Source organism: Aegilops tauschii, chromosome 1 (genome assembly GCF_002575655.3).
Source record: "Aegilops tauschii subsp. strangulata cultivar AL8/78 chromosome 1, Aet v6.0, whole genome shotgun sequence".
Classification (NCBI taxonomy): Eukaryota; Viridiplantae; Streptophyta; class Magnoliopsida; order Poales; family Poaceae; genus Aegilops; species Aegilops tauschii.
In genome coordinates this window covers 468,074,943-468,147,031 of record NC_053035.3, presented here as the reverse complement: position 1 = coordinate 468,147,031, position 72,089 = coordinate 468,074,943, and positions in this window count along the sequence as shown.

Below are 72,089 nucleotides of genomic sequence, written 5' to 3'. Positions count from 1 at the left end.
TAGTAAGCCTCTAGTTGACTAGCTCGTTGATCAACAAATAGTCATGGTTTCCTGACTATGGACATTGGATGTCATTGATAACGGGATCACATCATTAGGAGAATGATGTGATGGACAAGACCCAATCCTAAGCATAGCATAAAAGATCGTGTAGTTTCGTTTGCTAGAGCTTTTCCAATGTCAATTATCTTTTCCTTAGACCATGAGATCGTGCAACTCCCGGATACCGTAGGAGTGCTTTGGGTGTGCCAAACATCACAACGTAACTGGGTGACTATAAAGGTGCACTACGGGTATCTCCGAAAGTGTCTGTTGGGTTGGCACGGATCGAGACTGGGATTTGTCACTCCGTGTGACGGAGAGGTATCTCTGGGCCCACTCAGTAATGCATCATCATAATGAGCTCAATGTGACTAAGGCGTTAGTCACGGGATCATGCATTGCGGTACGAGTAAAGAGACTTGCCGGTAACGAGATTGAACAAGGTATTGGGATACCGACGATCGAATCTCGGGCAAGTAACATACCGTTTGACAAAGGGAATTGCATACGGATTGATTGAATCCTCGACACCGTGGTTCATCCGATGAGATCATCGTGGAACATGTGGGAGCCAACATGGGTATCCAGATCCCGCTGTTGGTTATTGACCGGGGAGGCGTCTCGGTCATGTCTGCATGTCTCCCGAACCCGTAGGGTCTACACACTTAAGGTTCGGTGACGCTAGGGTTGTAGAGATATATGTATGCGGAAACCCGAAAGTTGTTCGGAGTCCCGGATGAGATCCCGGATGTCACGAGAGGTTCCGGAATGGTCCGGAGGTGAAGAATTATATATAGGAAGTCCAGTTTCGGCCACCGGGAAAGTTTCGGGGGTTACCGGTATTGTACCGGGACCACCGGAAGGGTCCCGGGGGTCCACCGGGTGGGGCCACCTATCCCGGAGGGCCCCGTGGGCTGAAAGTGGAAGGGAACCAGCCCTTAGTGGGCTGGGGCGCCCCCCTTGGGCCTCCCCCCATGCGCCTAGGGTTGGGAACCCTAGGGGGGGAGCTTCCCCCTTGCCTTGGGGGGCAAGGCAACCCCTTCCCCCCTTTGGCCGCCGCCCCCCCTTGGAGATCCCATCTCCCAGGGCCGGCGCCCCCCAGGGGGCCTATATAAAGGGGGGGGGAGGGAGGGCAGCAACCGACAGCCTTGGGCGCCTCCCTCCTCCCCTGCAACACCTCTCTCTCTCTCTCGCAGAAGCTCGGCGAAGCCCTGCCGGAGACCCGCTACATCCACCACCACGCCGTCGTGCTGTTGGATCTCCATCAACCTCTCCTTCCCCCTTGCTGGATCAAGAAGGAGGAGATGTCGCTGTACCGTACGTGTGTTGAACGCGGAGGTGCCGTCCGTTCGGCACTCGGTCATCGGTGATTTGGATCACGGCGAGTACGACTCCGTCATCCACGTTCATTGGAACGCTTCCGCTCGCGATCTACAAGGGTATGTAGATGCACTCCTTTCCCCTCGTTGCTAGTAGACTCCATAGATGCATCTTGGTGAGCGTAGGAAAATTTTAAATTATGCTACGGTTCCCAACAGTGGCATCATGAGCCAGGCCTATGCGTAGTTACTATGCACGAGTAGAACACAAAGCAGTTGTGGGCGTTGAGTTTGCCAATTCTTCTTGCCGCTACTAGTCGTTTCTTGTTTCGGCGGCATTGTAGGATGAAGCGGCCCGGACCGACCTTACACGTACGCTTACGTGAGACAGGTTCCACCGACTGACATGCACTAGTTGCATAAGGTGGCTAGCGGGTGTCTGTCTCTCCTACTTTAGTTGGAACGGATTCGATGAAAAGGGTCCTTATGAAGGGTAAATAGAAATTGGCAAATCACGTTGTGGTCATACGTAGGTAAGAAAACGTTCTTGCTAGAAACCTACAAACCACGTAAAAACTTGCAACAACAATTAGAGGACGTCTAACTTGTTTTTGCAGCAAGTGCTATGTGATGTGATATGGCCAGATGATGTGATGAATGATATATGTGATGTATGAGATTGATCATATTCTTGTAATAGGAATCACGACTTGCATGTCGATGAGTATGACAACCGGCAGGAGCCATAGGAGTTGTCTTTATTATTTTGAATGACCCGCGTGTCATTGAATAACGCCATGTAATTTACTTTACTTTGTTGCTAAATGCGTTAGCCATAGAAGTAGAAGTAAACATTGGCGTGACGACTTCATGAAGACACAATGATGGAGATCATGATGATGGAGATCATGGTGTCAAGCCGGTGACGAAGATGATCATGGTGCCCCGAAGATGGAGATCAAAGGAGCATAATGATATTGGCCATATCATGTCACTATTTGATTGCATGTGATGTTTATCATGTTTTTGCATCTTATTTGCTTAGAACGACGGTAGTAAGTAAGATGATCCCTTATATTAATTTCAAGAAAGTGTTCACCCTAACTGTGCACTGTTGCGAAGGTTCGTTGTTTCGAAGCACCACGTGATGATCGGGTGTGATAGATTCTAACGTTCGAATACAACGGGTGTTGACGAGCCTAGCATGTACAGACATGGCCTCGGAACACACGCAATACACTTAGGTTGACTTGACGAGCCTAGCATGTACAGACATGGCCTCAGAACACGGAGGACCGAAAGGTCGAGCATGAGTCGTATAGAAGATACGATCAACATGAAGATGTTCACCGATCTTGACTAGTCCGTCTCACGTGATGATCGGACACGGCCTAGTTAACTCGGATCATGTTTCACTTAGATGACTAGAGGGATGTCTATCTAAGTGGGAGTTCATTAAATAATTTGATTAGATGAACTTAATTATCATGAACTTAGTCTAAAATCTTTACACTATGTCTTGTAGATCAAATGGCCAACGTTGTCCTCAATTTCAACGCGTTCCTAGAGAAAACCAAGCTGAAAGATGATGGCAGCAACTATACGGACTGGGTCCGGAACCTGAGGATCATCCTCATAGTAGCCAAGAAAGATTATGTCTTAGAAGCACCGCTAGGTGAAGCACCAATCCCTGAGAACCAAGACGTTATGAACGCTTGGCAATCACGTGCTGATGATTACTCCCTCGTTCAGTGCGGCATGCTTTACAGCTTAGAACCGGGTCTCCAAAAGCGTTTTGAGAAACATGGAGCATATGAGATGTTCGAGGAACTGAAACTGGTTTTTCAAGCTCATGCCCGGGTCGAGAGATATGATGCTTCCGACAAGTTCTTCAGCTGTAAAATGGAGGAGAATAGTTCTGTTAGTGAGCACATACTCAGAATGTCTGGGTTGCACAACCACTTGTCTCAGCTGGGAGTTAATCTCCCAGATGACGCGGTCATTGACAGAATCCTCCAGTCGCTTCCACCATGCTACAAGAGCTTTGTGATGAACTACAATATGCAGGGGATGGAAAAGACCATTCCTGAGGTATATTCAATGCTGAAATCAGCGGAAGGGGAGATCAGAAAAGAACATCAAGTGTTGATGGTGAATAAAACCACTAAGTTCAAGAAGGGCAAGGGTAAGAAGAACTTCAAGAAGGACGGCAAGGGAGTTGCCGCGCCCGGTAAGCCAGTTACTGGGAAGAAGTCAAAGAATGGACCCAAGCCTGAAACTGAGTGCTTTTATTGCAAGGGAAGTGGTCACTGGAAGCGGAACTGCCCCAAATACTTAGCGGACAAGAAGAAGGCCGGCAACACCAAAGGTATATGTGATATACATGTAATTGATGTGTACCTTACCAGTACTCGTAGTAGCTCCTGGGTATTTGATACCGGTGCGGTTGCTCATATTTGTAACTCAAAACAGGAACTACGGAATAAACGGAGACTGGCGAAGGACGAGGTGACGATGCGCGTCGGGAATGGTTCCAAGGTCGATGTGATCGCCGTCGGCACGCTACCTCTGCATCTACCCACGGGATTAGTTTTAAACCTCAATAATTGTTATTTAGTGCCAGCTTTGAGCATGAACATTGTATCTGGATCTCGCTTAATTCGAGATGGCTACTCATTTAAATCCGAGAATAATGGTTGTTCTATTTATTTGAGAGATATGTTTTATGGTCATGCCCCGCTGGTCAATGGTTTATTTTTGATGAATCTCGAACGTGATGTTACACATGTTCATAGTGTGAACACCAAAAGATGTAAAGTTGATAACGATAGTCCCACATACTTGTGGCACTGCCGCCTTGGTCACATTGGTGTCAAACGCATGAAGAAGCTCCATGCAGATGGACTTTTGGAGTCTCTTGATTACGAATCATTTGACACGTGCGAACCATGCCTCATGGGTAAGATGACCAAGACTCCGTTCTCCGGAACAATGGAGCGAGCAACCAACTTATTGGAAATCATACATACCGATGTGTGCGGTCCAATGAGTGTCGAGGCTCGCGGAGGATATCGTTATGTTCTCACTCTCACTGATGATTTAAGTAGATATGGGTATGTCTACCTAATGAAACACAAGTCTGAAACCTTTTAAAAGTTCAAGGAATTTCAGAGTGAGGTTGAGAATCAACGTGACAGGAAAATAAAATTGTTACGATCAGATCGTGGTGGAGAATATTTAAGTCACGAATTTGGTACACACTTAAGGAAATGTGGAATAGTTTCACAACTCACGCCGCCTGGAACACCTCAGAGAAACGGTGTGTCCGAACGTCGTAATCGCACTCTATTGGATATGGTGCGATCTATGATGTCTCTTACCGATTTACCGCTCTCATTTTGGGGCTATGCTTTAGAGACTGCCGCATTCATTTTAAATAGGGCACCGTCAAAATCCGTTGAGACGACACCGTATGAATTATGGTTTGGAAAGAAACCTAAGCTGTCGTTTCTAAAAGTTTGGGGATGCGATGCTTATGTCAAGAAACTTCAACCTGAAAATCTCGAACCCAAGTCGGAAAAATGCGTCTTCATAGGATACCCCAAGGAAACTATTGGGTATACCTTCTACCTCAGAATCGAAGGCAAGATCTTCGTTGCCAAGAACGGGTCCTTTCTAGAGAAGGAGTTTCTCTCGAAAGAATTGAGTGGGAGGAAAGTGGAACTTGATGAGGTGATAGTCACCCCTTCCGAACCGGAAAGTAGCACAGCGCGGGAAGATGTCCCTGTGGTGCCTACACCGACAGGAGAGGAATTTAATGATGATGATCATGAAGCTTCGGATCAAGTTACTACTGAGCCTCGTAGGTCCACAAGGACACGTTCCGCACCAGAGTGGTACGGCAACCCTGTCCTAGAAATCATGTTGTTAGACAACGGTGAACCTTCGAACTATGAAGAAGCGATGGCGGGCCCGGATTCCGACAAATGGCTAGAAGCCATGAAATCCGAGATAGGATCCATGTATGAAACCGAAGTATGGACTTTGACTGACTTGCCCGATGATCGGCGAGCCATAGAAAACAAATGGATCTTTAAGAAGAAGACGGACGCGGATGGTAATGTGACCATCTATAAGGCTCGACTCGTCGCTAAGGGTTATCGACAAGTTCAAGGGGTTGACTACGATGAGACTTTCTCACCCGTAGCGAAGCTGAAGTCCGTCCGAATCATGTTAGCAATTGCCGCATACTATGATTATGAGATATGGCAGATGGACGTCAAAACGGCATTCCTTAACGGCTTCCTTAAGGAAGAGTTGTATATGATGCAGCCGGAAGGTTTTGTCGATCCTAAGAATGCTAACAAAGTATGCAAGCTCCAGTGCTCAATCTATGGGCTGGTGCAAGCATCTCGGAGTTGGAACATTCGCTTTGATGAGATGATCAAAGCGTTTGGGTTTACACAGACTTATGGAGAAGCCTGTGTTTACAAGAAAGTGAGTGGGAGCTCTGTAGCATTTCTCATATTATATGTGGATGACATACTATTGATGGGAAATGATATAGAATTCTTGGAAAGTATAAAGGCCTATTTGAATAAGTGTTTTTCAATGAAGGACCTTGGAGAAGCTGCTTATATATTAGGCATCAAGATCTATAGAGATAGATCAAGACGCCTCATTGTTCTTTCACAAAGTACATACCTTGACAAGATATTGAAGAAGTTCAATATGGATCAGTCCAAGAAGGGGTTCTTGCCTGTATTGCAAGGTGTGCAGTTGGGCACGGCTCAATGTCCGACCACGGCAGAAGATAGAGAAAAGATGAGTGTCATCCCCTATGCCTCGGCCATTGGGTCTATTATGTATGCCATGCTATGTACCAGACCTGATGTAAACCTTGCCGTAAGTTTGGTAGGAAGGTACCAAAGTAATCCCGGCATGGAACACTGGACAGCGGTCAAGAATATCCTGAAGTACCTGAAAAGGACTAAGGATATGTTTCTCGTTTATGGAGGTGACGAAGAGCTCGTCGTAAAGGGTTACGTCGACGCTAGCTTCGACACAGATCTGGATGACTCGAAGTCACAAACCGGATACGTGTATATTTTGAATGGAGGAGCAGTAAGCTGGTGCAGTTGCAAGCAAAGCGTCGTGGCGGGATCTACATGTGAAGCGGAGTACATGGCAGCCACGGAGGCAGCACAGGAAGCAGTCTGGATGAAGGAGTTCATTACCGACCTAGGGGTGATTCCCAATGCGTCGGGCCCGATGACTCTCTTCTGTGACAACACTGGAGCTATTGCCCTTGCGAAGGAGCCCAGGTTTCACAGGAAGACCAGGCATATCAAGCGTCGCTTCAACTCCATTCGTGAAAGTGTTCAAAATGGAGACATAGATATTTGTAAAGTACATACGGACCTGAATGTAGCAGATCCGTTGACTAAACCTCTCCCTAGAGCAAAACATGATCAACACCAGGACGCAATGGGTGTTCGATTCATCACAATGTAACTAGATTATTGACTCTAGTGCAAGTGGGAGACTGTTGGAAATATGCCCTAGAGGCAATAATAAATGGTTATTATTATATTTCTTTGATCATGGTAATTGTCTATTGTTCATGCTATAATTGTATTGTCCGGAAATCGTAATACATGTGTGAATACATAGACCACAACGTGTCCCTAGTAAGCCTCTGGTTGACTAGCTCGTTGATCAACAGATAGTCATGGTTTCCTGACTATGGACATTGGATGTCATTGATAACGGGATCACATCATTAGGAGAATGATGTGATGGACAAGACCCAATCCTAAGCATAGCATAAAAGATCGTGTAGTTTCGTTTGCTAGAGCTTTTCCAATGTCAAGTATCTTTTCCTTAGACCATGAGATCGTGCAACTCCCGGATACCGTAGGAGTTCTTTGGGTGTGCCAAACGTCACAACGTAACTGGGTGACTATAAAGGTGCACTACGGGTATCTCCGAAAGTGTCTGTTGGGTTGGCACGGATCGAGACTGGGATTTGTCACTCCGTGTGACGGAGAGGTATCTCTGGGCCCACTCGGTAATGCATCATCATAATGAGCTCAATGTGACTAAGGCGTTAGTCACGGGATCATGCATTGCGGTACGAGTAAAGAGACTTGCCGGTAACGAGATTGAACAAGGTATTGGGATACCGACGATCGAATCTCGGGCAAGTAACATACCGTTTGACAAAGGGAATTGCATACGGATTGATTGAATCCTCGACACCGTGGTTCATCCGATGAGATCATCATGGAACATGTGGGAGCCAACATGGGTATCCAGATCCCGCTGTTGGTTATTGACCGGAGAGGCGTCTCGGTCATGTCTGCATGTCTCCCGAACCCGTAGGGTCTACACACTTAAGGTTCGGTGACGCTAGGGTTGTAGAGATATATGTATGCGGAAACCCGAAAGTTGTTCGGAGTCCCGGATGAGATCCCGGACGTCACGAGAGGTTCCGGAATGGTCCGTAGGTGAAGAATTATATATAGGAAGTCCAGTTTCGGCCACCGGGAAAGTTTCGGGGGTTACCGGTATTGTACCGGGACCACCGGAAGGGTCTCGGGGGTCCACCGGGTGGGGCCACCTATCCCGGAGGGCCCCGTGGGCTGAAAGTGGAAGGGAACCAGCCCTTAGTGGGCTGGGGCGCCCCCCTTGGGCCTCCCCCCATGCGCCTAGGGTTGGGAACCCTAGGGGGGAGCTTCCCCCTTGCCTTGGGGGGCAAGGCAACCCCTTCCCCCCTTTGGCCGCCGCCCCCCTTGGAGATCCCATCTCCCAGGGCCGGCGCCCCCCAGGGGGCCTATATAAAGGGGGGGAGGGAGGGCAGCAACCGACAGCCTTGGGCGCATCCCTCCTCCCCTGCAACACCTCTCTCTCTCGCAGAAGCTCGGCGAAGCCCTGCCGAAGACCCGCTACATCCACCACCACGCCGTCGTGCTGTTGGATCTCCATCAACCTCTCCTTCCCCCTTGCTGGATCAAGAAGGAGGAGACGTCGCTGCACCGTACATGTGTTGAACGCGGAGGTGCCGTCCGTTCGGCACTCGGTCATCGGTGATTTGGATCACGGCGAGTACGACTCCGTCATCCACGTTCATTGGAACGCTTCCGCTCGCGATCTACAAGGGTATGTAGATGCACTCCTTTCCCCTCGTTGCTAATAGACTCCATAGATGCATCTTGGTGAGCGTAGGAAAATTTTAAATTATGCTTCGATTCCCAACAAAATCTCATCCAACCCATCACCGTCCAGCAAGCCTACGATGTAATTACTCACGCAGGGCGGTGAGCATCATGAAATTGGTGATGGAGGAAGGTTGATGATGACGATGGCGACAGATTCACCTCTCCGGAGCCCCGAACGGACTCCAGATCAGCCCTCCCGAGAGAGATTAGGGCTTGGCGGCAGCTCCATATCGTAAAACGCGATGAATCCTTCTCTCTGAACTTTTTCTCCCCGAACGTGAATATATAGAGTTGGAGTTGAGGTCGGTGGAGCTCCAGGGGGGCCACGAGGTAGGGGGCGCGCCTCCCACCCTCGTGGACAAGGTGTGGGCCCCCTAGCCTTGATTCTTTCGCTAGTATTTTTTATTATTTCCAAAAATAATCTCTGTTGATTTTCAGGTCATTCCGAGAACTTTTATTTCTGCACAAAAATAACACCAAGGCAATTCCGCCGAAAACAGCGTCGGTCCGGGTTAGTTCCATTCAAATCATGCAAGTTAGAGTCCAAAACAAGGGCAGAAGTGTTTGGAAAAGTAGATACGATGGAGACGTATCAACTCCCCCAAGCTTAAACCTTTGCTTGTCCTCAAGCAATTCAGTTGATAAACTGAAAGTGATAAAGAAAAACTTTTACAAACTCTGTCTGCTCTTGTTGTTGTAAATATGTAAAGCGAGCATTCAAGTTTTCAGCAAAGATTTTGAACTAACCATATTCACAATAACACTTAGGTCTCATGTTTACTCATGTCAATGGCATAATTAACTAGGGAGAAATAATAATAAATCTCGGATGACAACACTTCCTCAAAACAATCATAATATGATATAACAAGGTGGTATCTCGCTAGCCCTTTCTAAGACCGCAAAACATAAATGCAGAGCACCTTTAAAGATCAAGGACTGACTAAACATTGTAATTCATGGTAAAAGAGATCCAGTCATAGTCATACCCAATATAAATTAATAGTAATGGATGCAAATGACAGCGGTGCTCTCCAGCTGGTGCTTTTTAATAAGAGGGTGATGACTTAACATAAAAGTAAATGCATAGGCCCTTCGCAGAGGGAAGCAGGGATTTGTAGAGGTGCCAGAGCTCGATTTTAAAGTAGAGATAAATAATATTTTGAGTGGCATACTTTCATTGTCAACATAACAACTGAGAGATGGCGATATCTTTTATGCTACACACATTATAGGCGGTTCCCAAACAGAATGGTAAAGTTTATACTCCCCCACCTCCAACAAGCATCAATCCATGGCTTGCTCGAAACAACGAGTGCCTCCAACTAGAAACAGCCCTGGGGGAGTTTTGTTTGCAATTTTTTTGATTTGATTTGCATAGAGCAAGGGACTGGGCATCCCGGTGACCAGCCATTTTCTCGTGAGTGAGTAGCGGAGTCCACTCCTCTTGAGAATAACCCGCCTAGCATGGAAGATACAGACAACCCTAGTTGATACATGAGCTATTCGAGCATACAAAACAGAATTTCATTTGAAGGTTTGGAGTTTGGCACATACAAATTTACTTGGAATGGCAGGTAGATACCGCATATAGGAAGGTATGGTGGACTCATATGGAATAACTTTGGGGTTTAAGGGATTGGTGCACAAGCAGTATTCCTGCTTAGTACAAGTGAAGGCTAGAAAGAGACTGGGAAGCGACCAACTAGAGAGCGACAACAGTCATGAACATGCATTAAAATTAATGAACATTGAGTGCAAGTATGAGTAGGATATAATCCACCATGAACATAAATATCGTGAAGGCTATGTTGATTTTGTTTCAACTACATGCGTGAACATGCGCCAAGTCAAGTCACTTGAATCATTCAAAGGAGGATACCACCCTATCATACCACATCACAACCATTTTAATAGCATGTTGGCATGCAAGGTAAGCCATTATAAACTCCTAGCTAATTAAGCATGAATAAGCAACTATAATCTCTAATTGTCATTGCAAACATGTTTATTCATAATAGGCTGAATCAGGAACGATGAACTAATCATATTTACAAAAACAAGAGAGGTCGAGTTCATACCAGCTTCTCTCATCTCAGTCAGTCCATCATATATCGTCATAATTGCCTTTCACTTGCACGACCAAACGATGTGAATAATAATAATAGTAGTGCACGTGCATTGGACTAAGCTGGAATCTGCAGGCATTCAATTTAAGGGAGAAGACAAGGTAATATGGGATCTTGGTTAAATCAACAATAATGCATATAAGAGCCACTTCAACATTTTCATTATGGTCTTCTCCTCTCGACCCCCAAAGAAAAGAAAAGAAGTAAAACTATTTACACGAGAAAGCTCCCAACAAGGAAAAGAAGAACGAGAAATCTTTTTGGGTTTTCTTTTAATTATTACTACTACAGGCATGAAAAGTAAACTAGCTAAAAGCTAGAACTAATTTTTTTTTGTTTTTCTTAAGATTTTTCAAACACACAAGAAGAAAGCATAAAAAGGAAAATAAACTAGGATGGATAGTACAATGAAAAAGTATGAGCACCGACAACTAGAAAGAGTGTGTGAACATAAATGTAATGTCGGTGAGAAATACGTACTCCCCCAAGCTTAGGCTTTTGGCCTAAGTTGGTCTATGGCCACGACTGGCCTGGCGGATATCCAAAGTTGTAGTTGGGGTCGTACTGAGATGCAGCGGCTATTACATCATGGGCTGCAGCTTGGAGGCGAGCTGTCTCAGCCCTCCTCTCATACTCGTTCGCCTCCTCCCTGGTTATGACATATCTCCCCTTTGCCTGAAAGTCAAAGAAAGTAGGAGCAGGGAGAGCGACGCGATAGGTGCATCGTCTATCAAAGATTAGTCCGTACTGGAGGAACTGATCGTTCCTCTCAACAAACTGATGACGAATAAATAGGAGGCAACTCAATATTGTACTCACGTATGGGTATACCAAGAAAATTAGCTAGACGGGTTGCATAAATTCCACCAAAGAAATCTCCATTAATTCTATTATTATGCAACCTACGTGCAACAATGGCTCCCAAATTATAATGTTTATCTCCTAATACATCACTCCTAAGAACACTAAGATCAGGGACACACATGTGACATGCTTCATCCTTACCATTGATGCACCTACATGTGAAGAGAGCAAAATAATGTATAGCAGGAAAATGAATGCTCCCTATGGTAGCTTGTGTTATATCTCTAGACTCCCCCACAGTTATACTAGCAAGAAAATCTCTAAATTCAGATTTGCGAGGTTCAGTAGTGCTACCCCATTGTGGAAGTTTACAAGCAGTGCTGAAATTCTCTAAGTCCATATTATAAGAATTTTCATAAAGATCAAACAGGACAGTTTGAGAATTGCGTGAAGATGAAAATTCAAACCTTCTCACAAAAGAATCACTGAGATAGTGGTACTGACGGCACTTATCTTCCTCGAAGCTCACAAGATCAACGTTACGCACATACGCGTTGAATTCTTCCTTGATTCCTGCTCGATCCATAAAGTCCTCTGACGACCATTTACAAGCCCGCAGTTGAGCTTCCCTCGGTGGTTCATCGTCCGCATCGCGTATTGCGCGCCTGGGCCCTTGCTTCCTTGAAGGACCACCTTGGTACATTTTCCTAAACATATTTCTTCCTCTGAAAAATTTCTGAAAATTTTAGTAACTTCAAATAAAAGTGAACCAAACTCAACAAAATTGATAGCAACTACTCCCACAAGTGCCTAGAGACTCTATCATGCATTAGAACTACTTGGCACCATATATATTTCACATGCAAGCTCAAGAACAGGGTCACCTAAGCAGCAAAAATTTGCAATGAATAAAGCACTAGAACAAAAACTAATTGGACCATTGGAGGAGTCACATACCGAAGAACTATCCCCCAAAGCAGTTTTGTGAGTGGAGCTTTGAGCAAGGAGATCGAAAATCGCAGCAAAATGAGCTAGAACTCGTGCTTGAGCTGGTTGGTGATTTTTTTTGGGAGGAAGAAGGAGTGTGTGGGTGCAGGAATAAATGGAGGGGTGCCACCGTGGGCCCATGAGGCAGGGGGCGCGCCCTGGACCCTCGTGGCCAGGTGCTTGCTCCCCCTGCTGTGTTCTCAGTGCCAGATATTCTCAAATATTCCAGAAAAAAAATCATATTTCAATTTCGGGGCATTTGGAGAACTTTTATTTTCGGGGTATTTTTTTATTGCATTGATAGTTCAGAACAGGCAGAAAATACTATTTTTACTTTATTTAATCTAAATAACAGAAAGTTGAAGGAGGGTACAGAAGGTTGTGCTTTCTAACTTCATCCATATCATGCTCATCAAAAGGAATCCACTAACAAGGTTGATCAAGTCTTGTTAACAAACTCTTTTCGAATAACATGGAACCGGAGAAATTTCGAATAACACTAGGTTACCTCAACGGGGATATGCACGTCCCCAATAATAAGAATATCATATTTCTTCTTGACAGTAGGTAGAGGAAATTCAAAACCTCCAAAAATAATCGATGGAATTTTTCCAATAGAGTTGATACTATGAACTTGAGGTAGTTTCCTCGGAAAATGTACCGTATGCTCATTATCATTAACATGAAAAGTGACATTGCCTTTGTTGCAATCAATAACAGCCCCTGCAGTATTGAAAAATGGTCTTCCAAGAATAATAGACATGCTATCGTCCTCGGGAATATCAAGAATAACAAAGTCCGTTAAGATAGTAACATTCGCATCCACAACAGGCACGTCCTCACAGATACCGACAGGTATGGCAGTTGATTTATCAGCCATTTGCAAAGATATTTTAGTAGGTGTCAACTTATTCAAATCAAGTCTACGATATAAAGAGAGAGGCATAACACTAACACCGGCTCCAAGATCACATAAAGCAGTTTTAACATAGTTTCTTTTAATGGAGCATGGTATAGTTGGTACTCCTGGATCTCCAAGTTTCTTTGGTATTCCACCCTTAAAAGTATAATTAGCAAGCATGGTGGAAATTTCAGCTTCCGGTATCTTTCTTTTATTTGTAACAATATCCTTCATATACTTGGCATAAGGATTCATTTTAAGTATATCAGTCAAGCGCATACACAAGAAGATAGGTCTAATCATTTCAGCAAAGCGCTCAAAATCCTCATCATCCTTTTTCTTGGATGGTTTAGGAGGAAAAGGCATGGGTTTCTGAACCCATGGCTCTCTTTCTTTACCATGCTTCCTAGCAACAAAGTCTCTCTTATCATAACGTTGATTCTTTGATTGTGGGTTATCAAGATCAACAACAGGTTCAATTTCTTATCATTATCATTACTAGGTTGAGCATCAACATGAACATCTTCATTAACATTATCGCTAGGTTCATGTTCATTACCAGATTGTGTTTCAGCATCAGAAATAGAAATATCATTGGGATTCTCAGGTGTGTCAACAACAGGTTCACTAGAAGCATGCAAAGTCCTATCATTCTTCTTTTTCTTCTTTTTAGAAGGACTAGGTGCATCTAAATTATTTCTCTGAGAATCCTGCTCAATTCTCTTAGGGTGCCCCTCAGGATACAAAGGTTGCTGAGTCACTTTACCCCCTCTAGTTGCAACTCTAACAGCAAAGTCATTATTCTTACTATTCAATTCATTGAGCAAATCATTCCGAGCCTTAAGTACTTGTTCTACTTGATTGGTAACCATAGAAGCATGTTTACTAATGAGTTTAAGTTCACCTCTAACTCTAGACATATAATCACTCAAGTGTTCAATCATATAAGCATTGTGTTTCAATTGTCTGCCAACATAAGCATTGAAGTTTTCTTGCTTAACCATAAAATTATCAAACTCATCCTAACATTGGCTAGCAAACTTAGTAGGAGGGATTTCAGCTTTATCATATCTATATAGAGAATTTACCTTTACTACCTGTGTCGGGTTATCATGACCATGTGTTTCTTCAACAGGCGGTAAATTAAGACCATGTATTTCTTCAACAGGAGGTAAATTCTTAACATCTTTAGCTTTTATACCTTTTTCTTTCATAGATTTCTTTGCCTCTTGCATATCTCCAGGACAGAGAAATAGAACACCCCATTTCTTAGGAGTTGGTTTTGGAATAGGCTCAGGAACTGGCTCAGGAGTTGGCTCAGGAAGTGTCCAATTATTTCCATTTGTCAACATATTATTCAATAGAATTTCGGCTTCATCAACAGTTCTTTCCCTGAAAACACAACCAGCACAACTATCGAGGTGGTCTCTGGAAGCATCGGTTAGTCCATTATAAAAGATATCAAGTATTTAATTTTTCTTGAGAGGATGATCAGTCAAAGCATTAAGTAATTGGAGAAGCCTCCCGCAAGCTTGTGGGAGACTCTCTTCTTCAATTTGCACAAAATTATATATATCCCTTAAAGCAGCTTGTTTCTTATGAGCAGGGAAATATTTAGCAGAGAAGTAATAAACCATATCCTAGGGACTACACACACAACCAGGATCAACAAAATTAAACCATATCTTAGCATCACCCTTTAATGAGAACGGAAATATTTTAAGGATATAGTAATAGCGAGTTTTCTCATCATTAGTGAACATGGTGGCTATATCATTTAATTTAGTAAGATGTGCCACAACAGTTTCAGATTCATAGCCATAGACAGGATCAGATTCAACCAAAGTAATTATACCAGGGTCGATAGAGAATTCATAATCCTTATCAGTAACAAAGATAGGTGAAGTAGCATAAGCAGGATGATACTTCATTCTAGCATTCAGAGATTTTTGTTTCAGCTTAGCTAATAATTTCTTAAGATCACTCCTATCATTGCAAGCAAGAAGGTCTCTAGCAGTTTCTTCATCCATAACATAACCCTCAGGCACAACAGGCAATTCATATATAGGGGGAGAATCTTCATCATCTCTTTCATCAATATTATCAGTTTCAATAATTTCATTCTCTCTAGCCCTAGCAAGTTGTTCATCAAGAAATTCACCAAGTGGCACAGTAGTATCAAGCATAGAAGTAGTTTCATCATAAGTATCATGCATAGCAGAAGTGGCATCATCAATAACATGCGACATATCAGAATTGATAGCAGAAGCAGGTTTAGGTGTTGCAAGCTTACTCAAAACAGAATGTGAATCAGGTGCAGAGCTAGATGGCAGTTCCTTACCTCCCCTCGTAGTTGAGGGATAAATTTTGGTTTTCTCATCTTTCAAGTTCTTCATAGTGACCAGCAGATATAAATCCCAAGTGACTCAAAGAATAGAGCTATGCTCCCCGGCAACGGCGCCAGAAAATAGTCTTGATAACCCACAAGTATAGGGGATCGCAATAGTTTTCGAGGGTAGAGTATTCAACCCAAATTTGATGATTCGACACAAGGGGAGCCAAAGAATATTCTCAAGTATTAGCAGTTGAGTTGTCAATTCAACCGCACCTGGATAACTTAATATCTGCAACAAAGTATTTAGTAGCAAAGTAGTATGGAAGTAACGGTAACGGTGGAAAAGTAACAGTAACAGTATTGTAGTGATTGTAACAGTGGCAATGGTAAAGTAACTAAGCAAAGAACAATATGTGAAAAGCTCGTAGGCATTGGATCGGTGATGGAGAATTATGTCGGATGCGATTATTCATGCAACAGTTATAACATAGGGTGACACAGAACTAGCTCCAATTCATCAATGCAATGTAGGCATGTATTCCGAATATAGTCATACGTGCTTATGGAAAAGAACTTGCATGACATCTTTTGTCCTACCCTCCCGTGGCAGCGGGGTCCTAGCGGAAACTAAGGGATATTAAGGCCTCCTTTTGATAGAGTACCGGACCAAAGCATTAACACATAGTGAATACATGAACTCCTCAAACTATGGTCATCACCGGGAGTGGTCCCGATTATTGTCACTTCGGGTTGCCGAATCATAACACATAGTAGGCGACTATAGACTTGCAAGATAGGATCAAGAACTCACATATATTCATAAAAACATAATAGGTTCAGATCTGAAATCATGGCACTCGGGCCCTAGTGACAAGCATTAAGCATAGCAAAGTCATAGCAACATCAATCTCAGAACATAGTGGATACTAGGGATCAAACCCTAACAAAACTAACTCGATTACATGATAAATCTCATCCAACCCATCACCGTCCAGCAAGCCTACGATGGAATTACTCACGCACGGCGGTGAGCATCATGAAATTGGTGATGGAGGAAGGTTGATGATGACGATGGCAACGGATTCACCTCTCCGGAGCCCCGAACGGACTCCAGATCAGCCCTCCCGAGAGAGATTAGGGCTTGGCGGCGGCTCCGTATCGTAAAACGTGATGAATCCTTCACTCTGATTTTTTTTCTCCCCGAACATGAATATACAGAGTTGGAGTTGAGGTCCGTGGAGCTCCAGGGGGCCCACGAGGCAGTGGGCGCGCCCAGGGGGGCAGGCGCGCCTCCCACCCTCGTGGACAAGGTGTGGGCCCCCTGGCCTAGATTCTTTCGCCCATATTTTTTATTATTTCCAAAAATAATCTCCGTTGATTTTCAGGTCATTCCGAGAACTTTTATTTCTGTACAAAAATAACACCATGGCAATTCTGCTGAAAACAGCGTCAGTCCGGGTTAGTTCCATTCAAATCATGCAAGTTAGAGTCCAAAACAAGGGCAAAAGTGTTTGGAAAAGTAGATACGACGGAGACGTATCACTCTTCGAATCCTTGCTTCTCCGAGAGGTTCCTCGTTCATAACAATCATCTCTTCTCCTTCTCTCTCTTGGTGGTGATTCTTCTCTCCTACTCCTTCTTTTGGGAGAATCTTCTCTTCTTTTGTAGGGAGCCGTACACTCATTGGAGTAGTGTCCGGGTCTTCCAGAATTGTAGCAATTTCATTCACGACTAGAAGATCTTTTGTCATTGTAGGACCTTGACTTGGAGCTTCTTTCCTTGCTTCTACTCTTGTAGAATTTGTTGAAGTTCTTCACCATTAGACTCAACTCTTCATTGAAGGTTTGCTTCTCACTTGATGATGTGGGGGCTTCACATGAGGCTTTGTAAGCACCACTTGACTTGTTGTGGAGCTCTTCCTTATCCCTGAGTGACATCTCATGAGCAACAATTCTTCCAATGACTTCCGTTGGCTTGAGATCTTTGTAGTTGGGCATCATTTGGATCAATGTGCGCACGGTATCATATTTTCCGTCCAAGGCTCTTAGGATCTTCTTGATGATGAATCTATCGGTCATCTCTTCACTTCCTAAGCCGGCAATCTCATTTGTGATGAGAGCAAGCCTAGAGTACATTTCAGCGACACCTTCACCATCCTTCATTTTAAACTTGTCAAGTTGATTTTGAAGCACAACCAATTTGGATTCCTTGACGGAGTCGGTACATTCGTGCATATCAATCAAAGTATCCAAAATTTCCTTTGCATTCTCAAGACGGCTGATTTTGTTGAATTCTTCGGGGCACAATCCATTGAAGAGAATAGCACAAGCTTGAGCATTGTATTGCAGCATCTTCAACTCTTCCGCGGTAGCTTCACGGTTCGGTTTTCTCCCATCAAAGAATTCACCTTGCAAGCCAATACACACAATAGCCCAAACGGTGGGGTTATGTCCAAGAATATGCATTTTCATCTTATGCTTCCAACTAGCAAAATTAGTACCATCAAAGTAAGGACCTCTACGGTGGTAATTTCCCTCGCTAGACGCCATACTCTCCTAGGTTGTGAAACCAAGGCTATGACCACCAAAAGCTATGGAAATCAAAGCAAATGGAGACCGAAGCTCTGATACCACTTGTAGGATCGAAAGTATGTCTAGAGGGGGGGTGTGATTAGACTACTTGACCAAATAAAAATCTAGCCTTTTCCCAATTTTAATTCTTGGCAGATTTAAGCAACTTAGCACAAGTCAAGCAACCAACCTACACATGCAATTCTAAGAGTATAGCAGCGGAATGTAAAACAATTGCATATGAAGGTAAAGGGAGGAGTTTGGAGGGAGCAAACGCAATGTAGACACGGAGATTTTTTTATCCGTGGTTCCGATAGGTGGTGCTATCGTACATCCACGTTGATGGAGACTTCAACCCACGAAGGGTAACGGTTGCGCGAGTCCACGGAGGGCTCCACCCATGAAGGGTCCACGAAGAAGCAACCTTGTCTATCTCACCATGGCCGTCGCCCACGAAGGACTTGCCTCACTCGGGTAGATCTTCACGAAGTAGGCGATCTCCTTGCCCTTACAAACTCCTTGGTTCAACTCCACAATCTTGACGGAGGTCCCAAGTGACACCTAGCCAATCTAGGAGACACCACTCTCCAAGAGGTAATAGATGGTGTGTTGATGATGAAGTCCTTGCTCCTGTGCTTCAAATGATAGTCTCCTGAACACTCAACTCTCTCCCATAGGATTGGATTTGGTAGAAAGATGATTTGAGTGGAAAGCAACTTGGGGAAGGCTAGAGATCAAGATTTATGTGGTTGGAATGGAATATCTTGACCTCAACACAAGTGTAGGTGGTTCTCTCTCAGAAATTGTATGTTGGAAGTGTAGGCATGTTTTGATGGCTCTCTCCACGAATGAAGAGTGGGTGGAGGGGTATATATAGCCTCCACACAAAATCTAACCGTTACACACAAATCACCAAACTCGGTGGGACAGAATCGGCAAACTCGGTCAGACCGATTTGGTTCATCATGTGACCGTTAGGATTTTCGGTGGGACCGACATGTCAACTCGGTGGGCCAATGTCATTATGGTTAGGGCATAACGTAATCTTGGTGAGACCGATTACACAAACTCGATTGGACCGATTTTGGTAATAAGCTAACCAGAGAGTTGGTCAGGCAAACTCGGTGGGACCGATTCGCTCATCTCGGTTGGACTGAAACGTTACGAACGGGAAACATAGAGTTTGCATTGCAATCTCGGTGAGACCGATCGCTCATCTTGGTTGGACCGAAACGTTACGAAGGGAAACAGAGAGATTACAATCCCATCTCGGTGAGACCGAGATCCCTATCGGTGAGACCGAAAAGACTAGGGTTTGTGGCAGTGGCTATGTCAGGTGAACTCGGTGGCGCCGGATAGATCAAATCGGTGGGGCCGAGTTTGACTTTTGGTTTGGGACATAAGTGGATATGAGAAAGTAGTTGAGGGTTTTGGAGCATATCACTAAGCATTTTGAGCAAGAAACTCATTAAGCAACACCTCACCCCCTCTTAATAGTATTGGCTTTTCCTATGGACTCAATGTGATCTTGGATCACTAAAAATAAAATGTAGAGTCTTGTGCTTTGAGCTTGAGCCAATCCTTTTGTCCTTAGCATTTTGAGGGGTCACTTTCTTAACCCATGCCATGCCAATCATTGAGCTTTCCTGAAATATTTATCTTGAAATAGCATTAGCTCAATGAGCTATATGTTGTTAGGAATTACCAAAACCACCCAGGGATAGTTACACTTTCAATAATATATTGAGTAATGATAATGATTGGACACTTTCGGAACCAACTCCTAAGCCAACTCCGAAGAAGAGAGTTATTCTACTTCTGATCCTGAAGATATGCAAGAGGCAAAGAAATCTATGAAAGAAAAAGGTATTAAAGCTGAAGATGTTAAGAATTTACCGCCTTTTGAAGAAATACCTGGTCTTGATAACCCGACACGGGTAGTAGAGGTAAACTCTCTTTATAGGTTTGATGAAGGTGATATTCCTCATAATAAGTCTGCTAGTCAATTCTTAGATGAGTTCGATAATTTTATTGTTAAACAAGAAAATTTCAATGCTTATGTTAGTAGACAATTGAAACGTAATTCTCACATGCTTGACTACTTGGGTAATTATATGAGTAGAACGGTTAATGATCTTAAGCTTATTAGTAAGCATGCTTCCATGGTTAGAACTCAAGTAGAGCAAGTACTTAAGGCACAAGATGATTTGCTTAATGAGTTGAACAGTAAGAATAATGATAATGCTGTTAGGGTTATGACTAGAGGTGGTAAAATGACCCAGGAACCTTTGTATCCTGAGGGCCATCCTAGGAGAGTTGAGCAAGATTCTTTGAGAATTAATACTAATGCACCTAGTCCTAGTAAGAAAAATAAAAAGAAACCTGATAGGACTCTGCATGCTTCTAGTGAACCTATTGTAGATACACCTGAGAATCCCAATGATATTTGTATTTCTGATGCTGAAACACAATCTGGTGATGAACATGAACCTATTGATAATGTTAATGATGATGTTCAAGTTGATGCTCAACCTAGTAATGATAATGATGTAGAGATTGAACCTGCTTTTGATCTTGATAACCCACAATCAACGAATCAACGTTATGATAAGAGAGACTTCGTTGCTAGGAAACATGGTAAAGAAAGAGAACCAAGGGTTCAGAAACCCATGCCCTTTCCTCCTAAGCCATCCAAGAAAAAGGATGATGAGGATTTTGAGCGCTTTGCTGAAATTATTAGACCTATCTTTTTGCGTATGCGTTTGACTGATATGCTTAAAATGCCTCCTTATGCTAAGTATATGAAAGATATTGTTACGAATAAAATAAAGATACCGAAAGCTAAAATTTCCACCATGATTGCTAAATATACTTTTAAGGGTGGAATACCAAAGAAACTTGGAGATCCAGGAATACCAACTATACCATGATCCATTAAAGAAACTATGTTAAAAGTGCTTTATGTGATCTTGGAGCCTGTGTTAGTGTTATGCCTTTCTCTTTATACTATAGACTTGAATTGAATAAGTTGACACCTACTGAAATCTCTTTGCAAATGCCTGATAAATCAACTGCTATACCCATCGGTATTTGTGAGGACATGCCTGTTGTGGTTGCAAACGTTACTATCTTAACGGACTTTGTTATTCTTGATATTCCCGAGGACGACAGTATGTCGATTATCCTTGGTAGACCCTTTTTGAATAGTGCAAGGTTTGTTATTGATTGCAACAAAGGCAATGTCACTTTTCATGTTAATGGTAATGAGCATACAGTACACTTTCCGAAGAAACAACCTCAAGTTCATAGTATCAATTCTATTGGAAAATTTTCAACTATTACTATTGGAGGTTTTGAATTCCCTCTTCCTACTGTAAAAAAGAAATATGATATTCTTGGACATTGATAACCCACAAGTATAGGGGATCGCAACCGTTTTCGAGGGTAGAGTATTCAACCCAAATTTATTGATTCGACACAAGGGGAGCCAAAGAATATTCTCAAGTATTAGCAGTTGAGTTGTCAATTCAACCACACCTGGACAACTTAGTATCTGCAGCAAAGTATTTAGTAGCAAAGTAGTATGATAGTAGTGATAACGGTAGCAAAAGTAATATTTTTGGGTTTCGTAGTGATTGTAACAGTAGAAACGGAAAAGTAAATAAGCGGAGAACAATATGTGAAAAGCTCGTAGGCATTGGATCGGTGATGGAAAATTATGCCGGATGCGGTTCATCATGTAACAGTCATAACATAGGGTGACACAGAACTAGCTCCAATTCATCAATGTAATGTAGGGATGTATTCCGAATATAGTCATACGTGCTTATGGAAAAGAACTTGCATGACATGTTTTGTCCTACCCTGCATGGCAGCGGGGTCCTATTGGAAACTAAGGGATATTAAGGCCTCCTTTTAATAGAGTACCGGACCAAAGCATTAACACATGGTGAATACATGAACTCCTCAAACTAAGGTCATCACCGGGAGTGGTCCCGATTATTGTCAATTCGGGGTTGCCGGATCATAACACATAGTAGGTGACTATAGACTTGCAAGATAGGATCAAGAACTCACATATATTCATAAAAACATAATAGGTTCAGATTTGAAATCATGGCACTTGGGCCCTAGTGACAAGCATTAAGCATAGCAAAGTCATAGCAACATCAATCTCAGAACATAATGGATACTAGGGATCAAACCCTAACAAAACTAACACGATTATATGATAAATCTCATCCAACCCATCACCGTCCAGCAAGCCTACGATGGAATTACTCACGCACAACGGTGAGCATCAGGAAATTGGTGATGGAGGATGGTTGATGATGACGATGGTGATGGATTCCCATCTCCGGAGCCCCGAACAGACTCCAGATCAGCCCCCCCGAGAGAGATTAGGGCTTGGTAGCGGCTTCGTATCGTAAAACGCGATGAATCTTTCTCTCTGATTTTTTCTCCCCGAACGTGAATATATAGAGTTGAAGTTGAGGTCAGTGGAGCTCCAGGGGGCCCACGAGGCAGGGGGCGCGCCCTAGGGGGGCAGGCGCGCCTCCCACCCTCGTGGACAGGGTGTGGGCCCCCTGGCCTTGATTCTTTTGCTAGTATTTTTTATTATTTCCAAAAATAATCTCCGTGAAGTTTTAGGTCATTCCGAGAACTTTTGTTTCTGCAGAAAGATAAGACCACGCCAATTCTGCTGAAAACAGCATCAGTCCGGGTTAGTTCCATTCAAATCTTGCAAGGTAGAGTCCAAAACAAGGGCAAAAGTGTTTGGAAAAGTAGATACGACGGAGACGTATCAACTCCCCCAAGCTTAAACCTTTGCTTGTCCTCAAGCAATTCAGTTGATAAACTGAAAGTGATAAAGAAAAACTTTTACAAACTCGGTTTGCTCTTGTTGTTGTAAATATGTAAAGCCAGCATTCAAGTTTCCAGCAAAGATTATGAACTAACCATATTCACAATAACACTTAGGTCTCATGTTTACTCATGTCAATGGCATAATCAACTAGCGAGCAATAATAATAAATCTCGGATGACAACTCTTTCTCAAAACAATCATGATATGATATAACAAGATGGTATCTCGCTAGCCCTTTCTGAGACCACAAAACATAAATGCAGAGCACCTTTAAAGATCAAGGACTGACTAAACATTGTAATTCATGGTGAAAGAGATCCAGTCATAGTCATACCCAATATAAATTAATAGTAATGGATGCAAATGACAGCGGTGCTCTCCAGCTGGTGCTTTTTAATAAGAGGGTGATGACTCAACATAAAAGTACATAGATAGGCCCTTCGCAGAGGGAAACAGGGATTTGTAGAGGTGCCAGAGCTCGATTTTGAAATAGAGATAAATAATATTTTGAGCGGCATACTTTCATTGTCAACATAACAACCGAGAGATGGCGATATCTTCCATGCTACACACATTATAGGCAGTTCCCAAACAGAATGGTAAAGTTTATACTCCCCCTCCACCAACAAGCATCAATCCATGGCTTGCTCGACAACAGGTGCCTCCAACTAACAAGAGTCCCGGGGGAGTTTTGTTTGCAATTATTTTGATTTGATTTGCATAAAGCATGGGACTGAGCATCCCAGTGACCAGCCATTTTCTCGTGAGTGAGGAGCAGAGTCCACTCCTCTTGAGAATAACCCGCCTAGCATGGAAGATACAGACAACCCTAGTTGATACATGAGCTATTCGAGCATGCAAAACATAATTTCATTTGAAGGTTTGGAGTTTGGCACATACAAATTTACTTGGAACGGCACGTAGATACCGCATATAGGAAGGTATAGTGGACTCATATGGAATAACTTTGGGGTTTAAGGGATTGGATGCACAAGCAGTATTCCCGCTTAGTACAAGTGAAGGCTAGAAAAAGACTGGGAAGCGACCAACTAGAGAGCGACAACAGTCATGAACATGCATTAAAATTAATTTACACTGAGTGCAAGCATGAGTAGGATATAATCCACCATGAACATAAATATCGTGGAGGCGATGTTGATTTTGTTTCAACTACATGCGTGAACATGTGCCAAGTCAAGCCACTCGAATCATTCAAAGGAGGTTACCACCCTATTATACCACATCACAACCATTTTAATAGCATGTTGGCACGCAAGGTAAACCATTATAAACTCCTAGCTAATAAAGCATGGCATAAGCAACTATAATCTCTAATTGTCATTGCAAACATGTTTATTCATAATAGGCTGAATCAGGAATGATGAACTAATCATATTTACAAAAACAAGAGAGGTCGAGTTCATACTAGCTTCTCTTATCTCGATCAGTCCATCATATGTCGTCATTATTGCCTTTCCCTTGCACGACCGAATGGTGTGTAAAATAATAATAGTGCATGTGCATTGGACTAAGCTGGAATCTGCAAGCATTCAATAAACAGGAGAAGACAAGGCAATATGGGCTCCTGGTTAAATCAACAATAATGCATATAAGAGCCTCTTCAACATTTTCATTATGGTCCTCTCCTCTCGACCCCCAAAGAAAAGAAAAGAAATAAAACTATTTACACGGGAAAGCTCCCAACAAGCAAAAGAAACCGGAAATCTTTTTGGGTTTTCTTTTAATTATTACTACTACAGACAAGGAATGTAACTAACTAAAAGCTACTACTAATATTTTTTTTGGTTTTCTTAAGGTTTTTCAAACACACAAGAAGAAATCATAAAAAGGAAAATAAACAAGCATGGATATTACAATGAAAGAGTATGAGCACCAACATCTAGCATGAGCGTGTGAACATAAATGTAATGTCGGTGAGAAATACGTACTCCCCCAAGCTTAGGCTTTTGGCCTAAGTTGGTCTATTGCCACGGCTGGCCTGGCGGATATCCGAAGTTGTAACTGGGGTCGTACTGAGATGAAGCCTCGGGTTGCCACTGGTTGGCAACCTCCTCCGGATCCCACTGGTAAACAGACTGCCGTGGGGGAACAAATTTTGGTTTTGGATCTGGCTCTGTAGCTGATGTGGGGTTCCGGTAGGCGTGAATGGCCTCCAACGGAACAAGGTACTCACCTGCAGATAAATCAAACAAGGAAGGAGCAGGCAAGGTAATAGTCTCAGGGTGATTTTTATCAAATAATAGTCTATAGTTAAGCTCCTTTTTCCTGTTCTTAACAATGAAATCATGTGCAACCATACTCTTGTAATCTAGAAAAACAGTAGGCAACAACTTTTCTTCTTTCTCATAATGCCTAATAGGTATGTTAAAGTATGCAGCGAGGCGCGAGGCGAAGATGCCTCCCAAGATGGGGCCCTTAGTACGGTTAAGATTTAACCGCTTTGCAACAATAGCGCCCATACTGAATGAGTCATCACGAAACAAGGCATGGCACAAAATAACAATATCAGGGGCACTTAGGTTGCCACAGTTTCCGCGACACTTTAAGCATCTACTAGCAAATAATGCAAAGTAACGTAAAACAGGAAAATGTATGCTAGTGATTCTTGCATCGGAAACTTTCCTAGTTTCCCCTACAGGAATTGTATCAATAAACCCCTTCACATCGTCACGATGTGGTTCCTCTACGCTGCCTGGAAAAGGCAACTTACAAACCTCAGAAAATTCAGAGAGGGGCATCTCCTTATACTCATCATATAAATAGAAATCCACCAAAGGTCGAGACTTCCTAGAATGGAAATGAGAATTTTGCCCAAAAATATTAGTGAGTAGGAGATACTGTTCACGTTGGTCGCGGAGGAAGTCGGTGAGGCCTGCATTCTCAGCCAACTCATAGAAATCATCATAAATCCCGGCTACTTTCAAGAAATCATCACAAGGCCATTCACACGACCGGACTTCCGCGGTGCGAGGGAGATTATACTTGGGCCTCTCTTCTTCTTCACTTTGCTTATCCTTCGAGCTTCGGCTCGAAGAACCCCTCAAAAATCTCTTCATCATTTTCTGAAATTTTTTGAAATTTTTAGTAACTTCAAATAAAAGCGACCAAGCTTAGCAAAATTGATAGCAACTACCCCCTCATGTGCATAGAGACTATATCATGCATTAGAACTACTTGGAACCATATAAATTTGACATGCAAGCTCAAGAACATGGTCACCTAGGCAACGCAAATTTGCAATGAATAAAGCACTAGAACAAAAACTAATTGGACCATTGGAGGAGTCACAAACCAAGGAACAATCCCCCAAAGCAGTTTTATGAGAGGTGCTTTGAGCAAGGAGATCGAAAATCGCAGCAAAATGAGCGAGAACTCGTGCTTGAGCTGGTTGGTGATTTTTTTGGGAGGAAGAAGGAGTGTGTGGGTGCAGGAATAAATGGAGGGGTGCCACCGTGGGCCCATGAGGCAGGGGGCGCGCCCTAGACCCTCGTGGCCAGGTGCTTGCTCCCCTGCTGTGTTCTCAGTGCCAGATATTCTCAAATATTCCAGAAAAAATCATATTTCAATTTCGGGGCATTTGGAGAACTTTTATTTTCGGGGTATTTTTTATTGCACGAATAATTCAGAAAACTGACAGAAAATACTAATTTTACTTTATTTCAACTAAATAACAGAAAGTAAAAGGGGGTACAGAAGGTTGTGCTTTCTAACTTCATCCATCTCATGCTCATCAAAAGGAATCGACTAACAAGGTTGATTAAGTCTTGTTAACAAACTCATTCCGAATAACATGGAACCGGTGAAATTTCGAATAACACTATGTTACCTCAACGGGGATATGGATGTGCCCAATAATAAGAATATTATATTTCTTCTTGACAGTAGGAAGAAGAAATTCAAAACCTCCAAAAATAATCGATGGAAATTTTCCAATAGAGTTTATACTATGAACTTGAGATTGTTTCCTCGGAAAGTGTACCGTATGCTCAATGCCATTAACATGAAAGTGACATTGCCTTTGTTGCAATCAATAACATCCCCTGCAGTATTCAAAAAAGGTCTTCCAAAAATAATAGACATACTATCGTCCTCGGGAATATCAAGAATAACAAAGTCCGTTAAATAGTAACGTTTGCAACCACAACAGGCACATCCTCACAAATATCGACATGTATAGCAGTTGATTTATCAGCCATTTGCAAAGATATTTCAGTAGGTGTCAACTTATTCAAATCAAGTCTACGATATAAAGAGAGAGGCATAACACTAACACCGGCTCCAAGATCACATAAAGCAGTTTTAACATAATTTCTTTTAATGGAGCATGGTATAGTGGGTACTCCTGGATCTCCTAACTTCTTTGGTATTCCACCCTTAAAAGTATAATTAGCAAGCATGGTGGAAATTTCAGCTTCTGGTATCTTTCTTTTATTAGTAACAATTTCTTTCATGTACTTAGCATAAGGATTCATTTTGAGCATATCAGTTAAACGCATACGCAAAAAGATAGGTCTAATCATTTCAGCAAAGCGCTCAAAATCCTCGTCATCCTTTTTCTTGGATGGTTTGGGAGGAAAAGGCATGCGTTTCTGAACCCATGGTTCTCTTTCTTTACCGTGCTTCCTAGCAACAAAGTCTCTCTTATCATAACGTTGATTCTTTGATTGTGGGTTATCAAGATCAACAGCAGGTTCAATTTCTACATCATTATCATTGCTAAATTGAGCATCAACATGAACATCTTCATTGACATTATCACTAGGTTCATGTTCATTTCCAGATTGTGTTTCAGCATCAGAAATAGAAATATCATTGGGATTCTCAGGTGGGTCAACAACAGGTTCACTAGAAGCATGCAAAGTCCTATCATTTTTCTTTTTCTTCTTCTTAGAAAGACTAGGTGCATCAGTATTATTTCTCTGAGAATCCTGCTCAATTCTCTTAGGGTGACCTTCAGGATACAAAGGTTCCTGAGTCACTTTACCCCCTCTAGTTGCAACTCTAACAGCCAAGTCATTATTCTTACTATTCAATTCATTGAGCAAATCATTCCGAGCCTTAAGTACTTGTTCTACTTGAGTGGTAACCATAGAAGCATGTTTACTAATGTGTTTAAGTTTACCTCTAACTCTAGACATATAATCACTCGAGTGTTCAATCATATAAGCATTGCGTTTTAATTCTCTACCAAAATAAGCATTGAAGTTTTCTTGCTTAACCATAAAATTATCAAACTCATCCAAACATTGGCTAGCAAACTTAGTAGGAGGGATTTCAGCTTTATCATATCTATAGAGAGAGTTTACCTTTACTACCTGTGTCCGGTTATCAAGACCATGTGTTTCTTCAACAGGCGGTAAATTAAGACCATGTATTTCTTCAACAGGAGGTAAATTCTTAACATCTTCAGCTTTTATACCTTTTTCCTTCATAGATTTCTTTGCCTCTTGCATATCTTCATGACTGAGAAATAGAATACCCCTTTTCTTCGGAGTTGGTTCAGGAAGTGTCCAATTATTTTCATTGGTCAACATATTATTCAATAGATTTCAGCTTGATCAACAGTTCTTTCCCTGAAAACACAACTAGCACAACTATCCAGGTGGTCTCTGGAAGCATCGGTTAGTCCATTATAAAATATATCAAGTATTTCATTTTTCTTGAGAGGATGATCAGGCAAAGCATTAAGTAATTGGAGAAGCCTCCCCCAAGCTTGTGGGAGACTCTCTTCTTCAATTTGCACAAAATTATATATTTCCCTTAAAGCAGCTTGTTTCTTATGAGCAGGGAAATATTTAGCAGAGAAGTAATAAATCATATCCTGGGGACTACGCACACAACCAGGATCAAGAGAATTAAACCATATCTTAGCATCACCCTTTAATGAGAACGGAAATATTTTAAGGATATAATAGTAGCGAGTTTTCTCATCATTAGTGAACAGGGTGGCTATATCATTTAATTTAGTAAGATGTGCCACAACAGTTTCAGATTCAGGGCCATAAAAAGAACCAGATTTAACCAAAGTAATTATATCAGGATCAATAGAGAATTCATAATCCTTATCAGTAACAAAGATAGGTGAAGTAGCATAAGCAGGATCATATTTCATTCTAGCATTGAAAGTTTTTTGTTTCAGCTTAGCTAATGATTTCTTAAGATCACTTCTATCATTGCAAGCAAGAAAGTCTCTAGCAGTTTCTTCATCCATAACATAGCCCTCAGGCAAAACAGGCAATTCATATCTAGGGGGAGAGTCTTCATCATCACTTTCATCAATATTATCAGTTTCAATAATTTCATTCTCTCTAGCCCTAGCAAGTTGTTCATCAAGAAATTCACCAAGTGGCACAGTGGTATCAAGCATAGAAGTAGTTTCATCATAAGTATCATGCATAGCAGAAGTGGCATCATCAATAACATGCGACATATAAGAATTAATAGCAGAAGCAGGTTTAGGTGTCCCAAGCTTACTCAAAACAGAAGGTGAATCAAGTGTAGAGCTAGATGGCAGTTCCTTACCTCCCCTCGTAGTTGAGGGATAAATTTTTGTTTTCGCCTCTTTCAAGTTCTTCATAGTGACCGGCATATATAAATCCCAAGTGACTCAAAGTATAGAGCTATGCTCCCCAGCAACGGCGCCAGAAAATAGTCTTGATAACCCACAAGTATAGGGGATCACAACAGTTTTCGAGGGTAGAGTATTCAACCCAAATTTATTGATTCGACACAAGGGGAGCCAAAGAATATTCTCAAGTATTAGCAGTTGAGTTGTCAATTCAACCACACCTGGATAACTTAGTATCTGCAGCAAAGTATTTAGTAGCAAAGTAGTATGATAGTAGTGATAAGGGTAGCAAAAGTAATATTTTTGGGTTTTGTAGTGATTGTAAGAGTAGCAACGGAAAAGTAAATAAGCGGAGAACAATATGTGAAAAGCTCGTAGGCATTGGATCGGTGATGGAAAATTTTGCCGGATTTGGTTCATCATTGAACAGTCATAACATAGGGTGACACAGAACTAGCTCCAATTCATCAATGTAATGTAGGGATGTATTCCGAATATAGTCATACGTGCTTATGGAAAAGAACTTGCATGACATCTTTTGTCCTACCCTCCCGTGGCAGCGGGGTCCTATTGGAAACTAAGGGATATTAAGGCCTCCTTTTAATAGAGTACCTGACCAAAGCATTAACACATGGTGAATACATGAACTCCTCAAACTACGGTCATCACCAGGAGTGGTCCCGATTATTGTCACTTCAGGGTTGCTGGATGATAACACATAGTAGGTGACTATAGACTTGCAAGATAGGATCAAGAACTCACATATATTCATAAAAACATAATAGGTTCAGATCTGATATCATGACACTCGGGCCCTAGTGACAAGCATTAAGCATAGCAAAGTCATAGCAACATCTATCTCATAACACAATGGATACTAGGGATCAAACCCTAACAAAACTAACTCGATTACATGATAATTATCATCCAACCCATCACCGTCCAACAAGCCTACGATGGAACTACTCACGCACGGCGGTGAGCATCATGAAATTGGTGATGGAGGATGGTTGATGATGACGATGGCGATAGATTCCCCTCTCCGAAGCCCCGAACGGACTCCAGATCAGCCCACCCGAGAGAGATTAGGGCTTGGTGGTGGTTTCATATCGTAAAACGCGATGAATCTTTCTCTCTGATTTTTTTATCCCCGAACATGAATATATAGAGTTGGAGTTGATGTCGGTGGAGCTCCAGGGGGCCCACGAGGTAGGGGGGCGCGCCTCCCACCCTCGTGGACAGGGTGTGGGCCCCCTGGCCTTGATTCTTTCGCCAGTATTTTTAATTATTTCCAAAAATAATATCCGTGAAGTTTCAGGTCATTCCGAGAACTTTTTTTTCTGCACAAAGATAACACCATGGCAATTCTGCTGAAAACAGCGTCAGTCCGGGTTAGTTCCATTCAAATTATGCAAGTTAGAGTCCAAAACAAGGGCAAAAGTGTTTGGGAAAGTAGATACGACGGAGACGTATCAGACATGCATATCCTCGTTGAGGTAACCTAGTGTCGGTTCTATATCCGGTGTATCTCATAGTAGGGGTCCTAAGCTAGGTTTCTTGGAGCGATGGTAACATGGACACGGGATTTTACCCAGGTTCGGGCCCTCTTGATGGAGGTAAAACCCTACGTCCTGCTTTGGATTATATTCATATGGGGTGTAGTACAGAGTACATGTATCTACCATGAGATCGTTCTCATGAATATTAGATGTTGTCTATTAACTAGCCTGGCCTCTGTTAATATAACACACCAGAGGCCTAGGGTTTAGGAGAGTCCTCGTCTTGTGCGCCAAGTCTTGTGGGATCTCCCTTGTATGCGGCATGGGCTGCCCGAAGTGGCCCATGGGGGTCCTCGGCCTGATCCAGCTGGTCGGGAGACGACGTGGTGAGTACCCCCTAGTCCGGGACACCGTCAGTAGCCCCCTGAACCGGTCTTCAAGTTGGGGACGCTCCTCGATTCTTCTGAACTGTTATTCATCTTCGGTCGTCGGTCTTGAAAACTGGTTCAACAAATCTTCTCATCTTCGATCTTGAGGATCGCCGAAGTGAATCCGAAGAGTTTACACGTCGGGTATCCGAGGAGCCCCTTTAAGCTATCGGCCTTTATCAATGCCTTGTTATTTTTTACGCCACACCTCGGGTTTGAAGTTTTTCCCATTCGGCGGTGTCCTCTTGCGTCGGAGCTTCAATGCTGGACTGCATCCGATCTCCAACGCCGGACTATATCCGAAGTCCAACGCCAGACTGTATCCGAGGTGTCATAGATCACCTTGGCTCGAAAAAGTCAAAGGAGTTTAGCCAAGCTTTAATGCCGGAAATGCCCTCTATAGAGCCAGCCACTTGCATCCAAGCTTTATGGCGGACTGCTTCCGAGGTGATGCACCACCTCGGGCTTGGGCTGATTGTTTGCGGATTTTATTTTTGATTGATGCAATTTATTTACCGACGAGATATATAGCCAGTAGCCCTCAAGGTGTGTGTGTCAGCCTAAAATCCGAGATGCACATTAGAGGAGATAGTGATTGGCGGACGGGCCCTTGAGAGAGGGTCTTGAGACGTCACCGTAATATATTAGCTTGACGCAGGATAGGTCCTAGATAGTGTTGGGGAATGTAGTAATAATTCAAAATTTTCCTACGTGTCACCAAGATCAATCTAGGAGATACTAGCAATGAGAGAGAGCGAGTGCATCTTCATACCCTTGAAGATCGCTAAGCGGAAGCGTTAGAAGAACGCGGTTGATGGAGTCGTACTCGCGGCGATTCAAATCGTGGAAGATCTGATCCAAGAACTGAACGGACGGCGCCTCCGCGTTCAACACACGTATAGCCCGGGGACGTCTACTCCTTATTGATCCAGCAAGGGGAGAGGACAAGTTGAAGGACAACTCCGGCAGCACGACGGCGTGGTGGCGGTGGAGCTTGTGGTTCTCCAGCAGGGCTTCGTTGAGCACTACGGAGGAGGAGGAGGAGTTGGAGGAGGGAGGGGCTGCGCCAGGGAAGGGGTGCTGCAGCCCTCCCCCCACTATTTATAGGGGGAAGGGGAGAGGGGGCAGGCCCCCTAGATCCATCTAGATGGGAGGGGCGGTGGCCAAGAGGGGGAATCTTGCCCCCCAAGGAAGGTGGAGGCGCCCCCCTCCCCTAGGGTTTCCAAACCCTAGGCGCCTTGGGCACTTGGGGGGGCGCACCAGCCCACTAGGGGGCTGGTTCCCACCCTTGTTCAGCCCATTAAGTCCCCCGGGGCAGGTGGCCCAACCGGTGGACACCCGGACACCTTTCGGTGGTCCCGGTACAATACCGATAACCCCCGAAACCAATCCGGCGACTGAAACTGGACTTCCCATATATAATTCTTCACCTCCGGACCATTCTGGAACTCCTCGTGAGGTCCGGGATCTTAGCTGGGACTCCGAACAACCTTCGGTAACCACATACTATTTCCCATAACAACTCTAGCGTCACCGAACCTTAAGTGTGTAGACCCTACGGGTTCAGGAACCATGCAGACATGACCGAGACATCTCTCCGGCCAATAAAAACAGCGCGATCTGGATACCCATGTTGGTTCCACATGTTCCACGATGATCTCATCGGATGAACCACGATGTCGAGGATTCAATCAATCCCGTGTACGATTCCCTTTGTCCATCGGTATGTTACTTGCCCGAGATTCGATCGTCGGTATCTCTATACCTCGTTCAATCTCGTTACCGGCAAGTCTCTTTACTCGTTCCGTAACGCATGATCTCGTGGCTAACTCCTTAGTCACATTGAGCTCGTTATGATGATGCATTACCGAATGGTCCCAGAGATACCTCTCCATCATACGGAGTGACAAATCCCAGTCTCGATTCATGCCAACCCAACAGATACATTCGGAGATACCTGTAGTGCACCTTTATAGCCACCCAGTTACGTTGTGATGTTTGGCACACCCAAAGTATTCCTACGGTATCCGGGAGTTGCACAATCTCATGGTCTAAGGAAATGATACTTGACATTTGAAAAGCTTTACCAAACGAACTACACGATCTTGTGCTACGCTTAAGATTGGGTCTTGTCCATCACATCATTCTCCTAATGATGTGATCCAGTTATCAACGACATCCAATGTCCATGGTCAGGAAACCATGACCATCTATTGATCAACGAGCTAGTTAACTAGAGGCTTACTAGGGACATATTATGGTTTCCGGTTAATACAATTATAGCATGTAGAAAATTATCAAGAACAAGGAAATATAATAATAAGCATTTTATTATTGCCTCTAGGGCATATTTCCAACAGTCTCCCACTTGCACTAGAGTCAATAATATAGTTCACATTGCGATGTGATTAACACTCATAGTTCACATCGCTATGTGACCAACACCCAAAGAGTTTACTAGAGTCAATAATCTAGTTCACATCACCATGTGATTAACACTCAATGAGTACTAGGGTTTGATCATGTTATGCTGACGAGAGAGGTTTTAGTCAACGGGTCTGGAACATTCAGATCTGTGTGTTCTTCGCAAATCTCTATTTCATATTGTAGATGTTGCTACTACGCTCACTTGGAGCTATTCTAAATGGTTGCTCCACTATACGTATCCGTTTGCTACTCAGAGTCATCCGAATAGGTGTTAAAGCTTGCATCGACGTAACCCTTTACGCCGAACTCTTTATCACCTCCAAAACTGAGAAACATTTCCTTATTCCTCTAAGGACAATTTTGACCGTTGTCCAATGATCCATTCCTGGATTACCCTTGTACCCCTTGCCAGACACGTGGCAAGGCACATATCAGGTGCGGTACATGGCATGGCATATCGTATACAGCCTATGGCTAAGGCATAGGGGACGACCTTCATCCTTTCTCTTTCTTCTGCCGTGGTCGAGAATCAAGTCTTAACTTCACACCTTACAACTCAGGCAAGAACTTCTTCTTTGACTGATCCATCTTGAACTCCTTCAAGATCATGTCAAGGCAAGTGCTCTGTGAAAGTCTTATTAGGCATCTTGATCTATCTCTATAGATCTTGATAACCAATATGTAAGCAGTTTCACACATGTCTTCCTTTGAAAAAATCCATTCAAACAACCCTTTATGCTTTCCAGAAATTCTACATCATTTCCGATCAACAATATGTCATCCACATATACCTATCAGAAATGGTGTAGTGCTCCCACTCACTTTCTTGCAAATACAAGTTTCTTGCAAACTTCGTATAAAACACAAATGCTTTGATCACCTCATCAAAGCGTATGTTCCAACTCCGAGATGCTTGCTCCAGTCCATAGAAGGATCGCTGGAGTTTGCATACCTTTTAGCATCCTTAGGAGTGAGAAAACCTTCTGATTGTATCACATATAGCCTTTCTTCACGGAAACCATCAAGGAAACTTTGTTTTGACATCCATCTGCCAGATTTCGTAAATGAAAATGCAGCAACTGCTAACATAATTTTAACAGACTTTAGCATCGCTATGATTGAGAAAGTCTCATCACAGTCAACTCCTTGAACTTGTGGGAAACTTCTTTGAGACAAGTCGAGCTTCATAAATGGTGACATTACCACCAGCGTCTGTCTTCTTCTTAAAGATCCATTTATTCTCAATGCCTTGCCGATCATCGGGCAAGTCCACCAAAGTCCATACTTTGTTCTCACACATGGATCCTATCTCAGATTTCATGGCTCCTAGCCATTTGTTGTAATCCGGGCCCACCATCGCTTCTCCATAGCTCATAGGTTCGTCGTTGTCCAACAACATGACCTTTAAGACAGGGTTACCACTCAGAAGTTGTACACACCCTTATCGACCTACGAGGTTCGATAGTAACTTGATCTGAAGCTCCAAGATCATCATCATTAGCTTTCTCTTCAACTGAGGTAGGTGCCACAGAAAACATCTTTCTGTGCTGCGCTACTCTCTGGTTGAAGTGAAGGTTCGGCAACTTCGTCAAGTTCTATCTTCCTCCCACTCAATTCTTTCGAGAGAAACTCTTTCTCGAGAAAGGACCTATTCATAGCAACAAACATTTTGCCCTAAGATCTGAGATAGAAGGTATACCCAATCATCTTGTTTGGGTATTCTATGAAGACACAATTTTCCGCTTTGGGTTCGAGCTTTTCTGGCCGAAGCCTATCGACATAGGCATTGCACCCCTAAACCTTAAGAAACAACAACTTAGGTTTCTTGCCAAACCATAGTTCATACGGTGTCGTCTCCACGTACTTAGATGGTGCCCTATTTAAAGTGAATGTAGTTGTCTCTAATGCATAACCCCAAAATGATAGTGGTAGATCGGTAAGAGACATCATAGATCGCACCATATCCAATAGGGCGCGATTACGACGTTCAGACACACCATTACGCTATGGTGTTCCAGGTGGCGTCAACTGTGAAACAATTCCACCTTGTATTTAGTGATTTCCAAACTCATAACTCAGATACTCTCCCCATGATCAGATCGTAGGAACTTGATCTTCTTGTTATGACGATTCTCAACTTCACTCTGAAATTGCTTGAACTTTTCAAATGTTTCAGACTTCATGCTTAATTAAGTAAATATACCCATATCTACTCAATTCATCGGTGAAGGTGAGAAAATAACGATATCCGCTACGTGCGTTAGCACGCATTGGACCGCACACATCAGAATGTGTGATTTCCAACAAGTCACTTGTCTGTTCCATTGTTACAAAGAAAACGGGGTTTTAGTCATCTTGCCAATGAGGCATGGTTCGCATGTGTCAAGTGATTCAAAATCAAGTGACTCCAAAAGTCCATTAGCATGGAGGTTCTTTATGCGCTTTACACCAATATGTCCTAAGCGGCGGTGCCACAAGAAAGTGGTACTATCATTATCAACTCTACATCTTTTGGCATCAATGTTATGAACATGTGTATCACTACGGCCGAGATTCAATAAACCATTCACATTTGGTGCATGACCATAGAAGGTATTATTCATGTAAACAGAATAACCATTATTCTCTGACTTAAATGAATAATCGTATTGCAATAAACATGATCTAATCATGTTCATGCTCAACGCAAACACCAATGCAAACAACATTTATTTGGGTTCAACATTAATCCCGAATGTAGAGGGAGCGTGCGATGGTGATCATATCATCTTTGGAAACACTTCCAACATACATCATCACCTCGCCCTTAGCTAGTCTCCGTTTATTCCACAGCTTTTGTTTTGAGTTACCAATCTTAGCAACTGAACCGGTATCTAATACCCAGGTGCTACTAGGAGTACTAGTAAGGTAAACACATATATCAAATATACTTTTGTTGAACTTGCCAGCCTTCTTATCTACCAAGTATTTGAGGCAGTTCCACTACCAGTGACCGTTCCCCTAATAGAAGCACTTCGTCTCGGGTTTGGGTTCTTGGGTTTCTTCACTAGAGCGGCAACTGGCTTGCCATTCATGAAGTTTCCCTTCTTGCCCTTGCCCTTCATTGAAACCAGTGATCTTGTTAACCATCAACACTTGATGCTCCTTCTTGATTTCTACCTTTACGGCCTTAAGCACGACAAACAGCTCCGGGATCATCTTCCCTTGCATGTTATAGTTCATCACGAAACTCTAGCAGCTTGGTGATAGTTACTGGAGAACTTTTGTCAATCACTCTCTTATCTGGAAGATTAACTCCCACTTGATTCAAGCGACTGAAGTACCTAGACATTATGGGCACATGCTCACTGGTTGAGCTATTCTCCCCATCTTGTAGGCAAAGATCTTGTCAGAGGTCTCAAACCTCTCAACACGGGCATGAGCCTGAAATACCAATTTCAGCTCTTGGAACATCTCATATGTTCCATGGCGTTCAAAATGCTTTTGGAGCCCCGACTCTAAGCCGTAAAGCATGGCGCACTAAACTATCAGGTAGTCATCAGAACGTGTCTGCCAGATGTTCACAACATCCAGAGACGACGCCAGAGGGGTTGGCACACCGAGCGGTGCACCAAGGATAGAAGCCTTCTGTGTAGCAGTGAGGACAATCCTCAGACTACGGCCCTAGTCCGCATAATTTCTTACAATATCTTTCAACTTAGTCTTTCTCTAGGAACGCATTAAAACAGGGAGCTAACGCGCGAGCTATTAATCCACAACATAATTTGCAAAGACAATTTAGACTATGTTCATGATAATTAAGTTCATCTAATCAAATTATTTAATGAACTCCCACTCAGATAGACATCCCTCTAGTCATCTAAGTGATACATGATCCGAATCGACTAGGCCGTGTCCGATCATCACGTGAGATAGACTAGTCATCAACGGTGAACATCTCCATGTTGATCGCATCTACTATACGACTCATGTTCGACCTTTCGGTCTCTTGTGTTCCGAGGCCATGTATGTACATGCTAGGCTCGTCAAGTCAACCTAAGTGTTTCGCATGTGTAAATCTGGCTTACACCCATTGTATGCGAACGTTAGAATCTATCACACCCGATCATCACGTGGTGCTTTGAAACAACAAACCTTCGCAACGGTGCACAGTTAGGGGGAACACTTTTCTTGAAATTTTAGTGAGGGATCATCTTATTTAATGCTACCGTCATTCTAAGAAAATAAGATGTAAACATGACAAACATCACATGCAAATCATAAAGTGACATGATATGGCCAATATCATCTTGCGCCTTTGATCTCCATCTTCGAGGCGCGGCATGACCACCTTCACACTGGCATGACAACATGATCTCCATCATCGTGTCTTCATGAAGTTGTCTTGCCAACTATTACTTCTACTACTATGGCTAACGGTTAGCAATAAAGTAAAGTAATTACATGGAGTTTACATTGACTCGCAGGTCATACAATAAATTAAGACAACTCCTATGGCTCCTGCCGGTTGTCATACTCATCGACATGCAAGTCGTGATTCCTATTACAAGAACATGATCAATCTCATACACCACATATATATAATTCATCACATCCTTTTGGCCATATCACATCACATAGCATACCCTGCAAAAACAAATTAGACGCCCTCTAATTGTTGTTGCATGTTTTACGTGGCTTCTATGGGTTTCCATAAAGAACATTTCTTACCTACGCAAAAACCACAACGGTGATATGCCAATTGCTATTTACCCTTCATAAGTACCCTCTTCATCGTATCCAATCCGACTAAAGTGGGAGAGACAGACACCCGCTAGCCACCTTATGCATCAAGCGCATGTCTGTCGGTGGAACCAGTGTCACGTAAGAGTACGTGTAAGGTTGGTCCGGGCCGCTTCATCCCAAAATTCCACTGAATCAAGATAAGACTAGTAACGGTAAGCAAATTGAACAAATCATCGCCCACAACTACTTTGTGTTCTACTCGTGCATAGAATCTACGCATAGACCTGGCTCATGATGCCACTGTTGGGGAACGTAGTTATAATTCAAAATTTTCCTACGTGTCACCAAGATCAATCTAGGAGATACTATCAACAAGAGAGAGGGAGTGCATCTTCATACCCTTGAAGATCGCTAAGCGGAAGCGTTAGAAGAACGCGATTGATGGAGTCGTACTCGCGGCGATTCAAATCACGGAAGATTCGATCCAAGCGCCGAACGGATGGCGCCTCCGTGTTCAACACACGTACATCCCGGGGACGTCTCCTCCTTCTTGATCCAGCAAAGGGAGAGGAGAAGTCGAGGGAGAACTCCGGCTGCACGATGGCGTGGTGGCGGTGGAGCTCGTGGTTCTCCGGCAGGGCTTCGCTGAGCACTACGGAGGAGGAGGAGGAGTTGGAGGAGGGAGGGGCTGCGCCAGGGAAGGGGTGCTGCAGCCCTCCCACCCCCCACTATTTATAGGGGGAAGGGGAGAGGGGGCCGCCCCCCTAGATCCATCTGGATGGGAGGGGCGGTGGCCAGGAGGGGGAAACTTGCCCCCCAAGCAAGGTGGAGGCGCCCCCTCCCCTAGGGTTTCCAAACCCTAGGCGCCTTGGGCCCTTGGGGGGGCGCACCAGCCCACTAGGGGGTGGTTCCCACCCTTGTTTTGCCCATTAAGTCCGCCGAGGCAGGTGGCCCCACCCGGTGGACCGCTGGACACCTTTCGGAGGTCCCGGTACAATACCGATAACCCCCGAAACCATTCTAGCGACTGAAACTGGACTTCCCATATATAATTCTTCACCTCCGTACCATTCTGGAACTCCTCGTGACGTCCGGGATCTCATCCGAGACTCCGAACAACCTTCGGTAACCACATACTATTTCCCATAACAACTCTAACGTCACCGAACCTTAAGTGTGTAGACCCTACGAGTTCGGGAACCATGCAGACATGACCGAGACATCTCTCCGGCCAATAACCAATAGCGGGATGTGGATACCCATGTTGGTTCCCACATGTTCCACGATGATCTCATCGGACGAACCATGATGTCGAGGATTCAATCAATCCCGTATACAATTCCCTTTGTCCATCGGTATGTTACTTGCCCGAGATTCGATCGTCAGTATCTCTATACCTCGTTCAATCTCGTTACCAGCAAGTCTCTTTACTCGTTGCATAACGCATGATCCCGTGGCTAACTCCTTAGTCACATTGAGCTCGTTATGATGATGTACCGGGTGGGCCCAGAGATACCTCTCCGTCATACGGAGTGACAGATCCCAGTCTCGATTCGTGCCAACCGAACATATACTTTTGGAGATACCTGTAGTGCACCTTTATAGCCACCCAGTTACGTTGTGATGTTTGGCACACCCAAAGCATTCCTACGGTATCCGGGAGTTGCACAATCTCATGGTCTAAGGAAATGATACTTGACATTTGAAAAGCTTTAGCAAACGAACTACACGATCTTGTGCTATGCTTAAGATTGGGTCTTGTCCATCACATCATTCTCCTAATGATGTGATCCCGTTATCAACGACATCCAATGTCCATGGTCAGGTAACCATGACCATCTATTGATCAACGAGCTACTTAACTAGAGGCTTACTAGAGACATATTATGATCTATGTATTCACACATGTATTACGGTTTCCGGTTAATACAATTATAGCATGAACAATAGACAATTATCATGAACAAGGAAATTTAATAATAACCATTTTATTATTGCCTCTAGGGCATATTTCCAACAGATAGTTCCTATTGTTATCCGAAGATGCATTTGCCCATAGTTTGGTCAAGCTGAACACTTTGAATTTTCTGTATTGAATAGGCAATGCAGTAGCCCCCGAGACACTGGTCGGGTGACAGCACCAGATCAGGGGTTCGATGTGGCCCTTTATTATTAGTAAATGATAAGCCCGAAGCCCAGTAGCCCCAGAGCCTTAATGTGGGCACGAGTGACCCAATTAAGGATCGATATCTGGAGTAAAATCACAAAGTATGTGTAATGATTCTATGTATCCAAGTACGCTACATCATTAATGCTCGGATCCGCACTGTACAAAACTTTGTTGACCGACCATCGGCTTCAACCTCCTCGGCCAGTAGCCGGGGAGTGTATGTCCCACTTTATAAAGCCTTTATGAGGGCAAAGATTTATGACAAACAAGGCAATCCGGCCATACGGTTTTATAAACAAAGGTATGCAGAGAGAATGTTATATTACTATTTAATGTAAGAAACATCTTCCAAAGAAAATAGTCCCGCTATTGGTTCCTTTCTTTGGGTTGTCATGCCAACCATGATCATGAAACCTCACCTCCGATCAATGCGGGAGAAAAATATTGAGGATTCAGTTTGAGGAAAGTTCCCGAACTATGTGGTCTTTAGCGAACCTAAATGTTCACTCCCGTCGTTGCCGACCAATTATATCCTTTAAGATCGCTAGCTTTTGGCTTCACCCAGTCTGAGGTACTGACTCGGATGACCCGGTAGTAACAATCACAGAGGTGCTCCCTTTACCGCCTAGCCAAACAATCGGGAACGTAGGGGTATGCACAGGAGCCAGACAACCCATCTTGGCCAAAATCTTAAGTCAAATTGATGCATATTTATGGCTTTATAACCATGATTATGGAAGGCAGCCCTCGAATATTTAATACAAACGCTGATGATATGTTTATTTTGACTCCGTTGCAACCGTTTATAAGTTGAAAGTGGCCCATCGTCGGATTCCACCCCCTTGTAGATGCTACGTAGGGTGTTTCCGCAATAACAAAACAACCCTTAGCCGATGTCTCGGTGCCCGAAGGTGGTTGTGTTAGCGGAAACAAGGCAATCAGATATGCAGGCTTTATAGCTTTCACTTAGTCATAGGAGCTTTAAAATGGGAAGCTAGCTACGAGCCCCCGGTTAGTGTTCGGCACCGACCGAAGTCTAGCCATTAACACTTAACACTTCGGTCAATGTTATGAAAGGCCCATCATTTAACATGGGGTAATCGGTATCGATCTATAGTTTGATACCGTGATCGGATCGCTGACCAGTTTACGCCCATTGTGACAGTCAGTTTTCGGCTTTCTCCACTGAGGTTCTTAACCATTCGAGGTGGAAGCACAATCGAAGTGGTTCTCCCTTTGCACACCGAGCCGAACAAAGCGAAACGTAGGAGGCAAGCACAGGAGCCGGGCAACCCAACTATTGACCGAAGACACAATTCGAAACCGATGCATATAAAGCGGTATCCGAGAATGTTATGCCGAGGAGTCCATGGAATACCTTGGCTTTTGGTGGGTTCGGCTCTAGCCGCAGCCCCTCTTTGATATTGCCGAAGCTTTAAACACTACTAGGAAAAGGGTTATAGATAATATGGACACTAATGGCGCACCACACATGTGGTGCGCCACTACTATATACTAATGGTGCACCATGTGTTGGTACGCCATTAGTGTCCAAATACTAATGGCGCACCACATCCACGGTGCGCCACTACTAACAATTTTTTTTTCAAAAATAGTAATGGCGCACCAGGGGATAGTGCGCCATTACTAGTTTAACTAGTAATGGCGCACCACACCCTCGGTGCGCCACTACTAACAATTTTATTTTTATTTTTTGTCAAAACTAGTAATGGCGGACCAGGGGACAGTGCACCATTACTAGTTTTAACTAGTAATGGCGCACCACACCCTCGGTGCGCCACTACTAACAAATTTTTTTATAATTTTTTTCAAAGTTAGTAATGGCGCACCGCACCACACCCACGGTGCGCCATTACTAACTTTGCCCAAAAATTCCACCGAATGCACCTCCCCCCCTGTGGACCGCCTTTTCAGTCTTAGAAAATATGAAAGAAAATGATGGAAATGTCAAAAAAATAAAAAAAATTAAGTTTCCCATGTGATATGTGGTCTAGTTGTTGGGAAAATTTACAAATATCAATTTTGACTTTATTTGCAAAATCTCTTTGGAATTTGTAAAATGGGCATAGCTTTTGCATACGAACTCGGATTAAAAAGTTTTTTATATGAAAAATCATCTACTCGAAAAGTTACATATGAATTGAACCGGGGGAACCCTGTTCGACATCTTCAAAATCCCCAAAAACTAACAGAACGAAAGATACGGGGCTTTTAAGATCTAGAGGGGGAAAAATGAAAAAAAATTCAAATTTACTAGTGGCGCACCATTTGCTAGGTGCGCCACTAGTAACAGAAAAAAATTTGGTTTCAAAAAAACTTTTTTTTTGAATTTTTTTTAAAATAGGATACGTAATATGACTGGGAAGTTTGAAATATATTTTCAAAATTTCATCACACGCATGAACATGAACAAAGTCTTAGACATCAACAAGGTTTAATAGGATTGATATGCTAGATATATCAACAAGTGCCTGTTAAGTGAGCTGGTGCTGGGGTTGGATAGAACTCTGAAGTTAGTGTGAGGATGGGTGACCTTTCGGGAAGTTTGACCACGGAGTGCGATTTGACTTGAGATTAAGCATATTGACCCGAGATTAAGCCATAGTGACCTGAGATTAAGAAAAAAACAAAATAAAAAAATTTGAAAAAATATTTCTGATTTAAAAAAATGTTAGTAATGGCGCACTTCTATGTGGTGCGCCATTACTAAGTCATATAGTAATGGCGCACCGTGTGATGTACTAATGGCGCACTGCCTGGTGCGCCATTAGTATACCAGATACTAATGGCGCACTTGTGGTGTGCCATTAGTAAAAAATTCTAATGGCGTGATGCTAGTGACGCACCTGTGGTGCGCCATTAGTAGGCAAAACAGGTGCGCCACTAGCAGGCCTTTTCCTAGTAGTGAATGGTGTCCGGTGTTTGTACTGCAGACTTATGCTGGAGACACACAAATAGGTTGAAAGTGCCATAGGCTTGGAAAACCAAAAAACTTCAGTAAAAACTTTACGCCCGAACTAAATCAAGTTTTTGGTGCCAATCCGAAAATTGGTCTTAAAGCTTTTTGTGCTTCTGTCGTGCTTTAACATGACACATCTGATCTCTAAACTGCAAGTAGGTCAGCTTCGGCTTCAACCTCCTTATCCCAAAGGCGGAGTGCTTCTCCGAGGCCAGTTTAGCGAACTAAACTCGAGCGGCTTTAGAGAGAAGCCAGGCTATCCGGCTATTGACCATACACTCGAGTCGAAAAAGGAGTGGTAGAAAAAGACTTTGCAACGACCAAGAAGAAAACACATTTACTATAAAACGGCTCATATGAATTTTAACAGCCCCCAGTTAACATGGGCAAAGGGAGTTTCTTTTAACAAACAACGTATGTGAGTTCGGTCGAACCGAACACAATTTAAAAATTTAAAACTTTGAGCATGAAAGCGACTTAGCTAGTTAATGTGTTCGGCATTGATGACGTGGTCCGAGCTTGGTGCGGGACAAGGTTCCAGCCCCCAGGCTGGTCCCGAGGTGGCCGAGCGGGGAGCTCGGCACTCCGAAGTGGCGACACAGCATGGACGTTGTGGCGAGGTGAAGCCCGCAGTAATTTGGTCATCGGAGGCGGGACGATGACATCGGCACACCGAATTGACCATGTGACGCAGTCGAAATTCATTACCTGCACGCATAAAACTATGCGAGCAAGAAACAATAATAATTGAAAAAGAAAAAAATGCATAATTAATCAGGTAAGTTTGGCCTGGGCGCCAAGATCAGTTCGACGAAGTGGCAGCCCGGAGATGTCGGTGCAGGCCGCCATGCGCGGGACGACTACATCGGCCTGGTATGATCCGAACTCATTGTGCGGAGGTGTCGGTCGGTGCGGTGGCTGTCGGCCTGATCCGCATGTAGCAATTGTTGTGAAAAAGCCGCCCCAAAGTAGTCATACAACTTCATATGGAAGGTACCACGTAAGCTGCTTGTTGCATCAATCCAATCTTGATGGACGTGAAGCAGTTGGTAGTGCTAATTGGACCAGGGAAGCACATGAAAGTGAGACCATTAGCGAAAGTGTAGACGGCCTCCAAACTTAATTAAATAATAGAGAAAAGAAAAATCAAATCTCCCTGTGACTGCGCTGATATTGGTCTGGCGTGATCAGCGCAGGCTAGACGATGATGTCGGATTGCCGAGGTGGCGGCGTGACGTAGTCAAGGTTGATTATCTGGCGCGAGGTCAATATCGACATTGGTCGACATGCCGAGGTGACAGCGAGAGACTTGTCAGATCGACGCTATGTACGAGGGTCGAAAAAATTTCTATGCAAAAATAATGCAGCACAAAAGAACAGAAAATATTCTCTGTATAATAATTTATGTGCTAAACAAATAGCTAAGAAAAAAAACCTGGACGGCAATGATTGTGGAGGACCGAAGCAAATAAAGGAACATCGATCGAACTTTGATCGTTGCCCGAAGTAGTGCTAGCTGGACTACTAGCATTCATCAATACGGGAAGTAGTGTTTGTAGATTAGATCACAAGGACCGTGCTTTCAAAACAAGTATTTAATTAGGTTAGAAATACTCTAGGTCTATGCACCTTTTCGAAAAGGGTTACTAGGAACTGCCAGCGGCCGAACGAAGAGCTAAATTAAAAAGGCAAAAACTAAATCTACTTGTTTGTGTGCTGCCATGGAGCCAAGTCCCTGTTAGGGTACTGCTTCTGAAGGAAATATGCCCTAGAGGCAATAATAAAGTTATTATTTATTTCCTTATTTCATGATAAATGTTTATTATTCATGCTTGAATTGTAATAACTAGAAACTTAGTACATGTGTGAATACATAGACAAACAGAGTGTCCCTAGTATGCCTCTACTTGACTAGCTCGTTAATCAAAGATGGTTAAGTTTCCTAGCCATAAACATGTGTTGTCATTTGATGAACGGGATCACATCATTAGAGAATGATGTGATGGACAAGACCCATTCGTTAGCTTAGCACTATGATCGTTTAGTTTATTGCTATTGCTTTCTTCATGACTTATACATGTTCCTATGACTATGAGATTATGCAGCTCCCGAATACCGGCGGAACACTTAGTGTGCTATCAAACGTCACAACGTAACTGGGTGATTATAAAGATGCTCTACAGGTGTCTCCGATGGTGTTTGTTGAGTTGGCATAGATCGAGATTAGGATTTGTCACTCCGAGTTTCGGAGAGGTATCTTTGGGCCCTCTCGGTAATGCACATCACTATAAGCCTTGCAAGCAATGTGACTAATGAGTTAGTTGCAGGATGATGCATTATGGAACGAGTAAAGAGACTTTCTGGTAACGAGATTGAACAAGGTATGATGATACCGACGATCGAATCTCAGGCAAGTAACATACCGATGACAAAAGGAACGACGTATGTTGTTATGCGGTTTGACCGATAAAGACTTCGTAGAATATGTAGGAGCCAATATGAGCATCCAGGTTCTGCTATTGGTTATTGACCGGAGATATGTCTCGGTCATGTCTACATAGTTCTCGAACCCGTAGGGTCCGCACGCTTAACGTTCGATGACGATTTGTATTATATGAGTTATGTGATTTGATGACCGAAGTTTGTTCGGAGTCCCGGATGAGATCACGGACATGACGAGGAATCTTGAAATGGTCGAGAGGTAAAGATTCATATATAGGACGATGGTATTTGGACACCGGAAGTGTTCCGGGTGATACCGGGTCACCGGAAGGGGTTCCGGGCAAACCCCGGCAATGATATGGGCTTAATGGGCCAAGTAAGGGAACACACCAGCCCACAAGGGGCTGGTGCGCCCCCTATAAGGCCAGCCACGTGGGGAGAAAGGGAAAGGAGAGTAGGAAAAGGAAAGTATGAAGTAGGACTCCTACTTCCTTCCCCTCCCCCTCCTTCCTTTCCCCCTTGTCCAAATATGGTAAGGGGGGGCGAATTGGACTAGGGGCCCAAGTAGGACTCCTCCTAATTGGCCGCGCCCTAGGCTGCCTCCCTCCCTCTCCCTCCTTTATATACGTGGGGAGGGCACCCCTAGAACACACATCAATTGTTCCTAGCTGTGTGCGGCTCCCCCCTCCACAGTTAACACCTCGGTCATATCGTCGTAGTGCTTAGGCGAAGCCCTGCCCCGGTAACTTCATCATCACCATCGCCATGCCGTCGTGCTGACGAAACTCTCCCTCGTCCTCAACTGGATCAAGAGCTCGAGGGACGTCATCGTGCTGAACGTGTGCTGAACACGGAGGTGCCTTACGTTCGGTAGTTGGACCGGTTGGATCGTGAAGAGTACATCAACCGCATTACTAAACGCTTCCGCTTTCGGTCTACGAGGGTACGTGGACACACTCTCCCCGCTCGTTGCTATGCTTCTCCTAGATAGATCTTGCGTGATCGTAGGAATTTTTTTGAATTACTACGTTCCCCAACAGTGGCATCCGAGCCAGGTCTATGCGTAGATGTTATATGCACGAGTAGAACACAAAGAGTTGTGGGTGATAATAGTCATACTGCTTACCAGCATGTCGTACTTTGATTCGGTGGTATTGTTGGATGAAGCGTCCCAGACCAACATTACATGACCGCGATCATGAGACTGGTTCTACCGATGTGCTTCGCACACAGGTGGCTAGTGGGTGTCTGTTTCTCCAGCTTTAGTTGAATCGAGTGTGACTACGCCCGGTCCTTGTTGAAGGTTAAAACAGCACACTTGACGAAAAATCGTTGTGGTTTTGATGCATAGGTAAGAACGGTTCTTGCTAGAAGCCCGTAGCAGCCACGTAAAACTTGCAACAACAAAGTAGAGGACGTCTAACTTATTTTTGCAGGGCTTGCTGTGATGTGATATGGTTAAGACGTGATGATATATAAATTGTTGTATGAGATGATCATGTTTTGTAAAAGTTATCGGCAACTCGCAGGAGCCTTGTGGTTGTCGCTTTATTGTATGAAATGCACTCGCCATGTAATTGTTTTTTCTTTATCAATAAGCGGTAGCGATAGTCGTAGAAGCAATCGTTGGTGAGACGACAACGATGCTTCGATGGAGATCAAGGTGTCAAGCCGGTGACGATGGTGATCGTGACGGTGCTTTGGAGATGGAGATCAAAGGCACAAGATGATGATGGCCATATCATATCACTTATATTGATTGCATGTGATGTTTATCCTTTATGCATCTTATTTTCCTTAGTACGGCGGTAGAATTATAAGATGATCCCTCACTAAATTTCAAGGTATAAGTTTTCTCCCTGTGTATGCACCGTTGCTACAGTTCGTCGTGCCGAGACACCACGTGATGATCGGGTGTGATAAGCTCTACGTTCACATACAACGGGTGCAAGCCAGTTTTGCACACGTAGAATACTCTGGTTAAACTTGACAAGCCTAGCATATGCAGATATGACCTCGGAACACTGGAGACCGAAAGGTCGATCGTGAATCTTATAGAAGATATGATCAACATAGTGATATTCACCATTGGAAACTACTCCATCTCACGTGATGATCGGACATGGTTTAGTTGATTTGGATCACGTGATCATTTAGATGACTAGAGGGATGTCTATCTAAGTGGGAGTTCTTAAGTAATATGATTAATTTAACTTTAATTTATCATGAACCTAGTCCTGGTAGTATTAGCATATCTATGTTGTAGATCAATAACTCGCGATGTAGCTCCCCGTTTATTTTTATATGTTCCTAGAGAAACTAAGTTGAAAGATGATAGTAGCAATGATACGGACTAGGTCCGTGATCTAAGGATTATCCTCATTGCTGCACACAAGAATTATGTCCTTGATGCACTGCTAGGTGATATACCTATTGCAGGAGTATATGCAAACGTTATAAACATTTGGCAAGCTCGATATGATGAATACTTGATAGTTCAGTGCACCATGCTTTACGGCTTAAAACCGGGACTTCAAAAACGTTTTGAACGTCATGGAGCATATAAGATGTTTCAAGAGTTGAAATTATTATTTCAGACTCATGCCTGTGTCGAGAGATATGAGACCTGTGACAGTACTTTGCCTACAAGATAGAGGAGAATAGCTCAACCAGTGAGCATGTGCTCAGATTGTCCGGGTACTACAATCGCTTGAATCAAGTGGGAGTTAATCTTCCAGATAATATAGTGATTGATAGTGTTCCCTAGTCACTATCACCAAGCTACTAGAACTTCATGATGAACTATAATATGCAAGGGATGACGAACGATTCCCGAGCTCTTCGCGATGCTGAAATCGGCGAAGGTAGAAATCAAGAAAAAGCATCAAGTGTTGATGGTTGACAAAACCACTAGTTTCAAGTAAAAGGGCAAAAGGAAAAGAAAGGGAACTTCTAGAAGAATGGCAAGCAAGTTGCCACTCCCATGAAGAAACCCAAAGCTAGACCCAAGCTGTTGGGGAACGTAGTAATTTCAAAAAAAATCCTACGAACACGCAAGATCATGGTGATGCATAGCAACGAGAGGGGAGAGTGTCGTCCACGTGCCCTTGTAGACCGTTAAGTGGAAGCGTTATGACAACGCGGTTGATGTAGTCGTACGTCTTCACGATGAACCGATCCTCAGTACTGAACGTACGGCACCTCCGCGTTCAGCACACGTTCAACTCGGTGACGTCCCGTGAACTCACGATCCAATAGAGCTCGAAGGAGAGTTTCAATAGCACGACGGCGTGGTGACAATGTTGATGAAGCTACCGTGGCAGGGCTTCGCCTAAGCACCACTACGATATGACCAATGATCAACTTGTGTGTTCTAGGGTGCCCCCCTGCCCTCGTATATAAAGGAGCAAGGGGGGAGGCCGGCCGGCCCTGTAGGGCGCGCCAGGAGGAGGAGTCCTCCTCCTAGTAGGACTAGGACTCCCCTCTTTCCTACTCCTACTAGGAGGGGGGAAGGAAGGGGGAGAAGGAGAAGGAAAGGGGGGCGCCGCCCCCCACCCCTTCCTAGACTATTTCTGACCAGAGGGGGAGGGGACGCGCGGCCTGCCCTAGCCGGTCCCTCTCTCTCTCCACTAGGGCCCAACTAGGCCCATTAACCCCCGGGGGGTTTTGGTAACCCCTCCGGCACTCCGGTAAAATCCCGATTTCACCCAGAACTCTTCCGACGTCCAAATATAGGCTTCCAATATATCAATCTTTATGTCTCGACCATTTCGAGACTCCTCGTCATGTTCGTGATCATATCCGGGACTCCGAACTACCTTTGGTACGTGAAAACATATAAACTCATAATACCGATCGTCACAGAACTTTAAGCGTGCGGACCCTACGGGTTCGAGAACTATGTAGACATGACCGAGAAACGTCTCCGGTCAATAACCAATAGCGGAACCTGGATGCTCATATTGGTTCCTACATATTCTACGAAGATCTTTATCGGTCAAACCGCATAACAACATACGTTGTTCCCTTTGTCATCAGTATGTTACTTGCCCGAGATTCGATCATCGGTATCTCAATACCTAGCTCAATCTCGTTATCGGCAAGTCTCTTTACTCGTTCCGTAATGCATCATCCTGCAACTAACTCATTAGTCACATTGCTTGCAAGGCTTATCATGATGTGCATTACCGAGAGGGCCCAGAGATACCTCTCCGATAATCGGAGTGACAAATTCTAATCTTGATCTATGCTAACTCAACAAGTACCATCGGAGACACCTGTAGAGCACCTTTGTAATCACCCAGTTACGTTGTGACGTTTGGTAGCACACAAAGTGTTCCTCCGGTATTCGGGACTTGCATAATCTCATAGTCATAGGAACATGTATAAGTCATGAAGAAAGCAATAGCAATATACTAAACGATCGAATGCTAAGCTAACGGAATGGGTCAAGTCAATCACATCATTCTCTAATGATGTGATCCCGTTAATCAAATGACAACTCATGTCTATGGCTAGGAAACTTAACCATCTTTGATTCAACGAGCTAGTCAAGTAGAGGCATACTAGTGATACTTTGTTTGTCTATATATTCACACATGTACTAAGTTTCCATTTAATACAATTCTAGCATGAATAATAAACATTTATCATGATATAAGGAAATATAAATAATGACTTTATTATTGCCTCTAGGGCATATTTCCTTCAGTCTCCCACTTGCACTAGAGTCAATAATCTAGTTCACATCGTCATGTGATTTAACACCAATAGTTCACATCTTTATGTGATTAGGTCACATCTCTATGTGACTAATACCCAAAGGGTTTACTAGAGTCAATAATCTAGTTCACATCGCTATGTGATTAACACCCAAAGAGTACTAAGGTGTGAGCATGTTTTGCTTGTGAGAGAAGTTTAGTCTACGGGTCTGCAACATTCAGATCCGTATGTATTTCACAAATTTCTATGTCTACAATGCTCTGCGCGGAGCTACTCTAGCTAATTGCTCCCACTTTCAATATGTATCCAGATTGAGATTTAGAGTCATCTGGATCAGTGTCAAAACTTGCATCGACGTAACCCTTTACGACGAACCTTTTTTCACCTCCATAATCGAGAAACATATCCTTATTCCACTAAGGATAATTTTGACCGCTGTCCAGTGATCTACTCCTAGATCACTATTGTACTCCCTTGCCAAACTCAGTGTAGGGTATACAATAGGTCTGGTACATAGCATGGCATACTTTATAGAACCTATGGCTGAGGCATAGGGAATGACTTTCATTCTCTCTCTATCTTCTGCCGTGGTCGGGCTTTGAGTCTTACTCAACTTCACACCTTGCAGCACAGGCAAGAACTCCTTCTTTGACTGTTCCATTTCGAACTACTTCAAAATTTTGTCAAAGTATGTACTCATTGAAAAAACTTATCAAGCATCTTGATCTATCTCTATAGATCTTGATGCTCAATATGTAAGCAGCTTCACCGAGGTCTCTCTTTGAAAAACTCCTTTCAAACATTCCTTTATGCTTTCCAGAATATTCTACATTATTTCTGATCAACAATATGTCATTCACATATATTTATCAGAAATGTTGTAGTGCTCCCACTCACTTTCTTGTAAATACAGGCTTCACCGCAAGTCTGTATAAAACTATATGCTTTGATCAACTTATCAAAGCGTATATATTCCAACTCCGAGATGCTTGCACCAGTCCATAGATGGATCGCAGGAGCTTGCACATTTTGCTAGCACCTTTAGGATCGACAAAACCTTATGGTTGTATCATATACAACTCTTCTTTAAGAAATCCATTAAGGAATGCAATTTTGACATCCATTTGCCAGGTTTCATAAAATGCGGCAACTGCTATCATGATTCGGACAGACTTTTAAGCATCGATACAAGTGAGAAAATCTCATCGTAGTCAACACCTTGAACTTGTCGAAAACATTTTGCGACAATTCGAGCTTTGTAGATAGTAACACTACTATCAGCGTCCATCTTCCTCTTGAAGATCCATTTATTCTCAATGACTCACCGATCATCGGGCAAGTCAATCAAAGTCGATACTTTGTTCTTATACATGGATCCCATCTCAGATTTCATGGCCTCAAACCATTTTGCGGAATCTGGGCTCATCATCGCTTCCTCATAGTTCGTAGGTTCGTCATGGGCAAGTAACATGACCTCCAAAATAGGATTACCATACCACTCTGGTGCGGATCTCACTCTGGTTGACCTACGAGGTTCGGTAGTAACTTGATCTGAAGTTACACGATCATCATCATTAGCTTCCTCACTAATTGGTGTAGGAGTCACAGGAACAGATTTCTGTGATGAACTACCTTCCAATAAGGGAGCAGGTACAGTTACCTCATCAAGTTCTACTTTCCTCCCACTCACTTCTTTCGAGAAAAACTCCTTCTCTAGAAAGGATCCATTCTTAGCAACGAATGTCTTGCCTTCGGATCTGTGATAGAAGGTGTACCCAACTGTCTCCTTTGGGTATCCTATGAAGACACATTTCTCCGGTTTGGGTTTCAGCTTATCAGGATGAAACTTTTCCACATAAGCATCGCAACCCCAAACTTTAAAAAATGACAACTTTGGTTTCTTGCCAAACCACAGTTCATAAGGCGTCGTCTCAATGGATTTTGATGGTGCCCTATTTAACGTGAATGCAGCCGTCTCTAAAGCATAACCCCAAAACGATAGCGGTAATTCAGTAAGAGACATCATAGATTGCACCATATCTAGTAAAGTACGATTACGATGTTCCGACACACCATTACGTTGTGGTGTTCCGGGTGGCGTGAGTTGTGAAACTATTCCGCATTGTTTCAAATGTAGACCAAACTCGTAACTCAAATATTCTCCTCCACGTTCAGATCGTAGAAACTTTATTTTCTTGTTACGACGATTTTCCACTTCACTCTGAAATTCTTTTAACCTTTCAAATGTCTCAGACTTGTGTTTCATTAAGTAGATATGCCCATATCTACTCAAATCATCTATGAAGGTCAAAAAATAACGATACCTGCCGCGAGCCTCAACACTCATCGGACTGCATACATCAGTATGTATTATTGATAATCCCCAAGTGCAGGGAATCATCGTAGCAATTTCCAAAGGTGGAAGTGATAAGTATGGAGTGTCGAACACACAAGGAGCTAAAGGTAAGATCAATATTCTCTCAAGCCCTATCTGCCACTGATACGACTCTACGTACACCGAGCGTTTGCTTCCAACTAGAAACGAGAAATAAAACTATGTTGTGGGAATGAAGAGAATAACTTTGTATGATATCGGAGAGCTAAAATATAAAAGTAGGTGTTGTTATCATAAATTTATAATATATTACTAAATAATATAAATAGCTAGTGTGGAATAATGATGGGTCGGTGTGCGGAATTATCCTAGGTAATCGTTAACAAGACCGGTAGTCATCATTGCAATTTCATATGAGGGAGAGGCATAAGCTAACATACTTTCTCTACTTGGATCATATGCACTTGTGATTGGAACTCTAGCAAGCATCCGCAACTACTAAAGATCATTAAGGTAAAACCCAACCATAGAATTAAAGCATCAAGTCCTCTTTATTCCCATACGCAACAACCCCCTTACTCGGGTTTGTGCTTCAGTCACTCACGCAACCCACTATAAGCGAATCATAAACGTATTGCAACACCCTACAGCGGGGATCCATCACGCTTGCGCAACACGGAGGGCACCATAGGACATCACCAAAGTAAAACATACAACTCGTACCAATCTAGATCATCAATCAACCCAAGGACAAAAGATATCTACTCAAAACATCATAGGATGGCAACACATCATTGGATCATAATATGTGGCATAAAGCACCATGTTCAAGTAGGGATTACAGCGGGGTGCGGGAGAGTGGACCGCGTAAAAGAGATGAGGATGGTGATGATGTTGATGAAGACGATCACCGCGGCGATGATTCCCCTCTCAATGGCACTCCGGTGCCACCAAGAGAGAGGAGGAGAGGTTCTCCCCCTTGTGCTTCCTCCTCCATGGCCTCCCCCCTCTGGTCCTTGGCCTTCATGGCGATGATGGCCTCTCCGAGATACTCCTCCATGGCCACCGGTGATGATAGCCCCCTCCGGCAGGGTGCCGGAGAGGGCCTAGATTGATTTCTCGTGGCTACAGAGGCTTGCGGCGGCGGAACTTCCGATCTAGGTTTCTTTCTGGAAGTTTGGGTATATATGAGAGGTGTTGGCATTGATTTCACATCAGGGGGGTTTCCGGGCTGTCCACGAGGCAGGGGGGCGCGCCCCAGGGGGGTGGGCACCCCCCCACCCTCGTGGGCAGCCCGGGACTCTTCTGGCCTACTTCCGGTACTCCGTGGGCTTCTTCTGGTCCAAAAATGATCTCCGTCAAGTTGCACGTCAATTGGACTCCATTTGGTTTTCCTTTTCTGCGATACTCTAAAACAAGGAGAAAACAGAAACTGGCACTGGGCTCTAGGTTAATAGGTTAGTCCCAAAAATCATATAAAAGTGTATAATAAAGCCCATTAAACATCCAAGATAGGTAATATAACAACATGAATACTTCATAAATTATAGATACGTTGGAGACGTATCAGCATCCCCAAGCTTAATTCCTGCTCGTCCTCGAGTAGGTAAATGATAAAAGAAATAATTTATGAAGTGTGAATGCTAGCAAGTGCTTAAGTTTGATCAATGATAATTCCAATCACTTTTTCTAGCATCATTATATGTCATAACAATAGCTCATCTCATAAGACTTTTCATGATCAAGTAACAAGCTATTCACATGTTAATGTATAGATCGTAAACTTTCTTGAAAACTAACAAACAATATTCTTAGTCATCAAACAATTGCAATTCATCTTATTTTCAGGAAGAGTCTATGTCAGAGCTTTGATTTAGCAAACTCCACATACTCAACTATCATTTAGTCTTTCACAATTGCTAACACTCACGCGATATTTATGGGTTCAAAGTTTTAATCAGACACAGAGAAAGATAGGGGCTTATAGATTCGCCTCCCAACCTTTTACCTCAAGGGTAATGTCAACAATAATAGTTCATGATGCCTTACATCCAATTGGATATTATATCAGAATCTTTCCAACACAATGTGCTTGCCAAAGGATAAAATGTAAAAAGGAAAGGTGAAAATCACCATGACTCTTGCATAAGGGTAAGAGATAAAAGTAAAAGATGAGCCCTTCGCAGAGGGAAGCAGAGGTTGCCATGCGCTTTCAGGGTTGGATGCACAAAATCTTAATGCGAAAGAACGTCACTTTATATTGCCACTTGTGATATGGACCTTTATTATGCAGTCTGTCGCTTTTATTTCTTCCACATCACAAGATCGTATAAAGCTTATTCCCTCCACACTAATCAATCATACATATTTAGAGAGAAATTTTATTGCTTGCACCGATGACAACTTACTTGAAGGATCTTACTCAATCCATAGGTACGTATGGTGGACTCTCATGGCAAAACCGGGTTTAAGGGTATTTGGAAACACAAGTAGTATCTCTACTTAGTGCAAAGAATTTGGCTAGCATGAGGGGGAAAGGCAAGCTCAACGTGTTGGGCGATCCATGACAATATACTTTATTTCAGATATAAGAAAACATAACCCATTATGTTGTCTTCCTTGTCCAACATGAACCTTTTAGCATGTCATATTTTAATGAGTGCTCACAATTACAAAAGATGTCCAAGATAGTATATTTATATGTGAAATCCCTCTTCCTTCAATATTCTTTCATGAATTGTTCGAGTGACCAATTCTATGTTTGCTAACTTTCAATAAGTTTACTACCTATACTTATTATGTGTGAAGTCATTACTCCCCATGTTATAAGAATATGAAACATATATAAATTTAGATTTATGGCATTTAATTCCTTCAACCATTTACTCATAGGATATACGTGAAGCACATGAGTAAATGACAAACTACTCCAAAATATATGAGTGAAGAACACTAAGTAGTCAAATAATTAACTAGCCATGGGAGGATTATTTTTCATTAAAGATTTCAGATCCAATGATTTTATTTAAACAGCAAGTAAAATTGAAAATATGCTCCAAGCAAAACACATATCATGTGACGAATAAAAATATAGCTCCGAGTAAGGTATACCGATAGTTTTGAAGACGAAAGAGGGGATGCCTTCCGGGGCATCCCCAAGCTTAGGCGCTTGAGTCTTCCTTGAATATTACCTTGGGGTGCCTTGGGCATCCCCAAGCTTAGGGTCTTTCCTCTCCTTATTCTCCTCATATCGATATCTCACCCAAAGCTTGAAAACTTCAATCACACAAAACTTAACAAAACTTCGTGAGATAGGTTAGTATGATAAAGAGTAAACCTTTCACTTTCGTACTGTCAAAGACAAGTTTCATAATTGTTCTCACACAATTCCTACTGTACCATATCATTTCTACAATTTATATTGAGAAATATAAGTCATAGAAACTAGAAAACAAGCAAACTATGCAATGAAAACAGAATCTGTCAGAAACAGAACAGTCTGTAATGATCTGAACCTAAACCATACTTATGCTACTCCAAAAATTATGAAATAAATTTGTGGACGTGAGGCATTTGTCTATTAATCTTCTTCAAAAAGAATCAACTCAAAATCGCTCTTCTGTAAAAAGTGACAGCTAGTCTCGTGAGCGCAAAGTTTCTGTTTTTTTACAGCAAGATCACATTAACTTTCACCCAAGTCTTCCCAAAGGTCTTACTTGGCACTTTATTGAAATAAAAGCTATAAAACATGATTACTACAGTAGATTAATCATGTAAACACAAAAAAAAAGTAAGGGTAAATATTGGGTTGTCTCCCAACAAGCGCTTTTCTTTAGTGCCTTTTAGCTAGGCATGATGATTTCAATGATGCTCACATAAAAGAAAAGAATTGAAACATGAAGAGAGCATCATGAAGAATATGACTAGCACGTTTGAATATAACCTACTTCCTATGCCTAGGGGTTTTGTGAGCACACAACTTATGGGAACAAGAATCAACTAGCATAGGAAGGCAAAACACGTATAACTTCAAAACTTTAAGCACATAGAGAGGAAACTTGATATTATTGCAACTCCTACAAGCATGTATTCCTCCCTCATAATAATTTTCAGTAGTATCATGGATAGCAACTTTGTTTTCATTCTCAATTGGAACCTCTTCCGAAATAGTGGAATCATTACTAGCTAAAGTTGACACTCTTCCAAATCCACTTTCATAAATATCACACTAAGATTCAACACCCTCAAAAATAGTGGGATCACTAATTCCTAAAGTTGACACTCTTCCAAACCCACTTTAAATGATAGTATTATTCATAATACAAAAGATATAAGTGAAGTTCATGGAGCATTCTACAATTAATATAGACTAACCAAGCTCAAAATGTATAAGTGTAGCACACGAAGCATTCTATAAAACCATACTCAAAAGATTTAAGTGAAGCACAAAGAGCAATTCTATAAGATCATTCTTAGAAGATGTAAGTGAAGAACCTGAAGTATTCTATAAATTTATGAAGGGACATCTCACACTAGCATGGTTCTTGAAGAAAAAGAAAAACACAAAGGACACAAATCATGTGAACAAAACAAAAACCGAGGTATACCGATATTTGTTGAAGAAGAAAGATGGGATGCCAACCGGGGCATCCCCAAGCTTAGATGCTTGAGTATCCTTTGAAATATTTACTTGGGGTCCCTTGGGCATCCCCAAGTTTGAACTCTTGCCTCTCTTTATTCTTCTCACATTGGTAACTCCCCGTTCTTCGAACACTTCATCCACAAAAACTTAACAAAAACTTTGTGAGATCCGTTAGTATAACAAATCAAATCACTACTATAAGTAGTGTTGCAAACCAATTCATATTTTGTTTTTGCATTATAGCTACTGTGATATAACTTTTCCATGGCTTAATCCACTGCTAGAAATCGATAATTTCATCAAAACAAGCAAGCAATGCATCAAAAACAGAATCTGTCTTAAACAGGACAGTCTGTAGTAATCTGGAAGTTTAGTAAACTTCTGTAACTCCTAAAATTATAAAATAAATATGTTAATTTTAAAAATTTGTACATAAGTAATTTGCAAAATGTTTCAGACCCATTTGACTTTCTAGTAAAAAATGTAAATTCATGCACTACAGCCAAAGTTTCTCTTTTTGTTCTGCACATAGCAAACAAGCAGTCTAATCATCCTAAAACCAAAGCTTGGCACATTATTTTTATAATACAATGAATATATACAAGGGGATAATTATTTACAGAGAAACTTCCATGAAAAATTCTACACTGTTTCCGTGAGCATGAACACAAGTGCTCAAGGTTGACCCTCACTTCTTCAATGCATAACTTTCCAATCACTTCTCTTTTTGAAAAAGTTTTTAGGCATGAAAGGCAAGTAATTTTTTTTGTATTTTCATCATTTTAATTTTTTTGTATGTTTCACCCTCAACTAAACAGAAACAAAAAGGAAAAAAACAAAATCTACTTAGTGAAGAAAGCAAACAAGCACACACGAGAATATCAACCCCACGCTATTGCTCCCCGCAACGGCGCCAGAAAAGAGCTTGATAATCCCCAAGTGCAGGGAATCATCGTAGCAATTTCCAAAGGTGGAAGTGATAAGTATGGAGTGTCGAACCCACAAGGAGCTAAAGGTAAGATCAATATTCTCTCAAGCCCTATCTGCCACTGATACGACTCTACGTACACCGAGCGTTTGCTTCCAACTAGAAACGAGAAATAAAACTATGTTGTGGGTATGAAGAGAATAACTTTGTATAATATCGGAGAGCTAAAATATAAAAGTAGGTGCTGTTATCATAAAGTTAGAATATATTACTAAATAATATAAATAGCGAGTGTGGAATAATGATGGGTCAGTGTGCGGAATTATCCTAGGTAATCGTCAACAAGACCGGTAGTCATCATTGCAATTTCATATGAGGGAGAGGCATAAGCTAACATACTTTCTCTACTTGGATCATATGCACTTATGATTGGAACTCTAGCAAGCATCCGCAACTACTAAAGATCATTAAGGTAAAACCCAACCATAGCATTAAAGCATCAAGTCCTCTTTATTCCCATACGCAACAACCCCCTTACTCGGGTTTGTGTTTCAGTCACTCACGCAACCCACTATAAGCGAATCATAAACGTATTGCAACACCCTACAGCGGGGATCCCTCATGCTTGCGCGACACGGAGGGCACCATAGGACAACTGTTGGAGATCGTAGCAGAATTTTAAAATTTCCTACGCATCACCAAGATCCATCTATGGAGTATACTAGCAACAAGGGGAAAGGAGAGCATCTACATACCCTTGTACATCGCGAGCGGAAGCGTTCCAATGAACGAGGTTGATGGAGTCGTACTCGCCGTGATCCAAATTACCGATGACCGAGTGCCGAACGGACGGCACCTCCGCGTTCAACACACGTACGGAGCAGCGACGTCTCCTCCTTCTTGATCCAGCAAGGGGGAAGGAGAGGTTGATGGAGATCCAGCAGCACGACGGCGTGGTGGTGGATGTAGCGGGATCCCGGCAGGGCTTCGCCAAGCACTTGCGGGAGGGAGAGGTGTTGCAGGGGGAGAGGGAGGCGCCAGGGGCTGTTGTGTTGCTGCCCTCCCTCCCCCCCCACTATTTATAGGACCCCTGGGGGGCGCCGGCCCTGGGAGATGGGATCTCCAAGGGGGGCGGCGGCCAAGGGGGAAGGGGGGGTGGCTTCCCCCCCAAGCCAAGTGGGGCGCCCCCCACCCTAGGGTTTCCAACCCTAGGCGCAGGGGGGCCCATGGGGGCGCCCCAGCCCACTAAGGGCTGGTTCCCTTCCCACTTCAGCCCACGGGGCCCTCCGGGATAGGTGGCCCCACCCGGTGGACCCCCGGGACCCTTCCGGTGGTCCCGGTACAATACCGATAACCCCCGAAACTTTCCCGGTGGCCGAAACTGGACTTCCTATATATAATTCTTCACCTCCGGACCATTCCGGAACTCCTCGTGACGTCCGGGATCTCATTCGGGACTCCGAACAACTTTCGGGTTTCCGCATACTCATATCTCTACAACCCTAGCGTCACCGAACCTTAAGTGTGTAGACCCTACGGGTTCGGGAGACATGCAGACATGACCGAGACGCCTCTCCGGTCAATAACCAACAGCGGGATCTGGATACCCATGTTGGCTCCCACATGTTCCACGATGATCTCATCGGATGAACCACGATGTCGAGGATTCAATCAATCCTGTATACAATTCCCTTTGTCAATCGGTATGTTACTTGCCCGAGATTCGATCGTCGGTATCCCAATACCTTGTTCAATCTCGTTACCGGCAAGTCTCTTTACTCGTACCGTAATGCATGATCCCGTGACTAACTCCTTAGTCACATTGAGCTCATTATGATGATGCACTACCGAGTGGGCCCAGAGATACCTCTCCGTCACACGGAGTGACAAATCCCAGTCTCGATCCGTGCCAACCCAACAGACACTTTCAGAGATACCCGTAGTGTACCTTTATAGTCACCCAGTTACGTTGTGACGTTTGGTGCACCCAAAGCACTCCTACGGTATCCGGGAGTTACACGATCTCATGGTCTAAGGAAAAGATACTTGACATTGGAAAAGCTCTAGCAAACGAAACTACACGATCTTTTATGCTATGCTTAGGATTGGGTCTTGTCCATCACATCATTCTCCTAATGATGTGATCCCGTTATCAATGACATCCAATGTCCATAGTCAGGAAACCATGACTATCTGTTGATCAACGAGCTAGTCAACTAGAGGCTTACTAGGGACACGTTGTGGTCTATGTATTCACACATGTATTACGATTTCCGGATAATACAATTATAACATGAACAATAGACAATTATCACGAACAAAGAAATATAATAATAACCATTTATTATTGCCTTTAGGGCATATTTCCAACAACAACACCAAAGTAAAACATACAACTCGTACCAGTCTAGATCATCAATCAACCCAAGGACAAAAGATATCTACTCAAAACATCATAGGATGGCAACACATCATTGGATTATAATATGTGACATAAAGCACAATGTTCAAGTAGGGATTACAGCGGGGTGCGGGAGAGTGGACCGCGTATAAGAGATGAGGATGGTGATGATGGTGGTGATGTTTATGTAACATCCCAAAATTCTAAATTTTGGAATGTTATAATAAACAGATAGATTGGATTGATTGTATGATTGATTGAGTGGAATTCGAAACTTTTTGAAAGTTAAATGAGAGGGAATAAAAGGACTTTCCCAAACTTTCATTTTTGCTGTTATGATCTCCATGAATTCAAATTCTTTTCACCACAAAACCCTGGAGAGAAGATGACATGACTTCTTTCATTTATTTAAAATGAAAAGGGGTGTTGAAAATATTTGAATATCATTTGAAAATATTTCCAATTCAGAAACTTCAAGCAACTCAATGATTTTCACGAGCGAAGATAAAATGACTTCTTCAAAACATATGAAATATGAGTTGGGAGTTTCAAAGGATCAAATTAAAGTCCTTTTGGAAATTATTTTTAATTTGGAGTTATTTGAATCTTATTCAAATTATTTTTCTCCAAAATAAAAATATACAGAAAATAGGGTAACATGATTCCCTACATCAGAAAATAGGGTAACATGAATCTTATTAAAATTTGTGTGGACTCTATTTGACTTTACAAAAATGTTCATGTTGTAGAAAATCTTTTTCTGAAAAATTTGATATATAATATGCCTATATACATTTTAATTTATTTTCTTTATCCTGTTTTCCTTCTGTTTCAATTTAAAAAAACTGTACATGCGGCCCATAGTTATTTACCGCCCACACGCGTACCATAGTGGCAGCGGGCGCCTCATTTGTTTTTCCCTCTCCTAAATGGGCCAGGCCCAGCCATCCTTTTTAATTCTTTTACTTAGGCCGATTTTTTTATAAAAAAAAACTGCAGTGTACGCGTGCGCGCGCAGCCGGCCCGTGGTGCTTTTAGCCCATGCGTTCCCCGTTTATTTTATTTGTTCGTCTATGTTTAGTCCCACATTGCCTAGCCTTTAACCCCTAAACCTCTTTTCCACCTATAAATATAGACCCATAGAGCCTCCAAAAATTATCCATTGCGGGTTAAATCAATATTTTGGTTTGACTAGCTAAAAATATATTTCTCCTCTCCGGTGGGACTTTTCGAAGTTGTCTCCACACTCCGAAGTCGTCTTTTCTATACCTTATAAACGTATATTTATTCGTTCTAGAATTCTTTTATCCGTAGCTATTTTTTTTCTTCTGCAAAATAGCTTGGCCCTGATTTTTCAAATAGCCATAACTTTTTACTCGTTCATCCAAATTAGATGAAACCAGCGCCTATAGTTTCGTCTTGTTTTCACCTATTCAGTGAACCTGTCACATTAATTTTTTTTAATTTTTAAATTTCGAAATTTATTTCATAGTCAAATTTCTTTTGATCATATCTTTTTATCCGTACCTCCGTTTTCGATGAAACCAACGCCCACTTTCTCGTTATGATCTCCTCTATCCAATAAAACAACTTAAACATGTTTTTGAAAGTTTTAAAATTTGTATTTAGAACAGATTTGAATTCAAACTTCTTTTGATCATAACTTGAGTTTTATAACTCCGTTTGAGTTGATTCTTTTTGCAAAGCGAAGCTCTTGACCTAAACTTTCTGATAAGGCCAAATTCACATAATTTTGGTGCTGTAGAAATTGTTTTATGTTGCAAGAGTTATTTGTTTGGTTTTGAAGTTTTCCGAATTGTTTTCTTCGATCTTTCTGATCTTGAGTGATTGCTTATGTATGGTTGCTACTGCTTGCTTACGATAGATTGACCGGAGTGTGACGGGTAGATCTATCAAGAGTTTTGAGTGCGAATCATCTTCATCAACATTGCAGGCAAGTTCACACTTTGATCATACCCCTTTCATACTCAGTTTTTATGCATTAGATTCAACCCTCAAACATTGCATGGTTAGGACCTAATTAAATTGTGGGTATTGGGAAGTAGTTGAGGTAGTATCTATTACCTGTTTTATTATCAAACCCTTGGGAGTTACTTCTACGTTTGCTTATATTGCTATGCTATGCTCGTAGACGTGGATTGGGTTTGAGTGAATTTTCCATGACAGATGTGAGATTGTTAATTTAATGGTTTACTTAAGGTGGCAACTTAAACACACATTTGGGTGGATTGAGGTACCTGGGTATTCCAGGATTGCCTGTTTTTCTTTTGGACCGCCACCCAGGTTCAAAGGGATCATAAGATTATTCATGCTAGAAACTTCTGTGTGCAGCCACAAGCTATTATGGGCTCTAGCATAGTTGATTAAGTCGTGTGAACTCTTACAGTGGTAGACTAGCAGATGTAGGGGATGTAGGTGTACCGGTCTACCCATCGTAAGGTGCTAACGCTTCTGAAAGACTGTGTCTTGGTCATCCGTTTCTCAAACACCTTGTAGTGCGAGAAATCCAACGGAGGAGATCGAGTCTTGTGGGGAAAAGTGCACAAACCTCTGCAGAGTGTATAAACTAATCATGATTAGCCGTGTCCCCGGTTATGGACATCTTGAGTATCTAGTTCTTGGATTATCCCGTTGATCTCATCATGTTACTTAATTAATATTGTTGGGTTAATCACGTTCTTAATTGGGATTGAGATGCTGTCAACCATCTCAATGTTTCACAACCACCATGATAGTTGAATAAAATTTATTCCTTTGCAGTAGGGAAAAATTGGCTTTTCGCAAAAACATTATAACCATAGAGCTTTTCCACCAGCCATATATGCATGTAGTGATAGCCTTTGTTCATCATTTCTCTATGGTGTGAATTTGCCAGCATATTCCATGTGCTGACCCGTTTTCGGGCTGCAACGTTTCATGTTGCAGGATTCTTACGACGAGTAAGTGATACGTTAGGGTTACGATTTCTACACTCAACTTTGCCGTTGGTGTTGATGGGAATCCACAACCTTGTTACTTCCGCTATTTGGATTGAGGTAATAATATTTACGTTACTTTATACATGTGATTTACCTCTGTTATAAATCCTCGAGTACTGTGTGTGTCAGCATACCGATCCAGGGATGACACTTAAGCACAGAGACTTGATCCATTCGGGTCGGGTCGCTACAAGATGGTATCAGAGCACATGTTGACTGTAGGACGTGACCCTAGAAACTGGCAAGCCCATAGGAAGGATTTTCTCTAAAACTTTCTTTTTCAAAAGGATCTTTTACCTCTCTTCTCTTCTGAGTTAATTCAAATATTCCCTTTTAGTGAGACCATACCCTTTTTCCCTTTGGACCACTCGAAGATTCGACGGATAAGACCACTTCAAGAAGTACAGGATATCGGACAACTAAGACCATTCGGAATGAAGAGGATTTTACCGTGCATTATGATAATGGAAACTACAACGGTTGAAGACTCTGAAGACTGGGAGAATTTGAAGGCTCTGAAGAATTCCCAGAATTATTATGACCTAGGAAGGTTACCCTTATGGAACTTGGCAGACTATGGAAGCTTTCAATACTCGAGAGCAAGGTGTATCGGAGAAAGACCGAAACATGGAGAGTTACAAACTCAAAGTTTTGTCAAGAAAACCCTAAGGCAGGAGATATCAACTATGGAATGAAAGCTCGTGGCAGTAACATGGGCATAAACACGGATACCCATGGTGTTATTACCCGTTTATGCTATTGTCACCGTGCGGAGTTAAGCATGCAGATGCATGGAAGGATTGGATGGTAGAAAGCTGATGGATCACCTATCAGCAAGATGAAGTTTTAACTTTAGACCGGTGTATCACCAGGATCTGGAGTATTACATCAGGAAGTTTAAAGATGAACCTTCAGGAAGCAGTATTCGACAAGTAAGCATTTCGTGAAGGACTCAGGACCCAGAAGTTAAAAGTAGCCAAGCTGGGAAAGCAAAACCTCGAGATAACGGAGACTCGTCAGGAACTGAAGGACAGTAGGATCAGGGTTCATGTCAAGGATGTTGAGACCCAGAAGTTGGAGCGCAACTCCAGAAATATTAAAGGACGTCACGAGAGACTTCGCGTCAACAGAGATGATTTGGCAAAAGAACTTGAGAAGGACAAGCATGATCGGAAGAAGCCATTGGAGGCATGAACAAGACTTGAAGAGTTTGGCGACGCTGAAGACTTATTGACCTTTAGAAGACCAAACCCCTGTTATACCTATGTTAGATGCGACGTTTGTGAGCTGTCATTTGTTTGATGTTTTTCCGACAGCCACGATAAAAATCTGTCTTTTCAAAATTTTGTTTGTATTGTGTGCATCCCTCTCGACCTCTCTTATCTCACCCCAAACCCATGGACCCAATAGAGGATGAATGGAGATGAGCTTGTATTTTCTGGACCGATGAGTCAATTGGAGACGGACCGATGGATTCAGAACATGGAGGATCACATGAAGAATAACCCTATAGTCGAAAAGGATATGACCCGGCATGCTCTTCAATGTTTTGAAAGAGGTGCTGCTACTTGGTGGAGGATGTACCAAACCATCAATGGATGGCAAGGAGTAACCACTTGGAAAGAATTTAAGTGGACTCTACAAAGATCTCGTCTTGTGTCCCAGAAATTGAGGCCTTATGGAAAGGATATGAAGAAACCTTGTGCATACAAGCCTTGTGGAGAAATAGGACACAACCATAAGGAACACAAGGATGAATGCCCTAATTGTGAAGGAAGTCACCCAGTTGAAGAATGCCCAACTAGGCAGATCACTTGTTTCTTGTGTAAAGGGACTACCCACTACCCTGCTCAGTGTCACATCTACCCCATGGTACAAAGGACCATCCAGCAGAAGAAAGAACCAATGAAAAGAGCCCTCATGGAATTTTTAGAGGAATCTGTGATGAAGGAAGAGGTGGAGGACACACCCAAAGAAGAACCAATTAAACCCTGCACCAAGTCATGCTATTCATGTGGAGAAGAAGGACACATCTCCCAAAATTGTCTGAATGGGGATTTAGTAGAATTTCCGACAGAGGAAGTAGAGTATGACCCACAGGAAATAGAAGCCCTGATTGGAACGGAAAAGTCCAGGAAGAGAAGTAGATTGGATCCCAGGAACAACCCAATTTCTACAAAAAAAAGACCTGAGTCATATCACATGTTTCAGGTGCAGAAATTCAGGACACTACTTAAATGATTGCCCAAAAGGGAAGATGAGGACCCCAGGAGGCTATATATTCACAAGGAAACCCCGAGATATGTCAGAAGTAATATGTTTCCGTTGTGATGAAGCAGGGCACTTTGCCAGAGAATGCCCCAAGGAGACGGAGACTTGTGACAAATAGTTGAGTGCAACGAGAAATATAGTAGTAGTAGTGTGGACATTTCTTTTATTAGTGAGGTGTCGGATTGAGGCATGTAATGGAATGCAGGAGATTGAAATAATTTGAGAATCAATAAAGTTAGCATCATTGGTATTGATTTGGATTCTATGAGTTGTTACTCTATGAAGAAAGATTTTGACCATTTTCGAGGATATGAGAAATATGGTCTATGGAAGATTGTGCATTTTAAGGGTGGTAGTACCCTGTGAGGAAACTTGACCCTTGGAAAAGGTAATGATATTCCACGAAGTGGATTTCGAACAAAATAAGTATGAGTTTTATCTCGATATGTTGGATACCCCAAGAATATGAGGGTATGGAGTATTATTGGATGTAAAGGAGGTAGTCTATGAAATTGGAGACAGAGCATGTCTTCGTGTGTCCCCTCAGCGAGGAGTTAAACTATTTGGAGTTAAGGGAAAGTTAGCCCCGAGATTTGTAGGACCATACCGAGTTTTGGAGCGTATGGGAGAAGTGGCCAACAAGTTGGAGTCACCCGAAGGACTGTCAGGAGTTCATGATGTGTTTCACGTTTCCCAGTTGAAGAAGTGCCATGCAGAGATGGCCAATATTCCCCTGTAAGGACGCTTGACCCTGGAAAGGATAATGATGTTCCACGAAGTGGAGTATGGACTTCATAAGTATAAGTGTTTTTTTTATCTCGGTATGTAGGATATCCCCCAAGGATGAAGAGATAAATTACTATTGGATATAAAAGAGGTATGATGTTGGAAATATGGATCAATGGAATTCCATGATGAGTCTGAGTAATCATGTCCTAGTTTGGTGCCAATAGAAGGAAGGAAGACGGTACAATTGGATGGATTTAAGAATACCAGGAAGTTGGATGTTGGATTAAGGATCAGTTGCCCTGATGATGAACTCAAGGATTTCAACTGATGAGATGGGCCATAACCCACAGGCCCAGGACCTGTCAAGAAGCAAGCACATTCTTGCTGAAGGAGAAACCCTGGAAGGAGTTACGATTTTTATCGACAGACGATCTTATAGGAGTTACGCAAAACCTGAGAGTTGTGAAGAAACGATAGAGGTTTGTTTGGCTTGCAGAATCAATGGATTTATCCGAACTTGGTTCGTCGACAAGAGAAATTCTGCAATGCTCGCGAGGATGACCGAGTGTTAGAATGCGAGATTCGCTAAACCATGTACAAGGTAATGATTTGGGTGCGGGATGGATTGATCACCATACCGACTTACTCTTATTGTTCGCTTTGCTATATGGGATGGTAAATCTGAGTGACCTACCTATAGTAGAGAGACGACGGTATTAAACCTTGCTTGAACCTTAGAATGGTATAAGAATGTTTCCTTGTACAGGCAGTTGATGCCAATCGTAGGTTATACGGTGAGGATCAACCCAGACCCATTTTCTGCAGGAAAACCATAAATTATTGACCACCATGAGATGTCGATAGTTGTTTAGTATTGGCGCCTGACCCGTCAGCTAAGAAGACCCAGTCATGGAATAACCATACCAAGATGAAAGGATACAGAAGAATTGAGGAAAAGATTTTGCCACCACCGGAAGAGCCCAGAGAAGGAATTATACTGAAGATCTGAGAAGACCGGCACTGTCAACAACAAGGATGGAGTATACGAGTTTTGGTGGAACCGTAACAATGTTCCTAAGGGTGGTAGCACCCCAGACCCGCTGTGATGATCGATGGATTTTGAGAAGACCCCAAACCTAACCTTTTTCTTGCTAGCCTCTCCGAATCTCGAGGACGAGATTCATTTTAAGGGTGGTAGGTTTGTAACATCCCAAAATTCTAAATTTTGGAATGTTATAATAAACAGATAGATTGGATTGATTGTATGATTGATTGAGTGAAATTGAGTGGAATTCGAAACTTTTTGAAAGTTAAATGAGAGGGAATAAAAGGACTTTCCCAAACTTTCATTTTTGCTGTTATGATCTCCATGAATTCAAATTCTTTTCACCACAAAACCCTGGAGAGAAGATGACATGACTTCTTCCATTTATTTAAAATGAAAAGGGGTGTTGAAAATATTTGAATATCATTTGAAAATATTTCCAATTCAGAAACTTCAAGCAACTCAATGATTTTCACGAGCGAAGATAAAATGACTTCTTCAAAACATATGAAATATGAGTTGGGAGTTTCAAAGGATCAAATTCAAGTCCTTTTGGAAATTATTTTTAATTTGGAGTTATTTGAATCTTATTCAAATTACTTTTCTCCAAAATAAAAATATACAGAAAATAGGGTAACATGATTCCCTACATCAGAAAATTGGAGAAAAATAAATTTGAAATCATTTTGGTATTTTTAAAATGATTTTTATTGGATTTTATTAAGGCAGTAGCACTGTTTGATTTATTAAAATTTGTGTGGACTCTATTTGACTTTACAAAAATGTTGACTTTGTAGAAAATCTTTTTCTGAAAATTTTGATATATAATATGCCTATATAAAATTTTAATTTATTTTCTTTATCCGGTTTTCCTTCTGTTTCAATTTAAAAAAAACTGTACATGCGGCCCATAATTATTTACCGCCCACACGCGTAGCATAGTGGCAGCGGGCGCCTCATTTGTTTTTCCCTCTCCTAAATGGGCCAGGCCTAGCCATCATTTTTTTTACTTAGGCTGATTTTTGTTATAAAAAAAACAACTGCAGTGTACGCGTGCACGCGCAGCCGGCCCGTGGTGCTTTTAGCCCATGCGTTCCCTGTTTATTTTATTTGTTCGTCTATGTTTAGTCCCACATTGCCTAGCCTTTAACCCCTAAACCTCTTTTCCACCTATAAATATAGACCATAGAGCCTTCAAAAATTATCCATTGCGGGTTAAATCAATATTTTGGTTTGACTAGCTAAAAATATATTTCTCCTCTCCCGCGGAACTTTTGGAAGTTGTCTCCACATTCCGAAGTCGTCTTTTCTATACCTTATAAACGTATATTTATTCGTTCTCTGTATTTATACGTTAGATCTAGAATTCTTTTATCCGTAGCTATTTTTTTCTTCTGCAAAACAGCTTGGCCCTAATTTTTCAAATAGCCATAACTTTTTACTCGTTCATTCAAATTAGATGAAACCAGCGCCTATAGTTTCGTCTTGTTTTCACCTATCCAGTGAACCTGTCACATCAATTTTTTTTAATTTTTAAATTTCGAAATTTATTTCATAGTCAAATTTCTTTTGATCATATCTTTTTATCCGTACCCCCGTTTTCGATGAAACCAACGCCCACTTTCTCGTTATGATCTCCTCTATCCAGTAAAACAACTTAAACATGTTTTTGAAAGTTTTAAAATTTGTATTTAGAACAGATTTGAATTCAAACTTCTTTTGATCATAACTTGAGTTTTATAACTCCGTTTGAGTTGATTCTTTTTGCAAAGCGAAGCTCTTGACCTAAACTTTCTGATAAGGCCAAATTCACATAATTTTGGTGCTGTAGAAATTGTTTTATGTTGCAAGAGTTATTTGTTTGGTTTTGAAGTTTTCCGAATTGTTTTCTTCGATCTTTCTGATCTTGAGTGATTGCTTATGTATGGTTGCTACTGCTTGCTTACGATAGATTGACCGGAGTGTGACGGGTAGATCTATCAAGAGTTTTGAGTGCGAATCATCTTCATCAACATTGCAGGCAAGTTCACACTTTGATCATACCCCTTTCATACTCAGTTTTTATGCATTAGATTCAACCCTCAAACATTGCATGGTTAGGACCTAATTAAATTGTGGGTATTGGGAAGTAGTTGAGGTAGTACCTATTACCTGTTTTATTATCAAACCCTTGGGAGTTACTTCTACGTTTGCTTATATTGCTATGCTATGCTCGTAGACGTGGATTGGGTTTGAGTGAATTTTCCATGACAGATGTGAGATTGTTAATTTAATGGTTTACTTAAGGTGGCAACTTAAACACACATCTGGGTGGATTGAGGTACCTGGGTATTCCAGGATTGCCTGTTTTTCTTTTGGACCGCCACCCAGGTTCAAAGGGATCATAAGATTATTCATGCTAGAAACTTCCGTGTGTAGCCACAAGCTATTATGGGCTCTAGCATAGTTGATTAAGTCGTGTGAACTCTTACAGTGGTAGACTAGCAGATGTAGGGGATGTAGGTGTACCGGTCTACCCATCGTAAGGTGCTAACGCTTCTGAAAGACTGTGTCTTGGTCATCCGTTTCTCAAACACCTTGTAGTGCGAGAAATCCAACGGAGGAGATCGAGTCTTGTGGGGAAAAGTGTACAAACCTCTGCAGAGTGTATAAACTAATCATGATTAGCCGTGTCCCCGGTTATGGACATCTTGAGTATCTAGTTCTTGGATTATCCCGTTGATCTCATCATGTTACTTAATTAATATTGTTGGGTTAATCACGTTCTTAATTGGGATTGAGATGCTGTCAACCATCTCAATGTTTCACAACCACCATGGTAGTTAAATAAAATTTATTCCTTTGCAGTAGGGAAAAATTGGCTTTTCGCAAAAACATTATAACCATAGAGCTTTTCCACCAGCCATATATGCATGTAGTGATAGCCTTTGTTCATCATTTCTCTATGGTGTGAATTTGCCAGCATATTCCATGTGCTGACCCGTTTTCGGGCTGCAACGTTTCATGTTGCAGGATTCTTACGACGAGTAAGTGATACGTTAGGGTTACGATTTCTATACTCAACTTTGCCGTTGGTGTTGATGGGAATCCACAACCTTGTTACTTCCGCTATTTGGATTGAGGTAATAATATTTACGTTACTTTATACATGTGATTTACCTCTGTTATAAATCCTCGAGTACTGTGTGTGTCAGCATACCGATCCAGGGATGACACTTAAGCACAGAGACTTGATCCATTCGGGTCGGGTCGCTACAGTTTATGAAGACGATCACCGCGGCGATGATTCCCCTCTCAATGGCACTCCGGTGCCACCAAGAGAGAGGAGGAGAGGTTCTCCCCCTTGTGCTTCCTCCTCCATGGCCTCCCCCTCTGGTCCTTGGTCTTCATGGCGATGATGGCCTCTCCGGGATACTCCTCCATGGCCACCGGTGATGATGGCCCCCTTCGGCAGGGTGCCGGAGAGGGCCTAGATTGATTTCTCGTGGCTACAGAGGCTTGCGGCGGCAGAACTTCCGATCTAGGTTTCTTTCTGGAAGTTTGGGTATATATGAGAGGTGTTGGCGTTGATTTCACGTCAGGG